Below are 72,089 nucleotides of genomic sequence, written 5' to 3'. Positions count from 1 at the left end.
CTAACATCTCAATATTGAGAAATACACACTTCCTCGTCCATCCTTGCTTAAAATGGAAATTGTGTATAGTTGACGAGGGCTACAAAATGAAAGTTTAGAAGAATTTCAAATATTTAAACATAGCTACCTAAATTCGAAAGATTGTTTGCACTGAAATAAACCATTTTGATTTAATTGTCTCCTATAAAATGTGAATATCAGCTAATTCCCTTTATTTATTAGAACTGTGTGACGTTTTACAAATGTATTCTATACAGCTTCCTGTGTAACTTAGCTATATTTTTTGTGCTTTTATATGTGTTCCTTGCTGTTGACACAACAGCTTGACGTGTACATAGGTTTAATTTATTTAATGTAAATTATCAGTCTATCAATCTGTGTTTACAATAATTACATTCAACATGTACAGTTTTGGTCATGTCATGGTGACATCTTTCCGTGAAGAAGGTACTGACATCTGCTACATTAATACTATGTAAATTTCTGTAACAGACTTCTTATATTTTACGTAACAGTATGGCCAAAGTCTAATGATTTATAATATCCCTAATTCTGTACGCTTCTGAAGCACAGAAATTAATTTGTAGGAACTGGTAAAGAGAAATAAAAACATCTCTGTAACTGTCACTGAATTTTATTCTGAAACACCATACATATACGTCTGTAGTTGTTTGATGATAGCTCCTGAGGACTCATAAAGACCACTCGTCTGATATTGAAGTCGAAGATGACACATATGTTGTTAATTCTTTGAAAAAATGGAGAAAATAGCAATTTTGTTGTAAGATGAGGAAAGATAATGTAAGATGGGTGATATGGGAAACTTGTCCTACCTGCAAACAGGCATGTAGTCGCTATAAGATTGTGGTCCCCTCTGTAGCGACATGTATCATAATTTTTGCCGTTACTCCTTACCGTGAAGATTCGAAATTGCAGTCCAAACTCAAATCCAACCTCCAAAGTGTTTCGGTCCTGGTTATGTTACAGGGATACCAAACGTACATCGCCTCCAACTCTACATCAGGAAAGCAATGCACTCTTATGGCTATTCGGGAACAGTTCACCCCTTTCTCATAATCGTAATTAATGCGCAGTTCATAGTCTTTACATGGACCACAGTCACGCACAGTTTCACATATATTTTAAGATGTATCAACAGAAAGAAACGGCAAACTAGTACAACTTCAGCGACACTTTTCTGAGACTGTATGACAAGTTAGTCACTACCAGCCACAAAAATATGGCTTGAGTGAAGACTCGACACACAAGACCAGCGACATAGATGAGCAGCGTAAGTTTGTCCTGGTCAGAGTAGCCTGTCCGCAGACGTAGCAGAAATTATCAGCAATTACATTTTCAATGTTGACTTGCACAATTAATAACGACAGTTTAAGTAGAATGTTGCATTTTCAAATACTTTGATACGTAATATTAATCTGTGTTTATACTTTTGAAATGGCGTTGCTGTTCATACTGGGTTGTCTTCTGTATTTGTCATACACTGATTGATTAAAAATCAAGCAGCCAGAACTTCGAGTATGAGCCCACTTATAAGGATGAAATTACTTCCCTTTTGCCCTGGATACGTGCATCTATGCTGTTGGGAGGTAGAACGCTCTCTTCAGGCAATCTGGTTCACTGCTGTTGTACATTCTCATTCACATCCTAGATATTGGCATTAAGACGAACATCCGACGGACGTCACAGCTTCTGTGTCTGCTGATCCTTGTGGAACGAGGGCAGCGGCTGGTAAAATACTTACCAGGAAATTCATCAAACAGCCGTTGCGAAGTGAGAAATTCTTCTGCTTTATTTAAGCTACCAATTTCGGAAATTCACATCCTAGATATTGGCATTAAGACGAACATCCGACGGACGTCACAGCTTCTGTGTCTGCTGATCCTTGTGGAACGAGGGCAGCGGCTGGTAAAATACTTACCAGGAAATTCATCAAACAGCCGTTGCGAAGTGAGAAATTCTTCTGCTTTATTTAAGCTACCAATTTCGGAAATTCATTATGACATCTTCAGGCTCTTATGTACCTTATTTTTGAGAGATGCATATGGGTTCTGGAGACTACATAATGAACAGCCGAAACTGGAAGCGAAAATAAAATAAAAGAACTTCTCAATTTGCACATCTGTTCGGCAAATTTCATTGTTAAATAGACATCACAGTTGGTACCAGCACGTTTCATCAGGGACAGACCTAAGGACCTTGCTGGTCACGTGAGTACTTCAACATCTCACTGAGCGTTCGCAGAGACATTGGCACGTGTGTACAAGCATTGTCCTGTTGAAAACTGGCATCATGATACAGTCTCATGAGAGGTAGCACATTACGTAGTATTCCAGCGACGTTCCATTGTAACGTTACAGTTCCCTTAGTGACCAGTTCCCAACCCCACAAAGCCAGAAGTAACACCACTGCACGCTCCAAAACATTTTAGTAATGGGGTCTTCCCTAAGGTCGCCGGAATAGTCGTCGAAAACGGTCATCTGCGGTGGCGCAGAAGTGTGCTTATCGCTGAATACAATACAACGTTACCCATCAGCAGGTGATGTAAACGGCAGTCGTCGTATGCGACGATAATAGCGCAGTCGGGCATTGCTAGTCTCCGACCAATGATGCGGATGAGACAATGTTACAGGGTGTCCATTAGCTCTCGGATGGCATGCGCTGATTTGAGGGTGTTCTGATGTGCGTGGTGCAAAGGTGCACAATACGGCAATCCTCCATTGTGGTGATCAGATGTCGATCGGAAATTTGCCTGCCCTCATGATCCCATGCACTCAAATAGTGGCCAACTGTTGTATCTCGATGCGCCACAAATCCGGATATTGCACGATTCGATAAGTCTGTGAAATGGAAAACCGTAATGAGGACGCTTTAACTCGATTAGGAGCTGACAACGTTGTGTCACACAAGTATGTAGCATCTTTGTGCTCTTCATAGCAATCACTCATTATCTTACACTGTTCACGCTCTTTATTTACAGTACCTGCTAATACTAGTACCTGCTAGTAGTAGCAATAACACTAATCACGAACTGTCTGGTGGCCGTTCCGCCTGTCACAGAGAATTGCGTCTCTAATTATTTACATACTCACCTACGGTGTGTAGGTATACGAATTTGCGTTGAAATCCGACCTTCCCGTCCGGAGGCTTTACTTTCTTGTCAGACAACCTATATTTGAAGCTTGAATGTCTCTCTGTATCTCATTTTGAAACAGATTTGAAACGAACAAGGAGTTATAATATAAAAATTCTAAATAAAAGCTTTTAAATATAAAAGGGTAAGATCGCATGGAAGTTGCTAAAATTTTAAATTTTTTAGTGAACGGACTGATTTCTATCGTGGTAGGACCATCTTCAGGTTATTAACACTCCATAATAACATCTGGAGTGAGTGTGGTGTGGAGCAGCCCCCTATGTAGCGCTACTAAGCGTGGTCATCTCATTCATTAAACTTAAATTCTTACAACTTACTTGCTATCTTAGACTGTTTGTAATTCGAAAAGTTTTTTTTTCATTTTGTTAGCTGTTTTCACATTAACAATATTCCGAAAGATATAGAGTAGTAAATATTTATTGTATAATAATCAACTGACGACTTTACATGCTGAGATTTTGCAATGCCTCTGATGCTGTGGCACGGTTTCCAGATTTTTTATTTGTTCATGGCAATAAAATCATCACAGTGATGTGTTTTGTCAACCGGTGATAATAAAGACATAAGTCTCATATTCATGGAAAATGAATTACTGCACACAGTCAATGTAGCAGTAATAAACAAAATGCAGACTACGAGACCTGAGATGAGAATAGTAATTATTTTAATCATTAATGAAGACTGCATAATTTGATTTCAATTTTTACAAATATTGGTATGATATCGAGTTCGAAACAATTGACCATTCATAACATTTGGCGGTGTCAAGAGTCAACCAAGCCAAGGACACCTCCTCATAATCGGTATTCAGACTGCCACTTACTGCTAGCCCTCCACACAATCTTGAAGTCAAGTATAAAATTTATCCCTTATGTGAACTGGTGTTAGCCTCACGCCAACATGATGTGTGAGCGTAATTGGGATTATACAGATATAAAGACAATGGAAATTTAACTCTTTTAATTTATCCCGTGAAGTTCTGAATTTTTAAAAGAAGAGCCATGATTATTGAAAACCCACTGGTACTTCAGGAGGAACATGTAATGTCTATTGTGCAGGATCTGTAAACATTTCACGTTCCATACATTTACGTGCAGTGTAATATTTATTTGAAGTTGAGTAAATGCTATATGTTTTTTTCGCTATATATATATATATATATAACATGTGGTCAGTTAAGTCATAAGTTGTCCCTCGTATACTATATTGTATCTTGAAATGGAAGAGGGATTTTCACCATAGAATCTTAGATATTTGGAAATGAAGTGAACTTTCCATAATGCCTTAACAATTGTTGTGTACATAGTTCCACGTAGTCAGCGCGTACACAACTTTCCCAATACAGCGCGCCCCACTATGCACAACAGCGCAGGTGCAGCGCTCGTCTGTCTCTGCACTATGAGATGGCGCTGTCTTAGAGACGGACCAAATTCTGCTTCCGCCGGTCCACGTATTAATATGTAACGCAGCCAATGAGATTGCTGCTAACGTAGAACCTTTTCTCCTTGCGGATCACACTCGTGCAGTGATACCTGAACGCTCGAGGTATTATAACGAGTGTACAGACCTCCAATCAGTCAGTCTGCATTAGTCTGAACCAGTCTATAGTCAAGTTTCCGTCTGTACTAATACGATTATCATATTCCAGTACATAGCCATGAAGATAAATGTATAGACACTTTGTCAAGTATCAGAGATATGTGAGAATAAGATTAACATACCAAGACCAAGGAACTTCTGATTGTCAATTGTAAATAGCATCCAGAAACAAGTTCAGTATGGTTTATGATTGTTATTATTTTAATAAATATGTGTGAAAATTAATCAAGTCGGTTTAAAGTTGGTCACCGTCAATCTGCTACTCTAAGGGTGCAAGTGGCATTTCAATCGTCTGACCAAAGGCAGAAGATAAACACGCCACGATAAGACCACGAGACATATTGCTGACACTCGCCTACTTCGTTAGAGCGACAAGTCAAATAATCTGATGGTGTGTGTACCGAAGGTCTTACAGTACGCAAACCAGAACGATTTTACCTGTACTGAAAACGGCAATCTGTACTATTATCCAATCGGATGTGTTTCAAGAAGTATTCTACCGTTTAGTAGTACTTCTAATTAATTTGATTCACTTGCTGCTTATTGCTGTGTTGGAGAGTAATAATGTAACAGACAGAGCATTAGATACACTTCAATAAACTATTGACAAAACATTATTAATTGTAACACTTTTCCATGTCAGTGCAATATTTGTTCCTATATTCAAGCGCATGTTATACGATGGAATATGGTTTCGCTTACTAAAGAAACTGAATTTTTCAGAGTAATTTTTGTTACTTCCGGAATAGTAAATGCCATAATTTAAAAATAGAATGCGAAGATGTTTCAGGCTAGTGCCAGAAGTCTGAAAAGTATACATACCAAATTATAACACTTTCCCCTTCCTATCAAGTTCTCATTGTTAACATATATTACATACCAATTGCTTATGGATTCATGGAATTATTTTAAAAAATCAATTTTTCTATATAAGGCGTTCTTCACTTAATCGTGTGCATTTATATACAGGGTGAGTCACCTAACGTTACCGCTGGATATATTTCGCAAACCACATCAAATACTGACGAACCGATTCCACAGACCGAACGTGAGGAGAGGGGCCAGGGTAATTGTTTAATACAAACCATACAAAAATGCACGGAAGTATGTTTTTTAACACAAACTTACGTTTTTTTTTTAAATGGAACCCCGTTAGTTTTGATAGCACATCTCAACATATAAACAAATACGTAATCAGTGCCGTTTATTGCATTCTAAAATGTTAATTACATTCGGAGATATTGTAACCTAAAGTTGACGCTTGAGTACCACTCCTCCGCTGTTCGATCGTGTGTATCGGAGAGCACCGAATTACGTAAGGATCCAAAGGGAACGGTGATGGACCTTAGGTACAGAAGAGACTGGAACAGCACATTACGTCCACGTGCCTACACCTTTTTATTGGTCTTTTTCACTGACGCACATGTACATTACCATGAGGGGTAAGGTACACGTACACACGTGGTTTCCGTTTTCAATTACGGAGTGGAATAGAGTGTATCCCGAGATGTCAGGCCAATAGATGTTCAATGTGGTGGCCATCATTTGCTGCACACAATTGCTATCTCTGGCGTAATGAATGTCGTAAACGCCGCAGTACATCTGGTGTAATGTCGCCGCAGGCTGCCATAATACGTTGTTTCATATCCTCTGGTGTTGTAGGCACATCAGGGTACACATTCTCCTTTAACGTACCCCACAGAAAGAAGTCCAGACGTGTAAGATCAGGAGAACGGGCTGGCCAATTTACGCGTCCTCCAAGTCCTATGAAACGCCCGTCGAACATCCTGTCAAGGGTCAGCCTAGTGTTAATTGCGGAATGTGCAGGTGCACCATCATGCTGATACCACATACGTCGACGCGTTTCCAGTGGGACAGTTTCGAGCAACGTTGGCAGATCATTCTGTAGAAACGCGATGTATGTTGCAGTGCTCTCCGATACACACGATCGAACCGCGGAGGAGTGGTACTCAAGCGTCATCTTTAGGTTACAATATCTCCAGATGTAATTAACATTTTAGAATGCAACAAACGGCACTGATTACTTATTTGTTTATATGATCAGATGTGCTAACGAAACTAACGGGGTTCCATTTAAAAAAACGTAGGTTTGTGTTAAAAAACATACTTCCGTGCATTTTTGTACGGTTTGTATTAAACAGTTACACTAGCCCGTCTCCTCACATTCGGTCTGTGGAATCGGTTCGTCAGTATTTGATGTGGTTTACGAAATATACCCAGCGGTAACGTTAGGCGACTCACCCTGTATACACGAAAAAAATGGTGTAGTCTTGTTTTAGGTAGCATAATATTCAGTATTGTATAGATGTGCTCTTCTGTACCTGGGTGTGCACGTTCTCTACATCATTTTTTCGCGAGGAGCTGTTGTGGTACGTACAATGGTGTCAAAAATTAAAACAACAAACCGCTATATCCCGATACTGTGTCTAATTCACGATATAATCATACAAACTGTCAACAGATGCCCCACATCCACAGCAGCTATGTACACAGTCACAGACAGTGCAGTATGACACGGAGAAGACGCCTACCAGACTCTGCAGTTGAGCTCCATAGGAAGAATGGAAGCAGGAGAGTCGAAAATTCATGTTGCTCGATGGCGTAACGTGAATCGTTCTGTTGTTTCTCGGATGTGGTGATTGTTTATGGAGACCGAAACTGTATCCCGAAAACCAGAGCAGGGTCGCTTGGCATCAGAAAGGGAGCACAACAGTATCGCCTTAAGACCGCACAGCAACTGGTATCTGACCTAGCAGTATCCATTAGAGATGTTGTATCGAGGCAAAAGTTGTAGATCGACAGAGAGGCCTTTGTTGTCAGAGACCTGCTGTACGTCTGCCTTTTACGTGTTTTCACACAAGGGAACGTCTAGAGTGGAGTCGTCAACATGCCCCCCAGAGAGTCCAACAGCAGGAAAATGTTCTTTTCGCTAGTGAGTCCCGATTTGGTCCGGAAGGTGACACTCGACGGATTCGCATCGGAAGGGAATGTGAAACATGATTTCGAGACCCGAACGTTATGGAAAGAGACAAATGTAGAGGAGGATCGCTAATAATATGAGACTCTAATAGTTCCTCATGAAAGGGTTCGGGTGAATCGGCAAGTCAGGGGGTATCGTGACGATGTCTTACAACCTCATGTACGGTTGTTGGAGGTGCTTCGTATTGAAGGACGTCGTAGAGCTCGAGTTCAGGTGATTAATTGGGAATGGAAGATTCTGCGCCACGTCGGAAAAAAACCGAAATGGTGTTCGTGTACGGCCAAGCAGATGCAGGTGGTTGAGAGACTGCACGGCTATCCCAAGACAAGTACTCACACGGCCACCAGCCACAACACGCAATATGTCAGGCCTTTTTTTGGCATCTGTTCGATCATGGGTGCCTTGAGACAAACGAAAGTGCAGGAATGCGGCGGATTGTGCGTGCACCAGGTAAGGAGTACCAGGGTCCACAGGATATTGAGACGAGACCTACTACAACCTCCAGGCAAGTGGCCCGCCAACATGGTGTTAAGCCAAAGTGTGGCCTGCACGAAAACCACTAATATCCCTGTCACCAGCAACACGGAAGGAACACAAGACCGACTTTCTTCCCCATCCTTCCATAATCCAACAAGACCGGTTTAGTCCATTCGACGGACCAACCTACCATGTGTAGATGTGGCAACGCGCCTCTACACCACATCCAGGCTGGGTGGCTCTTCAACCAAAGGGAAAAGCACTCATTGGGTAGCATAGAATTGATTGTTGTTGTTGTTGTTGTGGTCTTCAGACCTGAGACTGGTTTGATGCAGCTCTCCATGCTACTCTATCATGTGCAAGCTTCTTCATCTCCCAATACTTACTGCAACCTACATCCTTCTGAATCTGCTTAGTGTATTCATCTCTTGGTCTCCCTCTACGATTTTTACCCTCCACGCTGCCCTCCAATGCTAAATATGTGATCCCTTGATGCCTCAAAACATGTCCTACCAACCGATCCCTTCTTCTAGTCAAATTGTGCCACAAACTTCTCTTCTCCCCAATCCTATTCAGTACCTCCTCATTAGTTATGTGATCTACCCACCTTATCTTCAGCATTCTTCTGTAGCACCACATTCTGAAAGCTTCTATTCTCTTCTTGTCCAAACTAGTTATCGTCCATGTTTCACTTCCATACATGGCTACACTCCATACAAATACTTTCAGAAACGACTTCCTAACACTTAATTCTATACTCGATGTTAACAAATTTCTCCTCATCAGAAACGATTTCCTTGCCATTGCCAGTCTACATTTTATATCCTCTCTACTTCGACCATCATCAGTTATTTTACTCCCTAAATAGCAGAACTCCTTTACTACTTTAAGTGTCTCATTTCCTAATCTAATTCCCTCAGCATCACCAGATTTAATTTGACTACATTCCATTATCCTCGTTCTGCTTTTGTTGATGTTCACCTTGTATCCTCCTTTCAAGACACTGTCCATTCCGTTCAACTGCTCTTCCAAGTCCTTTGCTGTCTCTGATAGAATTACAATGTCATCGGAAAACCTCGAAGTTTTTACTTCTTCTCCATGAATTTTAATACCTACTCCGAATTTTTCTTTTGTTTCCTTTACTGCTGGTTCAATATACAGATTGAATAACATCGGGGAGAGGCTACAAACCTGTCTCACTCCTTTCCCAACCATTGCTTTCCTTTCATGCCCCTCGACTCTTATAACTGCCATCTGGTTTCTGTACAAATTGTAAATAGCCTTTACTCCCTGTATTTTACCCCTGCCACCTTCAGAATTTGAAAGAGAGTATTCCAGTTAACATTGTCAAAACTTTCTCTAAGTCTACAAATGCTAGAAACGTAGGTTTGCCTTTTCTTAATCTTTCTTCTAAGATAATTCGTAAGGTTAGTATTGCCTCACGTGTTCCAACATTTCTACGGAATCCAAACTGATCTTCCCCGAGGTCCTTTTCTACCAGTTTTTCCATTCGTCTGTAAAGAATTCGCGTTAGTATTTTGCAACTGTGACTTATTAAACTGATAGTTCGGTAATTTTCACATCTGTCAACACCTGCTCTCTTTGGGATTGGAATTATTATATTCTTCTTGAAGTCTGAGGGTATTTCGCCTGTCTCATACATCTTGCTCACCAGATGGTAGAGTTTTGTCATGACTGGCTCTCCCAAGGCCATCAGCAGATCTAATGGAATGTTGTCTACTCCCGGGGCCTTGTTTCGACTCAGGTCTTTCAGTGCCCTGTCAAACTCTTCATGCAGTATTTTATCTCCCATTTCGTCCTCATCTACATCCTCTTCCATTTCCATAATATTGTCCTCAAGTACATCGCCCTTGTATAAACCCTCTAAATACTCCTTCCACCTTTCTGCCTTCCCTTCTTTGTTTAGAACTGGGTTGCCATCTGAACTCTTGATATTCATACAAGTGGTTCTCTTCTCTCCAAAGGTCTCTTTAATTTTCCTGTAGCCAGTATCTATTTTACCCCCAGTGAGACAGGCCTCTACATCCTTACATTTGTCCTCTAGCCATCCCTGCTTAGCCATTTTGCACTTCCTGCCGCTCTCATTTTTGAGACGTTTGTATTCCTTTTTGCCTGCTTCATTTACTGCATTTTTATATTTTCTCCTTCCATCAATTAAATTCAATATTTCTTCTGTTACCCAAGGATTTCTATTAGCCCTCGTCTTTTTACCTACTTGATCGTCTGCTGCCTTCACTACTTCATCCCTCAGAGCTACCCATTCTTCTTCTACTGTATTTCTTTCCCCCATTCCTGTCAATTGTTCCCTTATGCTCTCCCTGAAACTCTCTACAACTTCTGGTTCTTTCAGTTTATCCAGGTCCCATCTCCTTAAATTCTTACCTTTTTGCAGTTTCTTCAGTTTCAATCTGCAGTTCATAACCAATAGATTGTGGTCAGAATCCACATCTGCCCCTGGAAATGTCTTACAATTTAAAACCTGGTTCCTAAACCTCAGGCTTACCATTATCTGATACCTTTTAGTATCTCCAGGATTCTTCCAGGTATACAACCTTCTTTCATGATTCTTGAACCAAGTGTTAGCTATGATTAAGTTATGCCCTATGCAAAATTCTACCAGACGGCTCCCTCTTTCATTTCTTCCCCCCAATCCATATTCACCTACTATGTTTCCTTCTCTCCCTTCTCCTACTGTCGAATTCCAGTCATCCATGCCTATTAAATTTTCGTCTCCCTTCACTACCTAAATAATTTCTTTTATCTCGTCACACATTTCATCAATTTCATCATCATCTGCAGAGCTAGTTGGCATATAAACTTGTATTACTGTAGTAGGCGTGGGTTTCGTGTCTTTCCTGGCCACAATAATGCGTTCACTATGCTGTTTGTAGTTGCTTACCCGAAGTCCTATTTTTTTATTCATTATTAAACCTACTCCTCCATTACCGCTATTTGATTTTGTATTTATAACCCTGTATTCACCTGACCAAAAGTCTTGTTCGTCCTGCCATCGAACGTCACTAATTCCCACTATATCTGACATTAACCTATCCATTTCCATTTTTAAATTTTTTATCCTACCTGCCCGATTAAGGGATCTGAGATTCCACGCTCCGATCCGTAGAACGCCAGTTTTCTTTCTCCTGATAACGACGTCCTCTTGAGTAGTCCCCGCCCGGAGATCCGAATGGGGTACTATTTTACCTCCGGAATAAATTACCCAAGAGGACGCCATCATCATTTAATCATACGGTAAAACTGCATGTCCTCGGGAAAAATTTCGGCTGTAGTTTCCCCTTGCTTTCAGCCGTTCGCAGTACCAGCACAGCAAGGCCGTTTTGGTTAATGTTACAAGGCCAGATCAGTCAGTCATCCAGACTGTTGCCCCTGCAACTACTGAAAAGTCTGCTGCCCCTCTTCAGGAACCACATGATTGTCTGGTCTCTCAACAGATACCCCTTCGTTGTGGTTGCACCTACGGTATGGCCATCTGTATCGCTGAGGCATGCAAGCCTCCCCACCAACAGCAAGGTCCATGGTTCATGGGGGGATCCTCTTGATTATATCAGTCGATCAGTATTATGGGGCAATCCTTCTCTCCCTCTTCACTTTCACTCGCCACTTATGACTTTGACATTCATTATTTTGCGAAGGATGTATCTCAGACTCATCCAGCTCTTTAAACTGCCTTTTCTGTAAATTATTTGCAACAAATTTTAATTATAACACCATCAAATACAAGTTAGCACCTGAGACACAAACTTTTATTCTTCAAGACCTAAGCATCGATTTTCAAGCCGATTTCTTCTTGGTACTCCGTTTCAGAGACGTTATCCCCGTATTCATACAGCTAATAAACAGAAAACGCAAACACCAGAGAAATTGTGTCCCACAGACTTCAGCTGCAAATACATTATAGTTTAAATCGACATGTAACTCATTTACTTTAAGAGCTAATATAGTGTTTAACGTCTAAGGTACACCGTGACGTGTCAGTGTATTTCGAATTTGCGCACAAGTTACGCTTGTGAAAGACCATAAAAAATCACCTTGGAACCTTTTGTGACAAAAGTATATGTAATTACTGGAAGAGTAGAATATTGGGTAAAGATTCGTCGTATCCCTTACCCCAGAATTTGTCATTAAGAGCGGTCGACCAGAAGAGAGTACGTTTCAATAACTAAGCTGTAGCGTTTGAGTCCAGTGCTATGTGAGACTACTGCACGTAGATATTGTATGTTGCACGTAGAGTAGAATGCTCCTTGACAAGTACTGGTAGCATTTGATTTTCAGCAATAAAATAACCACAAGTATTATCAGTGAGCAAACTGTCTCCTTATCTGGCCTTGACCTTTTTCGATGTTTGTCATCTGTTTTTAAATACTAGTACATCTACAAATTTTCTAGTATTCCCACTTCATAAAATAGTCTTCCAATTTAGTCACAGCTAGTCTTAGCTAGTATAAGGACTACCATGCATGGCACGAAGTGGGGATATGCTGCTGCAGAGACTAGCAGATAGTGCAACCTACATGTCGGAATCCATGTTAATGTGAGTCATGTAGTGTGCCACAGCCGCCGACCCAGCGACACAAGAAGAGAGAAGTAACCGATTTTGTGACATTTTACAAGTTCCTTAACAGTAGCGAATTATTTAGTCTCACCTGCGTGTTTTATTAGTTTAGTTTTTGAACTTCTGCGTGTTAATTTAATGTTTACTAGACACCGTTACTGAATTTTCGTTTTTGTCGGAAAGTAAAAGTTTTTGTGACATTTTACGAGTTCCTAACAAGGTGCGAATTATCCAGTCATACCTGTGTGCTTTGGCAGCTCAATTTTTGAATCTCTGCATGTTCATATAATTCGCTAGACACAGTTCCTGCGTTTTCGTGAGTATCTGTAGTGAAGTTCCACAGCGCCAGTCGATAGACGTTTTCTTTGCCTGCGTAGCGTAGTTTCCCAACGTCTTTAATACTGATAGCGGCTGTGGTTGCTGTTTTCCGATACGAGATGAGTTGATGACACTGCGTTATCAGCTCCGGGTTGTGTTGGCTTTGATTACACAGCCTCAGGCTGCAGTGGATGGACATCACTGCTGTGGACTGGCCGGCGACATTCAACGGACGTCGAGCTCGACACAGGAGTACGCCGATCGGTCCGCACCCGTGACCGAGCCCAGTTACTGCTCGCATTGACGCTGATACCTAAACCGTAGGCGAGTGGGAGTTGACTTATCTTAGAAAATAGATTAAGGGAAGGCAAACCTACGTTTCTAGCATTTGTAGACTTAGAGAAAGCTTTTGACGATGTTGACTGGAATACTCTCTTCAAGTTCTCAAGGTGGCAGGGGTAAAATACATGGAGCGAAAGGCTATTTACAATTTGTAAAGAAACCAGATCGCAGTTATAAGACTCGAGGGATATGAAGGGGAAGCAGTGGTTGGGAAGGGAGTGAGACAGGGTTGTAGCCTCTCCCCGATGTTATTCAATCTGTATATTGAGGAAGCAGTAAAGGAAACAAAAGAAAAATTCGGAGTAGGTATTGAAATGCATGGAGAAGAAGTAAAAACTTTGAGGTTCGCCGATGACATTGCAATTCTGTCAGAGACAGCGAATGACTTGAAAGAGCGGTTGAACGGAATGGACATTGTCTTGTACGGAGGATATAAGATGAACATCAACAAAAGCAAAACGATGATAATGGAATGTAGTCGAATTAAGTCGGATGCTGCTGAGGGAATTAGATTAGGAAATGAGGCACTTACAGTAGTAAAGGAGTTTTGCTATTTCGGGACCCAAATAACTGATGATGGTCGAAGTAGAGAGGACATAAAATGTAGACTGGCAATGGCTAGAAAGCGTTTCTGAAGAAGAGAAATTTGTTAACATCGAGTATAGATTTAAGAGTCAGGAAGTCGTTTCTGAAAGTATTTGTATGGAGTGTAGCCATGTATGGAAGTGAAACATGGACGATAAATAGTTTGGACAAGAAGAGAATAGAAGCTTTTGAAATGTGCTGCCACAGAAGAATGCTGAAGATTAGATGGGTAGATCACATAACTAATGAGGAGGTATTGAACAGAATTGGGGAGAAGAGGAGTTTGTGGCACAACATGACTAGAAGAAGGGACCGGTTGGTAGGACATGTTTTGAGGCATCAAGGACCACCAATTTAGTATTGGAGGGCAGCGTGGAGGGTAAAAATCGTAGAGGGAGACCAAGAGATGAATAGATTAAGCAGATTCAGAAGGATGTAGGTTGCAGTAAGTAGTGGGAGATGAAGAGATTGCACAGGATAGACTAGCATGGAGAGCTGCATGAAACCAGTCTCAGGACTGAAGACCAAAACAGCAACAACAGTGGGAGTTGATAGTTTTGAGCCTCTTAGGGACATGGCTGCAAAATAAGGGAGAAAAGTCAGTATGTATACCGAGCAGAGTCATTGCAAACGTGGATTAGGTCTTTCCGGATATCACGAAGAGTACAGGTTGCATCCAACTGAAGGTGGTGGCTCACATTGGTACCAATGATGCGTGTCGCTTGATATCCGAAGACACTTTCTCAGGTTTCAAGCGAAAATCTAAAGTAAAGGCTGTCAGTCTTGCTTGCGAGATGAGGCAAGAGCTTACCATTTGCATCATTGTCGATAGTACTGATTGAGGACCTCGGATTTAGAGCCGAGTGGAGGGCCTGAATCAGAGGCTCAGACGGATTTGCAACCATGTAGGCTACAGATTCCTCGACTTGTGCAATAAGACGCAGGGCTTCGGGTTCCGCTGAAAAGATCAGCAGTCCATTTCACGCAAGAGGCGGGGGCTGTGTGGTGTGCACTGGGTGTTTTCTTTATGTTAGAGGGTCTAGGGGAAACACAAAAAGGTCTTCCGTCTTAAAGGGTACAGGTCGAACATAGGAAGAACTTATATGTAGGAACCATCGGTATAAAAATTGTAAGTAACAAAGCTCCAAGCGCTAGTAGAATACTCTGATGCTCAAATTGTTATAGCCACTGAAAACTGACTAAAGCCGGAGATACGTTCAGCCGAAATGTTAGGGAAGGACCTAACCGTGTTCAAGATGTCAAATTAAACACTTTTTAGCGGTATAGTTTCCAGTATTATTTTATTTGGCATCCAGTTTCGGTGTATTACTACTCCATCTTCATGCCCCTTACTCTCTATTGTGATCAAAACAGGGCCAAAAATACTGGTATTAGTAGATTTTAGCTATAGCGATCACTTAACCATCATCTGACGACCAGTACCTGTAACTGTAGTCTTGTGGAACACCTGCAGAATATTTCACCGCGTTTCCTTATAATTTGTGCGTTAAACTATTATTGTTACATCAGTACCAGAAAGAATTAGGTTAGACGATAGGCAATACTCATAATAACAATAATATCATATAAAACCCAAATCTTACCATCATATAGGAAGACCGCAAAACATTTTTTTTCAAGCGAGAATGCAATCACTCACTAACAGAATGAAGGAAATAATCATACCGAGCGATGCCATCGAAATTTGTAATTATTTTAAGTAGTCTTAAATACGCTCAGCATGAAAAATTACAAAAGTAATATTAGCTTCACTCTCAAATAATCGTGTTCTACAGTTTACTGTAAGCTAGAAAAGAAGCTGATATGAAAACGGTGAAAGAACCACTGATACAGAGGAAGATATACCAAAGTTTCTCTTTGCGTAGCCGTAAGTGGATTCACTGACATGAAAAAGAATCTTATTTTAACGATTCAAAAATAGTACCCAACTGAACATTGTTATAGGTTAATAGAATGCTTGATGATTGGCCAAAATGAGATAAAAGTTATAGCGCAAGTAGCAAAAAGAATCATCCGATTTAAAAATGTCATAACATGAAGCCATACAACATTCAGCTACTGAAAGCTCTTCGTGGAGGTGACAAACAAAAAGGAAGTGTGGAGTTCCGTAATTTCATTCTTGAGAAGACGGAGGGTGACAGTTTTCTTCCGCGCTTGGTGGCAATATTCCACTTAAATGGAAAGGTAAACCGTCATAATGTGAGAAAATGGGCTACGGAACAACCACATGAAGTTGTGTGCGTGTGTGTGTGAGTGTGTGCGTGAGTGTGTGTGTGTGAAATCTTGTGGGACTTAACTGCTAAGGTTATCAGTCCCTAAGCCTACACACTACTTAACCTAAATTATCCTAAGGATCCTAAGGACAAACACACACCCATGCCCGAGGGAGGACTCGAACCTCCACCGGGACCAGCCGCACAGTCCACATGAAGCTGTACAATATGAATGGGGCACTCAAAAATTTAATGCGTTTTGTGCAGTTTCACGCGAAAACGTATATGGTCCATTTTTCTCTGCCGAGAGCAATGTTACAGGAAGCACATTTCTCGATATTCTTGAGAACTTTCTTTCCCCAAAGTTGGAGACTGATTCGGACAATTCCATTTACCAACAGAATCAGGCACCGTCCACTGGAATCTGGAAGTGTGGGAATTTTTAAATCAAGGGATTAGGGAACGATGGATAGATCGCACTGTACCAAATAATTCAGTCTTACATTTCTGTCCTCCAAGTTCACCGGAGCTGACAGTATGTGATTATTAGTTGTGGGGGCTTATAATCGGCTCTGATTATGTGCCTTCGTTACCTACAAAAATGAATGAACAGAGACACCGCGTGGCAGCAGCTGTGGAAGATGTAACTCAAGACATGCTCGCTGCAGCGTGGGAAGTATTTGAATACCAAATTCACACAAGCCGTGAAATGCAAGGGGGCCATATTAAACACCTATGAAAAAAGAGACTTTTTGACTTTCGCTGTCATCAAAAAACAAAATTCATTGTGTATATTTATTAGTTTCAGAAATATGTACCAGCCATATCGGATGATACTTTTTGATGCTCCTTGTACAGTCACAACTCAATGCTGCCCGCAACGTCAGGAACGAGATTTAATACAGTTGCATCACATTCCATCCGCATAAAAAGAAGGAGTACTAAACTACGCAGTCAGGAAGCGATCAGTCGTGTTACGGGAGTACGGTCGGTGTCACAGTAGCGTTGTCCACCAGAATCTGTCTCCTGAGCAACGTGCAGCATGCAGATCCTGGCAGCGGCGAGAGTTCGCAGGAATTTGGGCGTCAGGTGCTCGTTTGAGTCGGTGTTCTCTGCTCATTCACGAGTAGAACACTGCGATTGCTACAAACCGATTTTCCAGGAACTTCGTTCTGTTTAAGAGGCATTAAAATAAGCGAACAAGGCTATACTTAGATAGTCGACCATTTCCGGGAAAACGACCGCCAAATTTACTTTGTGCCTGTGAGGCATAATTAGTTCAACTGAAGCGGGAAGGCAGTGGATAGCATCACCGCTTCACACTTTAGCGCCCCATATTCGAAATTCAATTACTATTTTTATTTTTGCGTTCATTTATCTACCTATGTCTGTAGAAGATTTCTAAACAAATATTTTCAAATATATGTGGCTAATCCATTGACGTACTACGTTTTCCTTCTTGATAATGACTGTATCAATCGATCATGATAGAGAATGAACAATAAATTGTGAGGATGATGGCACAAATACGCTTTTTCCAAAGCAAAACCAAGAATAAAATATATGAATGAAACATAAGAATATATATTTTGTTTAAAAATTGCTACCCTTGAAAACATCATACACACATACAATATACGATGAATGCATGACCTGATAAGAAACATCCGTGTAATGACCTTCCACGGACATGGGTATATAAATGAAAATTTAAAATAAATTAAAACAGTAATCGGGTTTCGAATAAGGGGCGCAAAGGTGACAGGGCGTCACATTAGCCTGTACGTCGAAAACTTTGACCGTAATGTTTTCAGAAACGGTCGAGTATCTACGGATAAGCCGAGACATGTGCTCGTTTTTTTTTGACGAGGTTAGTAGGGATTAGTAAGTGTAAGCGTTAAGTTCTCCAACTGCTTGTATATTCACCTCAGACCGAAACAAGGAAGTACTACTAATTTGTTTCCTTTTTCCTTTGACGATTGGATTGTAAGGCCTTGTAACTCTTTTTGTTTACTAAAATTCACAACGAAAACTGCTAACATAGAAGTTTGATACTCTGCGTGACTTGGCAAGGACTTTATCTCCTACTCTGGCACTGTCCTAACGTAACTCCCCTTTCTGTGTACACTTAATACCGTTTCCTACTTCCTTAATGTGGAAGTACCATAATGTCACTCTCGTTCGATGGGTGGAAAGGCTGTTCGTTTACTAGATCTGGAAGTGGCTTATTCTAAAACGTTATTTTCGTATCAAGGGAGCGTTGAAGTTCACTGTAATATGTCCGACTCTCTCACTGAAACAATCTTGGTCATACAGTCTTCAAAAGTTAACCTATTTGCTTTTAAAATGGAATAATTTTCTCTCATATGAAGAACCAACTAACGCAAATTCAGGGAACCTAACTTGAGGTTCAGTTTCACTATCAGTCCCGCGACAATCAAGAAGTTCACTGCAAATGAGTGCTTTGCAAACAAATTAGAGCTATAACTGTAGCCTGATTTATACACTTTTCCAATGGAATGCTCTACGAAATTTCATTTTCTGCAGTGGGAGCTTTGGGTCATTTTCTCAGTACCTTCATTCCTTTTACACTACTTTTCTTAAGGTGGAACTTCAGCTGCCTGTGTCAAGAATACATGGGATCATAACGTCCACTGATATTACCACTACATTAATTGATATTAAAACTGGGAAATCTAATGATTCTACTGCTCCATCCTCTTCCAACAGTAGTTTTATGATACTCTGGTGACGGATGTACTAATGATTTCCGTCATTTCGCACCTTGACTCTTTGTTCTGTCTTCTAGTCAATGTCGCGCGTTTCCAGACTATCTCTGTCGATTTTTGCTAATTTGTGGCTGAGCTGACCACATCTCTACTGCATGATTTGACCGTCCATTGTTTCTGGCCAACGCAGCCCTAAGAAGCACCGTCGCTCTTCATTGTATCGATGTGTACTTCATGAAACATATATGTTGTTTCTCTGCCAACAAACACTACTCCAGACTAGTGAAAACCTTGGGTGCCAATTCCTTCAATCATTGTTTCCTGGGTCCGGCGGAGAATTGCCTCCTGAAATTCACATATTGTCATCTCTCTACGATCTTGTCCTAATTCTTGAAGTAAATTCTGAAACGTGTAAACGTCCTCCATGTTTCTTCACACTATAAAAATTTCGTGTCACTATTTCCGTAGCTTTTAGGGAAATATGGATACGTCCTGCCATACCATTTGAATAGCTGAAATATTGGTTACGTTCCCTCATGTTACTGTAGTTATCCACAATTTGGATACTTAATTTCTCAATATCCTGATACCCCCTAGGCAAGAATTCATTGAAAAATGCACTGGAGAATTATCTCTTGCAGTGGTCCACTGAAAATCGCCTCCTCGCAAGTGCTTCCTCTCTTAATTGGTTACGCACGAATTTAATCTTTGACAGAGGCCCCCACGAATTTTCAATTTCGTCCAATTAGATCCTCTGATACTGGGAATGACAAATAACTTAGCACCAAAACAAAGTGTTGTTGGCAATCAACATCATCGGTATCAAACCTTGCGTTCCAAGCAAATGGATACGTATGTTCCAGAGAATGAGATAGGTCCCGTAGTCTTTCCTTGTGATTTTCAAGTTATTACAGTTTCTCTCACTTATCACATTATTTTCTTTGCAAATCCCTAGCAGATACTTCTGCATGCAGTTCATTCTCTTCTGATTGCATTTGACAAATATATTGCAGTGTTTCCCAGTTTCGCTAGTTAATAACAAAATCAATTTGTTTAAAATGTAATAGGGATTGCACTTCTTCACTCTCTTATACAGCCATTGTCTGCGTTCTGTCTGTCCCTCCTCCGTTTATTAAAGAAATTTGTTCTGTTTTTGCCGCTGGTGCATCTATTTTTCTACCGCCTTGTTGACTACAACATCATTCAAATACCTTCCGGGATTTCAGCTAGGTAACACTTTCAGCGACCGCCGATATTTCGGCGGGAGAACACCCCGCCATTTTCAAAGCAAACTGCAACGGACAGGCGGCGTACATGCAAATTTAAAACCTACTAGTGCCACCAAAGATGACCAAAGTCAGAGCTATCGATAGTCAGACTATGGATTCGCAGGTGAGGTAGCATTGATTATGTCCCTCTGTTTTTTAACAACGGAGAAAGCCGGATTCCAAACAGAGTTTACACAGAAACCTCCAACTCTGTTAACGAGGTTGCTCGCTAATTTAATCTCAACTGCCTCCCTAATAACACTGTCCCAATAGCTGGACGTGTATGCCAATATCTCGGTGTTATTATATAACATGGGGTGACCAGTATCCAAGCAATGTTCGGCAATAGCAGATCTATTTGGCTGCTGTAATCGTGTGTGCCGTTTATGCTCAGTACATCGGTCCTCCACGGTCCTGATTGTTTGACGAATATATGCCATGCCGCAGCTACAAGGAATACGATATACACCCTCCTTACGCAGTCCAAGACCATTCTTAACGGGGCTCAAAAGTGCTCTAATTTTAGATGGAGGTCGGAAAACACATTTCACATCGTATTTTCGTAAAATACGACCGATCCTGTAGGACGTGTTTCCTACGTAAGGCAAAAAGGCAATAGACTTTGGTGTTGACTCAGAATTATCATCAGTCACCCGATGTACAGTTGGTCGATAGCGCAACGCACGTTCAATCTGTCTATCACTATAACCATTTTGACGAAATGTAACTTCAAGATGGGACAGCTCAGCTGGCAAAGTCTCAGCGTCAGAAACGACATGTGCCCTGTGTACCAAGGTACGAAGTACCCCTTCACGCTGAGCCGGATGGTGACAACCATTAGCCTGTAAGTACAAGTCGGTGTGAGTACGTTTCCTGTAGACTGCATGTCCCAATGGTCCATCATCCTTCCTCCTAAACAACATGTCAAGAAAGGGAAGGCAGCCACCCTCTTCCACCTCCATCGTAAAACGAATGTTCGGGTAGATCGAATTCAGATGTTCTAGAAAGACATTCAAATTCTCCCTACCATGAGGCCAAACAACGAAGGTATCGTCAGCATCAGCTTTTCGTGACAGTCTCCGCTCGGGTTACTTGTTTGCAGAATCGTACGACAGTTTCCGGTCTAAGTAATAACTCCACAATTACAGCTCTGATCTGACCGCTGTCTGCTCTTGTCCAAATGAGTCTCACTACCTGTTCTTATTCTGTCGCCACTTTTATACTTCCAGTGCATTCTGACTACTCCGTCGGGTTCCCTTTAATCTTACCAACCTTTTCTGTCACTAGATCTTTCCATTGGGTGATCACACTAAGCTCCTTCCTAACTTTGATCACCACTTGAAATGTGGATTCGTTGGTAGCCCACTCTCCGCAAGTACAGTCTATCTCCTTGTTTACCATGTTCGTCATTTTATTTAAAGTTCGTTGTGCCTGTAACAACAGCATGAATATTTCGGTTAGTAAGTGTACTGCAGTGGCTATGTAACAGTGGTTGCTGACTATCTGGACAGACACCACCCTTGGCGTAAAAATGTGTCTTTGCATCCGCGTCCCCTTGCAGCCCTTGTTCTGACGAGTTAGAGTCCTCTCTTGTCCTCGTATGCATATTCCTTTGTTTGGCTCAGTGTCACCGCTGTCGTTTTCTCCGCCCTCGCGAAGTGGGACGCTCCCTTAGGCTACAGCCTGCTCCTGACTGTCCATCATGCTTAAGACTTTAGTGTTTGACCTTGTAGTAAAACTCATTTCTGTCATTACACATGCTCTATTTCGTTAACAACACCATTACATAATGTTGGATTTTGCCACTAAGGGAATTGAGTTTACCGTGAAAGAATATTATAGGTTATTAAACTTCCTAAAGCTCCGCTGTTTTACAGAAAATTCCTGTGAATGCGAGATCCTGGCAGTGTCGTTAGATGAAAGCTTCTTGTGTTTACAGAGCAATACATCCTGGCAGAGCCGCCAGATGAAGGGTTACAGCTTCGTTATTGAACCACATTTGTTCTTTCCTCCCTAAGGTCATGTTGTCGGCCCAAAGAATTGTTAATATAATTTCGCGCGATGGAGTAACGTGAAATGAGCAACAGGTTATGGAAAGTGACCTAACAAGGCACGTACAACATTTGGACCTATTCCACATAATTCAATTTCGATGTGACTGAACTCTAAAAGGACACTGTTATGTAGCCCCACTTCCACTTTCTGTTTAGACGCGGTGTGGTCTGGAATATAAATTATGAATTTATGCTTTACTTATGCAGTGGAACCCTTCTGTAGTTTTTAATGACTACTTTCCATTTTCTCTTCTTTATGTGATTATAAGAACATTCACAATAAACATCAAGTGGTCCACAAACAGACAATGGTTTATATTTAGTGGGACAGTGAATTAAAATGAGAGAAATTGCACACATCACCGAGGGACTGAAGTAATTGCTTGTGATAAAGGGCTCTTATTCTCTCGAGTTCATTTATGGTTTGTACAGAAATCCCACAGTCCTATTATTCACTATTCACTATGGTATATTGTGATGACTGCATTATGAGTCGGTACTGGGTGTGTTGAAATTGGGTGTCCACGGAAATATTAAAAATTCAAGAAACCAGTATTTTAGCGGTATTCCGTAAGTATAAACGTACTCACTATGACCGATATCCCGAGCACCATGCACTGCATTGTGACAAAAGCTAGTAGCATCAGAGCATAACGAATAATAGAGAGCTCATTCAAGAATATAATTTTCACACGCAAGACTGGTTTATTTCAACAAAACTTGCAATAAAGGATCCCAGAATATCATTTGCTGCAAGAGTTACCCATCTACGACTGATTACTGTGATGATCTAACTCTCCCTCATGACATGCTCCTAAGTAAGCTGGGTGACGTTACGCTAAGGCAACTTACCAGCTTAATAGGCTGTTGAGTGGTACGGCTTGACCAGAAGGCAAGAAAGTGGCGTTCAAAGTTGATAACATGTGTAATAATTTATGTAAATGGATGTTAATAACCTTGTGACGTCAGTTAAATGGCATCCAAAAGCAAGTAGAAGATTATACAACTTATCGAGTATTTACGAAGAAATGAGATTAATATTCTTAAATAATTAAAAAACCTGGCAATTCGTTAAACGTTAACAGGTATATGAATTCAGCCAAGTTACATGTTAATAATCAAAACCTTAACTCTTACTTAATTTTTGAATTGGATTTTAAATACAAAAGTTTAGATCATTGCAGCAGATTTTCTAGCAATTAACAGTGCTCCAAGCGATACGTCGCATCCATTGGTGACATAAGTTCAGAACCAGTAGTAGTGATACAGATACAATTCAGCCTCGCGAAAGGCAGGATAATCCGACAGAGAGGATTGATGGTGTCATCTCTCCACCCACAAGCGTGTTAATGGATGGTTGCAGGTCCCTCAGAACGTGCACTACAACAGACTAAGAACTAACCTTAGAAAACTAATAATAGTACATTGCTTAACAAAGCGTGACACATATTTTATTATAGTGCAGTTCAAGAGTCAAAAATAAATAGATAAAGAAACAATCTTCTGCCCAATCATCCCCGAGTATGGTGATAAGCAACAAGGCACTTAGCAACTGGGTAGCACACTTATTACAAGAATGCGGAAACTAATAAAGGTTATGTGCCCCCAATATTAATTGTCAGACAGTTACTCTTACCAATTATGCAGAAGGAACTCTCATTAAAGACTATTATGAAATGGAAGAAAATTCAAACTTGCTGGCTTATAAAAAGTTTTGCATTAAGACACTATCCATACGTAACGAATCGGGTAGCTCTTATTAAGGTAAAATCCACTATTTCAAATAGCTTAGCAAATGGATCTCAGATGTCAAACTTTGTTTACTATTCTGAGTCAGGTGGTGGGCGCAACTACGCTTGATCCGTCGGAATCCAACCAGGGGACAGCCACGGACCGACCGACAAACGACTTGCTTTCCACCAATCGGTACATGAGAACTCAAACACAAAAGCTTACGAACGAGATAATCCACTATGAAATTTGTATTAGCCGTCAGAACTACACACCATGCTGGACAGCGACGACAGGTGAGGAAAGGACGCTGCCTGAAATTCCGTTAGTGGCCAGGGCAGGTAACCAAAACACTAATGGCCACTAAGGCAGAAATTTCTGCTGGTGAACTTGAATTGTAGTCAACCAATATAGTTAATTGCATCGCATGGCGGATAAATTTCGGCAATAGAAACTCTCGGTGTTGCTCACAGAAAAACCTCCCCAACAGTGAACCACCGAAACGAACCACAACGTTAACGGACGTGGCTTGGGTAGTTGAAACCACAAGGCAATTTAGACGTCCTGGGTCGGTGAACCACGAAGCTCGTAGCGATCGGATAGTTTCACACACGCTCCGACACTGCGCAGGGATCGCACCGCGTGGAGATAAATTCCCTCGTCTGTAGCAACCGAGTGACTCCCTCATAATAACGACAACATCTAAAATAGACGTCAGTGAATATAACGCCCACTACACACACAACCTGACAAACACTGCACGAAGACCTGAACGAAACCCAACAGTAACTAAGCATGCTCGAAGACAAACCGGCAGCCGATGCACACACATACAGCCGATTCATGAACGATCGGAGAGCCAAAACGCGTCGTCCGGTAGGACGACCGGCCGACGATCCACCAAGACCGTGGCCCGCCTCAAGTGATGCGTAGCGGCAATGGTCGGGCGAGCCATGTCGACGCAGACCTCACTGCTGCTCCAACCCGAGTGCACTGGTGCCGCATTACAACTCCCGGACTGCGCTCCAGATGCGTTCCAACCGACTGGCGGCCGGAACTCGCAACCCGAACTCGCTTACGACAGACAACGACCTGGAAGTAATAGCAGTCGAGCAAAGACACTATGAGAGGGGATATATCGATACGTGCTGCTAACGCCGCTCACTGTCAGGCAAAGCAGCAACTCAGTGACAGTAGTAATTTAAATTAACGTAGTGAAGCGGAAGTACGTTAGAAAACGGGGTATAAAATACCTGATATTTGACGAATCGGTAGAGAAGTGGCACTCAGAATCTCCATAAGCTTGTCACAGTGAAATTTCCAGAATCACATCGTCAACACAGCCAACCCAAAACTCCGTATTCGAGGGACGAGTTCTTCGATCTGCAAAAGTCGTTTACTATCGACTCCAGATAGCGGAGGTAAACCCCCTGCAAGTGCTCCTTCTAATTCGGCCAGCAGATTCTAACTATCCTTCGTGCTGATCGATGTTCCTTGTGTGGAGAACCTCCATAGATTGTACACGCTACCGCGATCTAGCCATCGATTGATCGATGCGAGTCGGTTCGGCTCACTAAGACCTCACGATACCGTTAAAATTGGATAAATAACACCGGACACTTCCATGTAATAAGTAGACAAACGTAAAATAAACTAAATTACAGAATAAACACATATTGGTGTTTTTCTCCCAAGACCAGAAACGACCGCTCTGAGAAGCACATCTGTGACTTTAACGAACCACCCAAGAAGTCTGAAAACCACTCCTGCTAGTCATTTGCCTCCTCTGTTCAAAAAGTGGTGTGGAGAGCAAAGGTTTGAAATGTTCAACCAAGTTTCTCGCTTCAGGCTTGGCTTTTTTCATTCTTATAATTCCTTTTGCCCTTGTCTCATACGTAAAACGACGCTGGCTAGAGACGGGTTTCTCTGTGTAAAAAGTGATGGGTGGAATTTCGATTACTGTAAAACTCGCAACCAAATTCCTCGCTCCGTGCCTAGCTCTCCCATCCTCTTTCTTCTCCGACAGTTTCCTTTCAAGCGGCAATCATTCATGGAAATCAGAATATACGGAAACAGGTTCACTTGGACAAGTGAAATGAAATAAAAGCTTGGTTTATAGTTGTCCAGAGGCTTAGTATAGTTAAACACAATATGATGCACAAGTGACAAAACTAAAACATGCTACATGAAACGAACAGATGGACTCTTATCACTATTAACTCTGGTTTAGGTGGGGAAGCTCTTTAGGCAAACTATTTGTATCTCTGTGTTGGTGTTTTACGCACGCTTTCAGTTTACAATAAGTGGACTATTGTAAATATAAATCGGCATGAGTGAGCTTAGATAACTGAATTGCTCTCGCCTTCATTCTTCTGTTTAACTAAAACATGCAGGAGAGGCAAAGAACGGTGATTGTCTATATCAATAGGATTATTCACATTAACTCAAACAACTCCATCCCGTTTCTATGAGTTTGATAGGAACTTTCAACTGATGTCATTGATCGTTATTTACTAGCGTGTTAAGCTAAACCCGAACTATGAAAAGAACGAGATCAGCACAAGATCAAATTATGTATTAAAGCGGTTACTGAGTTCGGTTAGGGTACAGAAACGAGAGTTTCTTTCCCCTGTTGGAGAAGCCAATGATTTCGTTTTATTATTCTTTGATATGAAGATCTTTTCAATTTCATTAGATTCGACAGAAATAAAAACGATTATTGCACTTTTAAATAAGAGTTAATGAAGTACTGTAGCATTGTTCGTAACATCTCGAAACCGCTCATAACAATTAAAGAAAACATGAAACTTTTGTTAGTAATGTTCTACTTACTTACGATATACACTCCTGGAAATGGAAAAAAGAACACATTGACACCGGTGTGTCAGACCCACCATACTTGCTCCGGACACTGCGAGAGGGCTGTACAAGCAATGATCACACGCACGGCACAGCGGACACACCAGGAACCGCGGTTTTGGCCGTCGAATGGCGCTAGCTGCGCAGCATTTGTGCACCGCCGCCGTCAGTGTCAGCCAGTTTGCCGTGGCATACGGAGCTCCATCGCAGTCTTTAACACTGGTAGCATGCCGCGACAGCGTGGACGTGAACCGTATGTGCAGTTGACGGACTTTGAGCGAGGGCGTATAGTGGGCATGCGGGAGGCCGGGTGGACGTACCGCCGAATTGCTCAACACGTGGGGCGTGAGGTCTCCACAGTACATCGATGTTGTCGCCAGTGGTCGGTGGAAGGTGCACGTGACCGTCGACCTGGGACAGGACCGCAGCGACGCACGGATGCATGCCAAGACCGTAGGATCCTACGCAGTGCTGTAGGGGACCGCACCGCCACTTCCCAGCAAATTAGGGACACTGTTGCTCCTAGGGTATCGGCGAGGACCATTCGCAACCGTCTCCATGAAGCTGGGCTACGGTCCCGCACACTGTTAGGCCGTCTTCCGCTCACGCCCCAACATCGTGCAGCCCGCCTCCAGTGGTGTCGCGACAGGCGTGAATGGAGGGACGAATGGAGACGTGTCGTCTTCAGCGATGAGAGTCACTTCTGCCTTGGTGCCAATGATGGTCGTATGCGTGTTTGGCGCCGTGCAGGTGAGCGCCACAATCAGGACTGCATACGACCGAGGCACAGAGGGCCAACACCCGGCATCATGGAAGCGATCTCCTACACTGGCCGTACACCACTGGTGATCGTCGAGGGGACACTGAATAGTGCACGGTACATCCAAACCGTCATCGAACCCATCGTTCTACCATTCCTAGACCGGCAGGGGAACTTGCTGTTCCAACAGGACAATGCACGTCCGCATGTATCCCGTGCCACCCAACGTGCTCTAGAAGGTGTAAGTCAACTACCCTGGCCAGCAAGATCTCCGGATCTGTCCCCCATTGAGCATGTTTGGGACTGGAAGAAGCGTCGTCTCACGCGGTCTGCACGTCCAGCACGAACGCTGGTCCAACTGAGGCGCCAGGTGGAAATGGCATGGCAAGCCGTTCCACAGGACTACATCCAGCATATCTACGATCGTCTCCATGGGAGAATAGCAGCCTGCATTGCTGCGAAAGGTGGATATACACTGTACTAGTGCCGACATTGTGCATGCTCTGTTGCCTGTGTCTATGTGCCTGTGGGTCTGTCAGTGTGATCATGTGATGTATCTGACCCCAGGAATGTGTCAATAAAGTTTCCCCTTCCTGGGACAATGAATTCACGGTGTTCTTATTTCAATTTCCAGGAGTGTATTTCTTCGGGGGTTAACATCCATCGCTGCTGGATGTTTCTCATTTTTTAAAACCAGCATTTCTGAATAATACCTACAGCTAATCATTCTAAGTCTTGAATAGACCAATTATTACAGGATCTCGGACAGAGATCCAAACATATAAAATCGGAATTGTTGCTTCACACATTGAGTAAAATTAGTCTTGTTATGGTTGTTATTCTCCTTTCTTACTTCGTTTGGCTCATCTAAGGAACACGAACCAATTTCAATGCTTCCTTCATTGTTGATCTTTCTTTTTCCTCCAGTAATCTTTCATCTTTTCACTATGTATCCTTTTTCTCTCCTTAGACCATTTTGACCCTGTCTTCTTCTCCCTCCTACCTTGGAATCCTTCCATTTTTAACACGTTCCTCTAGAAAATCTCTCTGTCTTTTGCATCTTTTCACTTATGTTGTTTCTTTCCAAATCTTTCCTAACTTATTGAATCCAGGCTATTGTTGAATTATTATGCCAAAGATATTTAAAAATATGTTTGGTTAACCTGCTGATGTCCATTCTGTATATATTTTGGTCATCAGTCTACTGACTGGTAAATGAGGCCCGCCACGAATTCCTTTCCTGTGCTAACCTCTTCATCTCAGAGTAGCACTTGCAACCTACGTCCTCAATTATTGCTTGACGTATTCCACTCTCTGTCTTTCTCCACAGCTTTTGCCCTCTGCAGCTCCCTCTAGTACCATGGAAGTTATTCCCTCATGTCTTAGCAGAAGTCCTATCATCTTGTCCCTTCTCCTTATCAGTGTTTTCCACATATTCCTTTCCTCTCCGATTCTGCGTAGAACGTCCTCATTCCTTTCCTTATTAGTCCACCTAATTTTCAACATTCGTCTATAGCACCACAACTCAAATGCTTCGATTCTCTTCTGTTCCGGTTTTCCCACAGTCCATGTTTCACTACCATACAATGCTGTACTCCATACGTACATCCTCAGAAATTTCTTCCTCAAATTAAGGCCGGTATTTGATATTAGTAGACTTCTCTTGGCCAGAAATGCCTTTTTTGCCATAGCGAGTCTGCTTTTGATGTCCTCCTTGCTCCGTCCGTCATTGGTTATTTTACTGCCTAGGTAGCAGAATTCCTTAACTTCATTGACTTCGTGACCATCAATACTGATGTTAAGTTTCTCGCTGTTCTCATTTCTACTACTTCTCATTACCTTCGTCTTTCTCCGATTTACTCTCAAACCATACTGTGTACTCATTAGACTGTTCATTCCATTCAGCAGATCATTTAATTCTTTTTCACTTTCACTCAGGATAGCAATGTCATCAGCGAATCGTATCATTGACATCCTTTTACCCTGTATTTTAATTGCACTCCTGAACCTTTCTTTTATTTTCATCATTGCTTCCTCGATGTACAGATTGAAGAGTAGGGGCGAAGGGGTACAGCCTTGTCTTACACCCTTCTTAATACGAGCACTTAATACGTCCACTCTTATTATTCCCTCTTGGTTGTTGCACATATTGTATATGACCCGCCTCTCCCTGTAGCTTACCCCTACTTTTTTCAGAATCTCGAACGGCTTGCACCATTTTATATTGTCGAACTCTTTTTCCAGGTCGATAAATCCTATGAAAGTGTCTTGATTTTTCTTTAGCCTTGCTTCCATTATTAGCCGTAACGTCAGAATTGCCTCTCTCGTCCCATTACTTTTCCTAAAGCCAAACAGATCGTCACCTAGCGCATTCTCAATTTTCTTTTCCATTCTTCTGTATATTATTCTTGTAAGCAGCTTCGATGCATGAGCTGTTAAGCTGCTTCTGCGATAATTCTCGCACTTCTCAGCTCTTGCCGTCTTCGGAATTGTGTGGATGATGCTTTTCCGAAAGTCAGATGGTATATCGCCAGACTCATATATTCTACACACCAACATGAATAGTCGTTTTGTTACCACTTCCCCCAATGATTTTAGAAATTCGGATGGAATGTTATCTATCCCTTCAGCCTTATTTGACCTTAAGTCCTCCAAAGCTTTTTTAAATTCCGATTCTAATACTGGATCCCCTATCTCTTCTAAATCGACTCCTGTTTCTTCTTCTATCACATCAGACAAATCGTCACCCTCATAGAGGCTTTCAATGTATTCTTTCCACCTATCTGCTCTCTCCTCTGCATTTAACAGTGGAATTCCCGTTGCACTCATAATGTTACCACCGTTGCTTTTAATGTCACCAAAGGTAGTTTTGATTTTCGTGTATGCTGAGTCTGTCCCTCCGACAATCATATCGTTTTCGATGTCTTCACATTTTCCCTGCAGCCATTTCGTCTTAGCTTTCCTGCACATCCTATTTATTTCATTCCTCAGCGACTTGTGTTTCTGTATTCCTGATTTTCCCGGAACATGTTTGTACTTCCTCCTTTCATCAATCAACTGAAGTATTTTTTCTGTTACCCAGCTACCTTCTTTGTGCCTATGTTTTCCTTCCCAACTTCTGTGATGGCCCTTTTTGGAGATGTCCACTCCTCTTCAACTGTACTGCCTACTGCGCTATTCCTTATTGCTGTATCTATAGCGTTAGAGAACTTCAAACGTATCTCGTCATTCCTTAGTACTTCCGTATCCCACTTCTTTGCGTATTGATTCTTCCTGACTAATGTCTTGAACTTCAGCCTACTGTTCATCACTACTATATTGTGATCTGAGTCTATATCTGCTCCTGGGTACGCCTTACAATCCTGTATCTTATTTCGGAATCTCTGTCTGACGATGATGTAATCTAATTGAAATCTTCCCGTATCTCCCGGCCTTTTCCAAGTATACCCTCTCCTCTTGTGATTCTTGAACAGGGTATTCGCTATTACTAGCTGAAACTTGTTACAGAACTCAATTAGTCTTTCTCCTCTTTCATTCCTTGTCCCAAGCCCATATTCTCCTGTAACCTTTTCTTCTACTCCTTCCCCTAAAACTGCTTTCCAGTCGCCCATGACTATTAGATTTTCGTCCCCCTTTACATACTGCATTACCCTTACAATATCCTCATAGACTTTCTCTATCTGTTCATCTTGAGCTTGCGACGTCGGCATGTATACCTGAACTATCGTTGTCGGTGTTGGTCTGCTGTCGATTCTGATTAGAACAACCCGGTCATTGAACTGTTCACAGTAACACACCCTCTACCCTACCTTCCTATTCATAACGAATCCTACACCTGTTATACCATTTTCTGCTGCTGTTGATATTACCCGATACTCATCTGACCAGAAATCCTTGTCTTCCTTCCACTTCACTTCACTAACACCTACTATATCGAGATTGAGTATTTGCATTTCGCTTTTCAGATTTTCTAGTTTCCCTACCACGCTCAAGCTTCTGACATTCCACGCCCCGACTCGTAGAACGTTATCCTTTCGTTGATTATTCAATCTTTTTCTCATGGTAACCTCCCCCTTGGCAGTCCCCTCCCGGAGATCCGAATGGGGGACTATTCCGGAATCTTTTGCCAATGGAGAGATCATCATGACACTTCTTCAATTACAGGCCACATGTCCTGTGGATACACGTTACGTGTCTTTAATGCAGTGGTTTCCATTGCCTTCTGCATCCTCATGTCGTTGATCATTGCTGATTCTTCCGCCTTTAGGGGCAATTTCCCACCCTGAGGACAAGAGAGTGCCCTGAACCTCTATCCGCTGCTCCACCCTCTTTGACAAGGCCGTTGGCAGAATGAGACTGACTTCTCATGCCGAAAGTCTTCGGCCGCCAATGCTGATTGTTTATCAAAATTTAGGCAGTGGCGGGGTTTGTACCCGCGCCCGAAGACGTTTTGATTATGAGTCAAAGACGCTACCCCTAGACCACGGGTACAATTCAGTTCTCTATAAGTGCTTAAATAATACCATTTGCCTCTTACGTAATGTTTTATATATGTTTCCTATGTTGCGACAAACTTCTCCATTGCTTCATAATTTCCATAACTCTGTGTTTTTTGGTGGCTCAAATATTTTTCCAATACTTTTTCTTTCTAGGACTCCTAGTTTGTGTAATTTGTGGTTCAGTACTAAACATTCACTTGAATTGATACATTCAGGTTTTACTACTGTATTGCAGTGCTGTACCTTTAAATTTTTAGACGCTCACCTTTTGTTGCAGTCATTTCTAGTTATTCCATGAACACTTCCATTTTATGTACTCTTCTTCTACAGCGAATTTTTCTAAGCCAATTTCCTGGATAATTTCTCCCTAATATTCAACTTTATTTACCTTATTTATCTGACCAATATCTGTTGCTAGGGTTTCCAGAGTACTTTTTATGTTTGTCATAATTTTTTTTCTGCAGATGTTCTTAAACCTGCTTTGTAGGCTATTTCTTCTAAGAGATTTATTTGTATTCCAGAGTTAGTTAGGTTTTCAGAAAGAAGGGCAAAATCATCCACAAATGCTACGCTGAATTTCAATAGCTTCGTTTTTAATTCCCAGTCTCATTGGTGATAGCTTCTGTTCTTTTAGTTTCTGTTTCCATTCTCTTACTGTTTTCTCTAGTACGCAGTTAAAGAGGAGTGGAGACCGGCAATCCCCTTCCCTTACACCTGTTTTTATGTTGAATGCCTTCAATATCTCACCCCAAAACTTTATTTTTTATTTGGTGTCTGTGGGTGTTTCACGAATAAGGTTTTCTAATTTAGATCTAATGCCAAATTCTCTGATCACTTTATCTTGTGTTTTCCTATCAACCGAGTGAAAAACCTTTTTAAAATCTACAAATGTTATAATTATATCTTAGGAGTTTATAATTCTGTGACGAATTATGGACTTTAGGTTGAATATCTGGTCTGAGCAAGATTTGACCTTTCTAGATGCACTCTGATATTCTCACAAATGGCTATCAAGTGTTGCTTCTACCTTGTTTACTTGCACTGTTGAAAATATTTTATAACCCACTGTCAACAAAGATTTGTATTTTGCTTAGCAACTTTCTTGTGCAAGGGATCGATGAGAGCCACTTTCCAGTCTTCTGGTATCTTTTCAGTTTCCCATATTTCTTCAAACATGAGCTGACGGTTAGTCATAATTTTGGTTGAAACCATTAAATAGGTTCGGCTGTAGAGTCTTCTCCACAGGCATTGTTGTTTTTCATGGTACTTCATGCTTTTTTAGTTCCTTCAGCTGGTGGATCTGCTTGTGTATTTTCTTGGAGATTTGGAAATTCTATTTTATAGTTTAGTTCTTCACAGTTCAATACTTTTTCAAAGTACTTTCTTGGTATTTCACAACTATGGCTGTTGCTTAGGCCTACTTTACCATTTTCATCTGTGAAGCAAATGCTTGGTGCTTGGTATCCCTTTAGATGACTTCTAAACATCTGACGGAAATTCGGGGAGCTACTTTTTACTAAGTTATTTTGTACACCAAGACGCTGTGATTTCTCAAAAGATCAGATAGCACTCTTTAATATTATTGCTGTTTCTTTCATTTGCATTCTAAATTCATCAAGGTGTTCAAGCTTCCCGGAACATTTCCATCTCTTCCATTGTTTTGTTCTTTCTGTAACTGCTTCTTCACAGATATCATTCAACCAGACTTTTTCCTTCCATTTTTCGCTGTCCTGTTGATTTCTCTCGATATTTCTTCCCGTTTCCCTGATTTAGTTAGTTTAATTTCTTCCTGAAAATTTTTTATTACTTCTTTGGTGATGTTGAGCCTGTCTGTATAATATTTAATTAATTTTTGCTGTCCCTTTTGGTTTTTATTGGGGAGAAGTTTCAGTTTAATTTTAGTCAGGTAATGATCAGAATCAAATTTCCTTTTTCTTGCTACTTTTACATTCATTTTTTCTCTAAAATTGCATTTATAAATAGCCACGTGATCTAACTGGAACTCCCCAAGCATTGGTTTCGGAGAGATCCATGTTTTTGCCTTTCTTGCTAATTTTTTTGGGGAGGTAGACATTAGCTTCAACTGAAACGTTCTACAAAGACTTATTAGTCTTGTGCCTTTTTTGTTGGTTCTTTTATGGGCTAGATAATGTCCTACTATTTTTCGAAACGATTTTCCCTCACTGTTTTTGCATTAAAGACCCCCATTAGTACAACAACGTTTGATTTAGGAATTTTTGATATTTCTTCTACTAGAAGTTTCCAGAATCCTTCTACTTTACTCAGATTTTTCTTATTTTCATCATTGATCGGCGCATGATAATTAAGAAAGTTATACTGTTTATTTTTTAATTTAACTGTGAGAAGAGATAGTCTTTCTGAACTTGATTTGAATTCTTTAATGTTATCTACAAAATTTTAATGACCATAGAAAACGGTACCAAGTAATGGCATGCTTTTCATGATTTTTGTTACTGGTTTACCTTTCAAAATTCTATGGTTTTTGGTTTCTGTAACATTTTCATCCAAAAATCTTGTTTTTTCAACTGCTAAAGTTTGTATATCATGCTTATCTAAGAGAATTTCAAGTTCCTTTTATTTACCAATTTTTAGTAATGAGTTTACGTTCAAGGTGCCTGTAAAGAATTTCCTTTTGAACTTGAGTTTGGAAGGATATCAAGGACGATACAACTCATCCTTAATGCAGATGCTGGGATTCCCGAGAACCCTAGGTCCCGATGCAATCCATAAAGCAATAATGGATTCCGCTTTCGAGTTACCACCTAGGGTAGTGCTTTCTTCTAGCTGGTTTTCCATTACGCTATTCAAATTGTACGTAGTACATGCTGGAAAATAAATTCCAAGGTAAGGTCGGAATGTTAGTCCGGAATGATTAGTTTTCATGGTTTTCTCCAATAGGTTCTTGCCCTTCCTCTGCCATTATGAGTTAGGATTCCTCTTCCGCCTTTGAGACCGTTGGGCGGGACTCACCTACAACCCTAGGCAAGGGCCCTCACAGGGTACTACCACCCTGAGCCAGATGGACCCAGGTTTTGTACGAGGTGTTACTCCACCCGCCTCCTCCTTCCTCATCACTTGCGAGATGAAACCCCGTGCTTGGGACCGGCAGTGGTGGAGTTTATTATTAAAAGACACTGCTGCAATGACTGTGGATGAGGAGTAGATATCAGCATTCACGAGGATTTCCTATGATTGCAAAGGAGACAGATAACTTGTTCGCGAAGGTAAGAAACAGAGTGGAAAGAGATGGTATCTACGGTATTTAGCGTCATTACTATTTCACGGTTGCAGGTACTCCCATAGTAAGTAACAGCTGCCTTCCAAGTTGAATGTCCGTATCAGGAGGCGTAACTTTAGGGTAATAACAGCAGTGTCACGACTAAAGCGCCCAGTGTCATGAGCTCCGCCAGCCGAAAAGAGGAACTTCAACGGCCCCTGCTGTCTCTGACCGAGAAAATAAAGAAATAGTGACATCAGACGACGAAGCGATCAAGTTAATAACGGAGGAGGTCACAAAAGTTTCTCGCAAAGCAACAGTTGGCACCAAGGCCGGTCGGCCGTCTCCTGGCAGCAGGAAAGCAGGCTGACGTCGGAAGCTGTGCGACATTTGGCGTGAACTGAAGTAAAAGAGACGCTTCGAAATCAAAGTAATATCGGTAACTCTTCCATAAAAAGGACTGTCTATTTTGTTTCTTCTTGTACCAGTTCCTGCGAAGCAGTATGCTCTCTTCCGTAGGTTGGCAGGAAATGCTAAATCATTACGTGTTTCACTGCAACTCATGATTCGCTATAATTATGTAATATTTATGTAACGCAAGCCCGTTCTGTTTCTTGAAAACACGTGTAATAATTCTTTTCCAGGAAATCAGAAATAGTGATATTAACACCCGTTAAAACAAATGATGATCTGAAGATCGGAAAATCTCTATTATTATTAAGAGATAATTCTACACAGAAGATGATGTGAAAGTAACCATAGACAACTGATAACTGACGGTATCTTTACACAAGCCGCTTTCGCTATTTTCGCACTGGTTGATTTATTATTAGTTGAATCATGCCCAACTCTATTTTAACAGAGTTGAACGTTGATCAGTAAAAAATGAGATGCACTGCAGAGACAACTGTGGGTATTTCTCGTATAAATAATTTGGAAGCTTCAATTTTGATAGATTAAAGGTTTAGATTTGATGTGCAAGGGTCTGTTGTACATTCCAAAACTCCCTTTTTTTCTTGTATCTCATAAGCCACAGTCTAAAAATCTAAAGTTCCTACGTATCACTAAGCGCATTGTGAAATTCCAATGTCGCCAAATTTGTATAATGTTATTCAATCTACAAAGAAACTGACAATTTTAGAGCATTCGTATTGCAGACAAAGTGAACTGCAATAGGCGTGGTCAGGGATCCATCAGGTGCACTGGAACAGCTTTCAATCAAAACATCGTAAACAGTACGTACGAATTTCAGGGTTCTTCAAATCATAGAAGCACTTTCGGAGTTATATATATCAGTTAATTATAAATAAAATAACAATTGTTGCTTGTAAGTTAAAGCCTCTATTTTATAAACCTGTAACATGTCTGTTTGTAAATGGGGCTTGTGTAACGATAGCCACGGCCTTGCCGCAGTTGTAACACCCGTTCCCGTCAGATCACTGAAGTTAAGCGCTTGGCTAGCACTTGGATGGGTCACCATATGGGTCTGCGGAGTGCTGTTGGCACCGGGGATGCTCTAAGCCCCTGTGAAGCCAATTGAGAAGCTACTTGTTGAAGAGTAGTGGCATCAGTTACGAAAACTGATAACAGCCGGGAGAGTGGTGTGCTGACCTCATGTCATTCCGTTATCCGCGTCCGTTGACGCCTATGGACTACGGATGAGAAAGCGGCCGGTCGGTATCGTTAAGCCTTCAACGACCGTTCGGACGCTGTTGTATTGTGTAACGATAATGTTAAATTAGTAGCCAGTCAGTTTCATTTCGTTGCAACTTAACAATCACAGGCCGATTATTAAGTCAGTCGTTCATCAAGCATCGATATTAAAGAAGTACCTTAACTGGCAATGACAAGTAGTGATACAATTAAACAAATCATTATATATGTTGACAAAAAGATCCCGTAGTATAATAACGTGCCGGCCGGAGTTGCCGTGCGGTTCTAGGCGCTACAGTCTGGAGCCGAGCGACCGTTACGGTCGCAGGTTCGAATCCTGCCTCGGGCATGGATGTGTGTGATGTCCTTAGCTTACTTAGGTTTAATTGGCTCTAAGTTCTAGGCGACAGAAGACCTCAGAAGTTAAGTCGCATAGTGCTCAGAGCCATTTGAACCATTTTATAATAACGTGTGCCTCAACTGTTAGTGTAACCTTTGATTGTTTGTTTATTGAAATAACACACAAGTTTATGAGAATAGGGGTCCCACATGTGTTGTAGCTATGCAAAATTTACAGTAGCTTCAAGGTAAGGTAATATGACTAATTCTGTAGTATAACCAGATCCTTCCGGTGCAGGAGCCCATGTATACTGAAGGCTTGGTGTCGAACAGTAAATAAATAAAAAAAACAGGCTAAACTCAAGTTTCAGCAGTTGTGTATATGTATTTTTGGTACAGTAAAAAATCCAACACGGTAGAAATATTTACTGGTAACCCAACTCGGGGTTCCAAATATCTATAACAGTAAGTCTCGAAGTGGTACACTTTGAATTATTTTTAAGGCCTGAAATGCCAGATATTGAAATTATTTCTATGTTTAAATAACAAGAGGCTTTCTGGAATGCAATACTTTACCAAAACCAGCCTCACCGACCAGAACACTAAGACGAAAATTCAAAGATAAAAGACCAAAGACCCCAATGGTTTCTCTTCCTGCCTGTTTAAAAACTTGGTCACTGGACCGCTATCTTTTTCAGTGCAGCAGCTTACAATAGACAGCCATTCGTCGTGGCATTAGACATGTTACAACATATATATATATATATATATATATATATATATATATATATATATATATATATAGTTCAAATAAATACGCCAAATACTGTTAGTTGATTATGAACTTCCTATCATACTCAACACTTTCAAACATAGCAGAATTAGTAGCTTTATTCAGTTTTACATGCAAAACCAGAACTCAATAAATACTCATCAACATGGTGACTTCTCTTCACATTGGTGTAGCAGGTTTAAGGTAGGTAATATAATAAATAACACACAGGGGCAACGCATATAAGTGCAGATATTTCTATTAGCGACTGAGGGCGGTGTATTGAACAACTTTACAACGGTATATACTTATCTGCCGACTAACAATTATAGCTATTACAAGTCGTACGTTTTTAGGTTGGTTACTATCTCCAAGTGCATGTGGCATAATCAAGGTAAATCTATACAGACAAGCACCTTTCATTTTGCGGCGCGGTACGGCCACACACACGGAAACATCAGATCACAGATGTTACGAAGTTTTGTGGGGAGACTGTTCAACAGGAACGAAACAACCAGCACTCAGATGTCTAGACAAATTAAAGTAAATCCTGTACATTATGTTACATATATTAAATTATATATGTTAAGTTGACAAAATCACATAAAACAGGTGTACGGATTCATGGGATAAAAGAGGCACATTCTCATGATGGTGATGATCAGTTGTGCACATGTAGAGAAATCTTTGTTTTTCAATCCTTTTTTTAGTTATTGTATAGATAATTTATTATTTCAACGTAGTAATAATATATTTATTTACTAACTGACGTTAGAGTTTGCTTAATGGTGCATCTACTTAATGGTGTGTCACATCCTTATATTATGTGTCTTTCTAATTTGTTTTCGTTTTCATAAACTGTTTGCTGTTTAAATGCTAACAGGATCGGTAATAATAATTTTATGCACATGGTAACATTAACAATGAACTCGTCGCACTATCGTGAATCTGACACAGTCTATGGAGTTTTCATAGCTTGTTTCAAAGCAGCTTTAGTGTTTCTTCAGTCCTTTACATTTCAGTTTTAATATACGCAGTTCCTGGGTAATTTTGTCTCGCGTCCTCAAGCATGCAGCTGCACAGTCTTCCACTATCTCTTCAGTGTTTTCAAGTCACCGAGACGAGTGATCGAACGACCTGTCATAGCTCGCTGCAATAACGATAGCGCTCTGTCCATTGCCAAGTCTGGCTTAGCTGGCCCAGGCACGTCACGGCTACTTTCCAGCCACATAACACCCAATCAAATAATCTACATATATCTAGCATACTTAGCGGATTCGCTGCTAATTATTTCTCATGTCACATCATACACGTAATTCCCAAGGACGAGGCGAGAAGCAGGGTTTTGTGGGTTGAAGTGTAACCATTCACCGTATGTCGCAGAATGATCCTGTAGAGAATTACATCCAATCAAATAAAACCACTGCACAGGAAGTGAAAGAACATTCCTACTGAAAGAATGAACTCGACCAGGCGAGACTGTCCAGAGGCAGGAATTACAGCCTTAGGAAGTTATGAAAGATAAATTATTCAAGTAGGCTAGGAGAGTTTTTCCTATAGAAACAACAAATAAGCAGTTGTTAGCATCTCTCTTAGACGATGTGAACTGACATCATTTCGTTCCGGTGCATGGACTTAGAGGAATAATGAGAAAAGTTTCAACAAATTGTAAATCGTACTCTGGATTAAGAAAGGAAAAGAATCATCGTGCTTTAACAACGATATTCAGGAAATTCTGTAGATGCAAAGGCTCCTGCACTCTGCGTTCAAATGTTCAAAAGGGAACGCGCACATGACGACCAGCAAAGGTTAGTAGAGATTCGTCCACCTGTGAGAAGATCTATGCGCGAAGAATACACCAACTACCACTGCCATACATTAACAAAAGATCTGCCCGAGAAGACGAGAAAGTTCTGGTCCTATGTCAAACCGCTAAGCGGGTCTAAGGAGTCCATCCAGGTAGACGTTGACCATAATGGTGTTGCAGCTGAAGACAGCAGATCGAAAAGCGAAGTTTAAAATATCGCATTTAAGAAATCGTTGACGCAGGAGAATCGTACAAACCTGTTGTAGTTTGAAAAGTAGTTGGAAAAGATTCCTTGATATATGAGTGGATCGAAGACTTCTTAAGTAAGAGAACCTAATACGTTTTCCTTGATGCTGAGTGTCCCTCATAGACAGGGGTTTTATCAGGAGTGTCCCAGAGAAGTGTGACAGGACCCCTATTATTCTGTATACATGAAAGACATCTGGGATCTACGCCAGGTCGGAACACAGAAAGACACTGAGACAATTCAGAGGCTGGATGTTGCATTTGTTACCGGTAGGTTCGAAAAACACGCAAGAATTGCGTAGATCCTCCGGGAACTCAAATACAAATCCCTGGATGGAAGAGGACATTCTTTTGGAGGAACAGTATTGGGAAAACTTAGATGACCGGTATTTGAAGCTGACTGCAAAAACGATTGTACTGCCGCCAACGTACATTTGGCAGTTACTTTTCAATCGCTCTATTTGCAAGTGAAGAGGAAAGAAAGTGACTAGTAGTAGTACAGGGCACCTACCGCCACGCACCATTTGGTAACTTTTAGGATATGTATGAAGAAATAGTTGGAAGTATGCTTCTAAATGAAATATAGCTAGAGCTTCTGGCATCAGCACAGGTAAGTGACGAGTACGGATGAGAAATTTCGAAACCTACAAGAGGAGAAATCCAGAAGTAGAGCGCGGCCAAGGCCCTGGCCACAGGTCTCTAGCGTGAGTAGGTGCCTGCAGAGCACGTTCCGACATTTGTTCGCCGCTCCTCCGGCGCAAGGCAGCCGCATCCTGCCACGCGTCCAGATGCAGTCAGTGTCTCTGGACCGCCGTACAGTAGTTCTTAGTTAGAACACCACGGCTGATTTTTAGTAAAGTGAGCCACAGTTACGCTATAATCGCACCCAACGATTCATGTTAACCGCAAAAAATCGCGAGGGCCATAAGGATATCATCAGCATTGGAAACCCATTTACGTTATTACAGTGCTACAGAAACATGTTGGACTGTGTGTAATTTACACGTCGAAGTTGTCTACGTTGCAAAAAACATAAGCTTGAGGAAGTAATTTTTGTTAGATGAGTGCCACTCCAGTCAGATTTCTTTCGTGGCTTGAACCATGGACCATGGACCTTGCCGTTGGTGGGGAGGCTTGCGTGCCTCAACGACACAGATAGCCGTACAACGGAGGAGTATCTGCTGAGAGGCCAGACAAACGTGTGGTTCCTGAGGAGGGGCAGCAGCCTTTTCAGTCTGGATGACTGACTGATCTGGCCTTGTGACACTAACCAAAACCGCCGTGCTGTGCTCGTACTGCGAACGGCTGAATGCAAGGGGAAACTACAGCCGTAACTTTTCCCGAGGGCATGCAGCTTTACTGTATGGTTAAATGGCGTCCTCTTGGGTAAAATATTCCGGAGGTAAAATAGTCCCCCATTCGGATCTCTGGGCGGGGACTATTCAGGAGGACGTTATAATCGGGAGAAAGAAAACTGGCGATCTACGGGTCGGAGAGTGGATTGTCAGATCCCTTAATCGGGCAGGTAGGATAAAAAATTTAAAAATGAAATGGATAGGTTAATGTCAGATATGGAATTAGTGAAGTTCGGTGGCAGGAGGAACAAGACTTTTGGTCAGGTGAATACAGGGTTATAAATACAAAATCAAATAGCGGTAATGGAGGAGTAGGTTTAATAATGAATAAAAAAAATTGGAGTTCGGGTAAGCAAATACTAACAGCATAGTAAACGCATTATTGTGGCCAAGATAGACACGAAACCCACGCCTACTACAGTAGTACAAGTTTATATGCCAACTAGCTCTGCACATGATGAAGAAATAGATGAAATGTATGATGAGATAGTAGAAATTATTTAGGTAGTGAAGGGAGACGAAAATGTAATAGGCATGGGTGACTGGAATTCGACAGTCGGAAAAGGAAGAGAAGGAAACGTAGTATGTGAATATGGATTGGGGCTAAGGAATGACAGAGGAAGCCGCCTGGTAGAATTTTGTACAGAGCATAACTTAACCATAGCTAACACTTGGTTCAAGAATCATGAAAGAAGGTTGTATACATGGAAGAACCCTGGAGATACTAGAAGGTCTCAGTTAGAATGTATAATGGTAAGAGAGAGATTTTGGAACCAGGTTTTAAATTGTAAGACATTTCCAGGGGCAGATGTAGACTCTGACCACAATCTATTGGTTATGAACTGTAGATTAAAACTGAAGAAACTGCAAAAAGGTGGGAATTTAAGGAGATGGGACCTGGATAAACTGACTAAACCAGGGGTTGTATAGAGTTTCAGGGAAAGCATTGGGGAACAATTGACAAGAATGGGGGAAAGAAATACAGTAGAAAAAGAATGGGTAGCTTCGAGGAATGAAATAGTGAGGGCAGCAGAGGATCAAGTGGGTAGAAAGACGTGGACTAGTAGAAAGCCTTGGGTAACAGAAGAGATACTGAATTTAATTGATGAAAGGAGAAAATACAAAAATGCAGTAAGTGAAGCAGGCAAAAAGGAATACAAAAGTCTCAAAAATGAGATCGACAGGAAGTGCAAAATGGCTAAGCAGGAATGGCTAGAGGACAAATGTAAGGATGTAGAGGCTTATCTCACGAGGGGTAAGATAGATAATGCCTACAGGAAAATTAAAGAGACCTTTGGAGAAACGAGAACCACTTGTATGAATATCAAGAGCTCAGATGGAAACCCAGTTCCAAGCAAAGAAGGGAAAGCAGAGAGGTGGAAGGAGTATATATAGGGTCTATACAGGGGCGATGTTCTTGAGGACTGTATTATGGAAATGGAAGAGGATGTAGATGTAGATGAAATGGGAGATAATATTCTGCGTGAAGAGTTTGACAGAGCACTGGAAGACCTAAGTCGGAACAAGGCCCCGGGAGTAGACAACATTTAATGAGAACTAATGACGGCCTTGGGAGATCCAGTCCTGACAAAACTCTACCATCTGGTGAGCAAGATGTATGAGACAGGCGAAATTCCCTCAGACTTCAAGAAGAATATAATAATTTCAATCCCAAAGAGTGCAGGTGTTGACAGATGTAAAATTACCGAACTATCAGTTTAATAAGTCACTGCTGCAAAATACTAACGTGAATTCTTTATAGACGAATCGAAAAACTGGTAGAAGCCGACCTCGGGGAAGATCAGTTTGGATTCCGTAGAAATGTTGGAACAAGTGAGGTAGTACCGACCCTACGACTTATCTTAGAAGACAGATTAAGGAAAGGCAAACCTATGCTCCTAGCATTTGTAGACTTAGAGAAAGCTTTTGACAATGTTGACTGGAACACACTCTTTCAAATTCTGAATGTGGCAGGGCTAAAATACAGAGAGCGAAAGGTTATTTACAGTTTGTATAGAAAGTAGATGGCAGTTATAAGAGTCGAGGGACATGAAAGGGAAGCAGTGGTTGGGAAGGCAGTGAGGCAATGTTGTAGCCCCTCACCGATGCCATTCAATCTGTATATTGAGCAAGCAGTAAAGGAAATAAAAGAAAACTTCGGAGTAGGTATTAAAATCCATGGAGAAGAAATAAACACTTTGAGGTTCGCCGATGACATTGTAATTCTGTCAGAGACAGCGAACGACTTGAAAGAGCAGTTGAACGGAATGAACATTGTCTTGTAAGGAGGATATAAGATGAACATCAACAAAAGCAAAACGATGATAATGGAATGTAGTCGAATTAAGTCGGATACTGCTGAGGGAATTAGATTAGGAAATGAGGCACTTAAAGTAGTGAAGGTGTTTTGCTGTTTGGGGAGCGAAATAACTGATGATGGTCGAAGTAGAGAGGATATAAAATGTAGACTGGCAATGGCAAGGAAAGCGTTTCTGAAGAAGAGAAATTTGTTAACATCGTTTATTGATTTAAGTGTCAGGAAGTCATATCTGAAAGTACTTGTATGGAGCGTAGCCATGTATGGAAGTGATACATGGACGATAAATAGTTTAGACGAGAAGAGAATAGAAGCATTCGAAATGTGGTGCTACAGAAGAATTCTGAAGATTAGATGGGTAGATCACGTAACTAATGAGGAGGTATTGAACAGAATTGGGGAGAAGAAGAGTTTGTGGCACAACTTGATTAGAAGAAGGGATCGGTTGGTAGGACATGTTTTGAGGCATCGAGGGATCACAAATTTAGTACTGTAGGGCAGGGTGGAGGATAAACATGGTAGAGGGAGACCAAGAGATGAATACAGTAAGCAGATTCAGAAGGATGTAGGTTGCAGTATGTACTGGGAGATGAAGAAGCTTGCACAGGATGGAGTAGCATGGAGAGCTGCATCAAACCAGTCTCAGGACTGAAGACCACAACAACAACAACGGAGTACTATCCCAGTAATTTATCGTAAATTTGGTGTCACCGTCCACTGAGACAATTTCCTAGCTTTTGTTGAGCTGCGCTTTCCGGCCCTGAAGGGATATTTAGTGCAGACAGGTCGCAGAGTCATCTTCTGACAGTGGTGACGTTCGGCTGAGGTGTGAACCTGCTTATGGTCTTCACAACAGTTTTTCGCCATATGGGCTTGCCAGATCTTGCAGCTGTTACTTGTCAATGAAGCAGCTCCTCAGTTGAATTCACGAGGCTTGGTTAATGACGTTCCAGAACCCCACACCTAACCCCTACCTCCCTCCAACAATGTAAAACATGGGGCTGTTATAACTAAAAGTTACTGTTACTCATATAGTTGCAGAGTGGCTCTACTTATCGTACGGCATCGGAACTTGGTAGATACTGTAGTTTGTTAATGCGACACCTATTTGTGCTGTAGAACAATTAGTTCCGATTTTGGGCACTAGATGCAAATCGGTTGCTGTGATTGCCAAAAATACGCATCGAAATGTTTCCATAAGTAATGGGTTAGCCACGGAATGCCGACAGCAAAGGTCGAACAGTTGAAAAGGTCACGAATATGTCATAATGTTGATTTTATTATTAAATGGCACGTTCGCTTTAGGGGCTCCGGAGACGTCGACGAGATGCTGCATTCGTAAAACGACGTGATCAACAGTTGCACACAGCAGTTCTGGCGTAATCTGACCAACGTGTTACCGTATACTGGCCTTCACATCAGGTGGCCAAACGTCGTATGGATTCAGATCAGGTGAACTTGCAGGCCATCTGCCTGGAAAACCTCTGGACATAACACCTACATCTACATCGATACCGCACAAACCACCGCAGGGTGCGTGGCGGAGTACTCATTTCCTTTCCTGTTTCGGTCGAACTAGAGTGAGGGAAAAATGACTGTCTAAAGTGACTGTCTATATGCCTCCGTATGAGCACTAATTTCTTAAGCGTAATGCATGTGGGAGGCAGTAGATTCCTTTGTCAGTCAGATTCAGATGCCAGTGATTGATTTTTCTTACTAGTGTTTCTCGGAAAGAACGTAATCTTCCCTCCAGGAATTCCCACTTAATTTTCTGAAGCATCTATGTAGCACTTACGTGTTGTTCATACAAGTCTAGCGGCCCGCCACTGAAATGCTTCGATGCCTTATTTCAATCCGAACTGGTGCGGATCCTAAACACTCGAGCAGTAAACAAGAATAGATCACACCAGCGGCCTATATGTGATCTCGTTTAGAGGTGAACCGCTTTTACCTACAACTCTTCCAATAAACCGAAGTCCACCATTCGCTTTCCTTACCAGAGCTCTCATGTGCTTGTTCTATTTTATGCCGCGCTGCAACGCTAGGTCCAGATATTTAAATGACTTGAATGTGTCAAGCATTTCGCTTGTAGTACTGTGCCCGAACGTTACACGTTTGTTATCCCTACTCATCCCCTTTTCCCTACTGTCATTGTCGATAAGGTCAGGCCTATTTTTAGCTGCAAGATCTAAGATTTTCACATTGTGTGTGGGCTGCCGAGGTAGCTGCTCAAGACAGTTTTCAGAGAACGTCTTCGAAAGTATTTCATTAGACTGTCTGTACCCCCCGCAACGAATCCAAATCAATCGGTTGGCTAAAATCGCCTTCAAGTTATTTCGTACGACCCTGGTATTTACGCGCTACTGGCAGTAGACTCTCTTTACATGACTGTAAAACTGTCACAACGGAATCGAGTGACCGGTAAGAGCATCTAACAATTGACTTGGTTTCACCTACGCCTGTTATACGCGACCAGATACCTGCAATGTCTCATTCAATGGCTCTGAGCACTATGGGACTTAACATCTGAGGTCATCAGTCCCCTAGAACTTAGAACTACTTAAACCTAACTAACCTAAGGACATCACACACATCCATGCCCGAGGCAGGATTCGAACCTGCGACCGTAGCGGTCGCTCAGTTCTGGACTGAAGCGCCTACAACCGCTCGGCCACATACTTCGGCTGACACATTTAACCTCGACCTCAATAGACAATATTTTTGTCAACTGCAATGAGCACGTTCCCTCCTATGGCCTATAATCTGTCTTTCCGATATAAGTTAATTACTCCCCAAATATCTCAGTGGTTTCCATCGCGGGTTTCAGCCACGTCTCAGTCCCAAGAATTATCTGAGTGTGAGAACTTTCCTGGTGGACCGTAAATTCGGGAGCTTGATTACGAATATGTGGAAGACTGCATTAAGAAGATTTTTCATAGGAGGGAACGAAATGAGGTGTTGTCAAATTTGCGTGAAGGAAGTGGTTTCCACATGGATTCACTCTTCCAAAGCAGGAATCTCGTGCTGTACAAGTGGTTCCAATAACATTCAGACGTCACGGTACACATGACAGGCACTCGGCAGATCAATTTGTATTCACTGCACATCCTGTAGTGTAAAATCTTCCACGTCACTCTACAGAGCACTGTCTGCCACATGTCATCACCTTCGATCCGTGCCAGAAACCAAAGAGCAAGTTAAGAATGTTACTCTAGATTGCGAAGTTTCAGTTGCTGCACCATTTGGATCTTATACGGGTACCAGTGTAAAATAGACTGCAAAAATTTCTGTACTGTTGCCCATGGGACGAAGAATACTCACGACGCTGCAACAGTCCTAGCGCTACCCAGGGCACGTGCCACGTTGTCATTTATACCAAGAGCTACATCGTCCATAACCTCCACCGGGATAGGGTGCTTTCCACTTCCAGGTACCACACCAATGTCACCCGCGTTTTAGAATTTCATTATTATCTCTTTTAAACCATTTAATGACATCGAGCCTCTCCTCTGACATGCCAGCGGCAATATTCTCTCTCAGTTCAGCACTGTAATTTCTGCCGTTGACACAACGCAGTTGCGCTAGCGGTGCACGGTCTGTCTCCTCGATAGCCATACTATTCGCCCACGCTATGGCTTGACAGCGTGGATGTTCTACGGCTATACACAGGGTTTACAGCGCCAGATTTGCACCTGGTAGAGTAAATCGTATCTCCATTAACGTACTAGCATATCTACCAAGTTTCGCTGCCATAAACTATAGCAGCCAACACCGGAGATCCGTCAGTAGGTGCACTTCAATTACAGCCACCCAGTACTTTAAGCACCGATAACGAAGTCAAGATCCTTCACATGGTACTGAAACGCGTTGACCGGTTAGGTAAGGAGGCGGTCTTCCTTGCTGTGGAAACAGGCATAATGTAAAGCAAGAGATATCAACGCTGCCGGCCGGTGTGGCCGTGCGGTTAAAGGCGCTTCAGTCTGGAACCGCGTGACCGCTACGGTCGCAGGTTCGAATCCTGCCTCGGGCATGGATGTGTGTGATGTCCTTAGGGTAGTTAGGTTTAATTAGTTCTAAGTTCTAGGCGACTGATGACCTCAGAAGTTAAGTCGCATAGTGCTCAGAGCCATTTGAACCAGATATCAACACATTAGCTGGAAAAAGAAACTTAAAAATAAGGAGAGGCACACAGCAGTCAGTAGCAGTCTCGTTTGATTTTATTATTTTTCCAATTCTAGATTTCGGCTATATAGACATATTCAGTGCATTTTCGTTATATTTCAACACACTCGCAGCAGTTCATGACACCATATTGTCATGGAAATGTATAGGCGGATGGCCACTGTGTCTGACTCCCTAAAAACTCCGAAGAACGTATGGTGACATGAACTGCTGCTAGTCTGTTGAAATATAACGAAAATGCACCGAAGATGACTTGATAGCCGAAATCTAGATTTGCAAGAATAATAAATGCTAATGGGTGTGCAACTAAGTACTGGATGCCTCTCCTTACTTATAGTATACGGTCGCTGTGCACAACGGTTCCTGATGGAATAAAAGTTGGTTGACTTAAAAATAAATTAGTTTTGTAAATAGAAGCCAAATAAATTAATGCGGTAAGACGGTACCAACCCTTTGCTGCCCCATACAACTCTTCTAAATGCGTTAAGCTACCTGCACACCTGTGTTAACAAGAACACGTATGGTTAAAATGCAGAAGCAATCAACAGATCTTTAGGCAGGCACTACAACTGAAGGTAAATTGCACTCCTCCCACTGTTATTCAGCAGCAGGGTCTCTTCCAGTGAAACGTTGCAAACGCATATTGCGATACTAGTTAAAGCAAATGATACTCTTTCGTGAGCGTGTTTTCTAATGTAAGCGCTGCTGGAGTTAATGCACTAAGACGAAGATTCCTACCTGAATGTGTAATTCTGAACTGAAGTATTGGAATACTTCAATGCGCAAGGCTCGTTACATATTACTTTGCAAAGCTATATGTATGAATTTAACTAAAGTTAATACGAAATTTATTTTTAATTTCCTCTTTCCGGATTATGTGATCTGTTCTTTGATTCTGAAACTGTGAATAACACATCAATTTTGCTCTACGTTTGAAAAGCAGATTTGTCGTTCAATATGCCACTTATTAGTCTACGTCACGAAATATCAGTTTCATTCCATAAACATTTGAGTAATTACGACGTAGCTCGTCCGTAACTTCATGGATGTTTATTTGTAGCATACGATTTACTGCAGTGCGACACCTTTTAGCATATTCAGCAGCCATTTACCATAGTACTTTAAAATTCCGCCAATCACTTATTTAAATAACATTAAATAATGACTGTACCGAAGCTATATTTATGATTGTCGGACTCAGCAGCGGTGGACCAGCATTTGTTCACTTATAGCCTTACGCCACAAACTGTTGGCAGATAATGTTATGTAAGGTAGGTATTGCGATAACGCTTACTCTTCACAATTGTACAAATTTCTGGTTCCTCATCAGCTCCTATTAAGTACATACTGCATTAACTTCATTTATGTACCGTTGTGTTTGTCATTCAGACAGAATTTTCTCATACAAAGAATTTGGAAAGAGCGATCCATGTTTTACTTGGGAAGAAACTTTCACTAACCAAGATCATATAAATTCCATTTCATTGCATATTGCGTGTTTTAAAAATTAACAAACCTGTCTGGGTGCTACGTATGCGAACATTTCCATGTGTACTAGGTGCTTTTTAAATGAAATGGATTTTACTGTCGACAAACCTAGGTATAAGGTACTATATTTTATCCACCACATGGAATGAGAGGTACCTACTCACAGCGGAACTCGTTTTATAGCAACAGTTTTTCGAATAGAAGATGACAGTTACAATTTTCGAAGCTGGTTGTCGACAGTAAAGACTGGTTTATGTGACACTGACTATTGAAACTTGTTTTCCCTAGGTCGTCATTCATGAGTACGTTCCTCGCCTTAGTTATGTCACATCGTCACATCGTTGACAATGCTTCAACGGCAACAAAAAGTAAAGCAAAATATTTCTGAATAAATTGTAGATCTACTACAAACTTGTCCTTCCCCCTAGTAGAGCATTTCTATAGACCTCTCCTGATGCACGTTAGCTCTAATACCTATCTATTTTTGAACAATGCATGTCTACTTGTTACTTCGTTTCATTATTTCTGTTTAGAATTAGGAGAAAATGTGAAGTGTGGTGTTGTCACACTGACAAGAAATGTCGACTTCTTCATTCGTTTCATTATATCGCTTATTGAATTACGAGAAGCTGTGATGTGTATTATAGTGCGAGTAGTTGGAACCTTCAGATGTGCAGTCTGACGGATAAATGTATGCCATTATATCACAAATTCGGCTCTTTGACCTGATAAGGCAGCGGAAACACCGTCCGTTCACGTCAAGCGACGTCTGCTGCAAATGAGAGGTTATCTGCCTCGTGAGAAACAGCTTACGGAGAGGACAGCAGCTGTTGCATAAAAGGAGCGACCTCTGCCTGATACCGAGCACGCTGCCGACAGCTGGACAATATGAGGCTAGCACTGTTTTGTGTCGCAGGTAAGTAGGGTGGACGCTGCACGTAATCTACCAGGTAGCAAGTTTTCTTCAGTACCTGTATGTCTTAAATCGGGCAAGCTTCTCCAATAAGAAAATGCATGGTCTTGTCATCCGGTAAAATTCTCTGTTCTCGTTCGGTACATAGTACTCAGCTAATAAAACTGTAAATAATTTTTAGTACTGTAATGACTCCGTCAGCGTTAAACACAACGCGATCTTCGTTAGTCTGCAGAAGCTTGTATCCACCTAAAATGATATGCGCAGACCCTTTGCTAACAAGAAGACAGCTGAGTAGAGAATCAAACCACATGTTGAGAAGGGTGTTTTACTGCAATCACTACGTCCTAAATCATCCGAACGCCCCTCTCTCGGTCTCTGTCTCAAACACACACACAACACACAACACACAGGTAAATACTGTCAATAATTCCCTGTCAAGGGTGAAACAAATGTCTCTTATCTACAAAAACGGATTATTCGTGAGGCGTGCAACAAGTGTTCATAAATCTATTATTTAAAATAAAGGCAATTATCACGTGGGCAAATAAACAATTATTTCTGTATAGAACTGCACATTAATTTCTAAAATTCTACCTGCTTGGAAGCAGATTATGTATATAACAAGAAAATTTTCGCATTATCGTTTAGTCATCAAAGATTTCACATTGTGCTTGACAGTAATCAATGCAGTACTACGTAAAACAAACAAATCCTTCAGTTTATCGAAAGAGAAAGCATTGTACTGTCATGCGTTTCAGATAAGCTTGATCTCAAATTTATGTTTAACAGAGCATGCCCTCTAGTAAAATACACATACATGGCTGTGTTTGCCCAAATATCTTTCATCACCGTTGTTGCATGCTTGAAACAGTAGTGACAGTTCCCTTTTATTAGATTTTTCGCTTGGCGTCGACAACAGTACTTTTTTCTCAGTCGTCAGACATCTGTGTGGTTTGATGCTCCCCACCACGAATTCATCTTCTGTGTAAAACTCTTCATCTTAGAGTATCACTTTCAACCTCTGTCATCAGTTATCGGCTGGATGTATTCTAGTCTCTGTCTTCCTCTACAGCTTTTGCCCTCTACAGCTCCATCAAGACCATGGAAAATCCCCTGATGTCTTAACAGGTGTCCTATCATCTTGTTCCTTCTTCGTGTGAATGTATTTCACGTATTCCTTTCCTTTCTGATCCTGTGCACAACCTCGTCCACCCACCTAATTTACAACATTCGTCTGTAACACCACATCTCAAATGCTTCAGTTCTTTTCCATTGCGATTTTCCCACAGTTCATGTTTCACTGCCATACCACGCAGAGCTCCAGACGTACATTCTCCGAACTTTTTTCTAAAATTAATCACTAAGTTGATACTAGTCGACTTCTGTTGGCCAGGAATGCCTTTTTTGTCTATATTAGAGTCCTTTTGATATCCTCCTTGCTCCTCTGTCGGTGGTTATTTTTCTGCATAGGTAACAGAATTTATTAACTTCATTTTCATCTCGCTCTCATGTTTCTAACTGTTCTCATTTCTCCTACTTTCCATTAGTTTCGTCTATCTTCGGTTTACTCTCAATCCATACTCTGTGCTCATTGGACTTCTCTTTCCATTCAGCAGAGGATGTAATTCTTCTTGACTTCCATTGAGAATAGCAGTGTCATTTGCGAATCGTATCATTGTTATACTTTCACCTTAAATTTTAATTCCATTCCTGAATCTTTCTTTTATTTCCATAATTGTTTCTTCGATGTACAGATTGAACAGCAGGGGGGAAAGACTACACTCCCGTATTACACCCTTTTTAACTGGAGTCCTTCTTTCTTCATCTTCCAACCTTATTATTTCATCTTGGCTCTTCTACATGTTGCACACTATCCGTCTCTCAGTATCGCATACCCTCATCCTCAGAATTTAGAACATTTAGCACCACCCCATACTATCGAACGCTTTTGCCAGTTCGAGAAATCCTATGAAAGTACTTGATTTTTCTTTAGTCTTCCTTCCATTACCAACCGCAATGTCAGAATTGACTCTCTGGCTTCTTTAATTTATATAATTCCTAACGGATCGTCATCTAACGCATCCCCAATTTTCTTTTCCATTCTACGGCATATTATTCTTTTCAACAACTTCAATGCATGAGCTGTTAAGCTGATTGTGCGTAATTCTCGCCCACGTCGACTCTTGCAAACTTTGAAATTGTGTGAGTGATGTGTTTCTGGAAGTCGGATGGCGTATCTACACACCAGCGTGAAGAGTTGTTTTTATGCTACTTCTCGCCATGATTATAAAAATTCTGACGGATTGTCACCTATCCCTTCTGCCTTGTTTGATCATAAGTTTCACAAAGCTCTTTCAAATCTAATTCAGAAATTGCTCCTGTTTCATCTTCCTTCTCATAGGGCCCTTAAGTGTACTCTTCCCATCTATCCGCTCTTTCCTCTCTATTTAGCTGTGGATTTTCTGTTACACTCGTCGTTTTGCCACCGTTGCTTTTCATTTCACCAAACGGTGAATGATTCCTTTTCCGATTTCTTCACGCTTTTCAAGCAGCGTCGCCCGCCAAGTGAGTGCACCGCACACTGTCTGTCATAGCAATTTAAAAAAGAGGAGCGTCTGTGGCCTTACCAAATTCAACATTTACAAGTGTTGAAAGAGCAAGATTTCTCATCACGACGAGAATTCTCAGAGTACTGTTTGTTACAAAGGGTGCGGCATGGTTTTGTAAACAAAATACTCATCACAGATGAAGCGTATTTCACTTGTCACTGAATAATTACTTTCCATAACATGCAAACGTGGGTTGTACACAATCCACGCGAAGAAGTAACAACACACTTTCAGCGCCGCTTCTGCGTTGAAGTATGGGTGGGTATAATAGATGATTACGTTACTGGGCTTTATGTTTTACCAATACGATTGACTGAACAGTTCTCGAACCATTCTAGAGGAAACCCTGCTACCAACTTTATTAGAAGAGATTTGTTAGCCGTACGTCGTAACACGTGGTTCCTCCACGGTGTTGCGCCATCTCACGTTGGTAACAGAATACAAAGATTTTTGAATAGGCAATTTTCAGGACGATGGAGAGGACGGTCTGGTCGAAGTCAATGGGCAGCAAACAGTCATGATTTAAATTCACTGGATTGTTACATTTCGTGCTGTATGAAGGAACTTACTTATGCTTAGTAAGTAAATAATTTAGACGAACCTAAGCAGAAGATTTTCTGTAACACCAGCATCACAAAGGCAAATGTGCATGAGTGAGCAAGTGTGACGAAACTAGGTACGCCTTAACGAAGCACGTGTAGAATCGAATGGTGGGAATTTTGAACATTTATGTAGCATTGGCGTAAGAGGGAACAGGTAATGTAGGTTTCATTTTCGTTACGGGTCTGTTGTACAAATGGAAAATTTGCGTGGTATTGTGCTGAAAGGAAGAAGCAATTCACAGCGAATTACATGGTAATTCGTTGAGTTTGTACTAAGGGAAACACATTATATTTGATGATAGCTTTTCTTTACTACCACGATCTTCGTCGTGGCAATGTTGTAAAAGAGTAAACATTTGGTTGTACTTTGTTCATTGTTCACGGAAAACTAACTACAAGCTCGTGACAACGCAGTGACTGTTTACAGTGCTTGTTTCGGTTGCACGTGATCGCCGCCTCCGCGTCCTTATACACGTCCAATGCTTCCAATACTCTGGTACGTCCGTTACCTTTCACCTACAGCCGTGTCAATGTGGGTAACATATAAGCAAGCTCCTGTACCATCAGTTGAAAATTAAATCAGAAATGGGTCTACTCTCAATCCTACAAATATCTGTCTTTTAGGAATACAAAATAAAGAACATGATACAACGATATTTCGTTACCTTTCTGTCAGGCACACCAACATGTACCGTCTGTAAAATTTTGGCACCTTACACCGTTTGCACCCGGTATGTATAGCAACTTCTCGTGGTACGATTTCAAAGCCAAGTAGAATTTCATGAAAGACATCATATCCGCAGTTGACTGAAAAGATAATTTTTTTCACTATTGCCGTTTCGGCTTTTATGACATTGTCAGACCGTACTGCAAAATATTTTGCTTCAGCAGATGTCAGCCCTTAAAAACCTTTGAGATGTATACATGTCATCATCATGCTTCTGACGATGAGACGTGGACGATATATGTCTGAGGATTTTAAGGTCTGACATGTGCTGAAGCAAAATGCTTTGCAGTACTACTTGACGATTGCTCAAAGGCCGAAATTGCAATAGTGAAATCCATTATTTGTACAGTCAACGGTGGATATGATAGCTTTTATTGTCGTAGAATTCAGGTAAAGTAGTGTGTTAGTGGTGCTTGTTGCAGGATTTTAGGACGAGTCGTTAACGAGATACCGTATTTTGGAAAGTCTACAATCCAACAATTGCTTGTACCATTCAGCCTGCGTAGTTGCTAGACTCAATATTGTTATGTTTGCTTGGTGTGCTTGTGTGCCCCTTGAGTGTATTGCGGCATGCTCGTCAGTCAGTATGTTACAGTCTAAGGCCGAAGCAATAGGTCGTGAGTGGACGATGAAATTTACCAAAGCAAAAATGTAACACCTAGATAACGTAACAGAAGGAAACAAGTGACGACAAAAGAGAGGGAAATTAATGTTCTTTCTGCTGTTACAGTCCTCCAAACGTTATATCCCGCGCAATCGATGAGAAGGCGGCGGCATGAGTCAAAGGAGTGTTCTACGCGTTCTCCGTCGTCATTCCTTCCATCCCTGTCACATCTCTCCCCATCAAGAGATGCGTGGAAGCGATTGTAAGAGTCGTATTAACTTCTGTATATGGGCCTTAAGACAGGATACTCCAGATGTACCACGTATATTGCTTAGTCGATCATGGCAAGGTAAACCGCCGAAACATGCACTATTAGTCTGTTGAGAGGCCTCGTTGGCTTCGTCAGGTGATACGGCACAGCCCATGGAGTGTAAACGTTCAGCTTGTAGGTCCATTTTTCATAGGTGGAACGCCGGCCAGAGTGGCCGAGCGGTTCTAGGCCCTGCAGTCTGGAACCGTGCCACCACTACGGTCGCAGGTTGGAATCCTGCCTCGGGCATGGATGTGTGTGATGTCCTTAGGTTAGTTAGGTTTACGTAGTTCTAAATTCTAGGTGACTGATGACCGCAGTAGTTAAGTTCCATAGTGCTCAGAGCCATTAGAACAATTTTTTTTCATAGATGGAACACTGAAGGTGCAGATTATAGACTCCAGTATGTTATCCTCGACGGCGAGTGCTTATCAGGAACATCGAGTGTCCCAGGGAAGTGTGATAGGACCGCTGTTTTCTATGTACATACATAATTTGGCGGACAGGGTGGTCAACAATCTGCGGTTTTTTGATGACGATGCTGTGTTGTACGGTAAGGTGTGGAGTTCGACTGACAGCTTGAAGATACAGGTATAAGCGGCCAAAATTTTCAGTTGGTATGATCAATGACAGGTAGCCCCTAAATGTGGAAAAATGTAAGTTAATGCGGATGGGTAGGAAGATTAAACCTGTAATGTTCGGATACAGTACTACAAGTGTCCTGCCTGACACAGTAAAATCGTTTAAATATCTGGGTCTAACGCTGAAGAGCGAGATGATGTGGAACGAGCATGTGAGAATCGTAATAGGGAAGGCGAATGGTCGACCTCGGTTTATTGGGAGAATTTTAGGGAAGCGTGGTTCTCGTGTGAGGCAGATCGCTTGTAGGATTCTCGTGCGACCTATTCTTGAGTACTGTCGAGTGTTAAGAATCCGTATAATGTCGGGTTGAAGGAAGACATCGAAGTAACTCAGACGTGATGCTAGATTTGTTATTTGTGTGTTAGAACAACATGTAAGTATTACGGAGATGCTTAGGGAATTTAAAAGGGCAACCCTGGAGGGAAGGTGACTTCGTTTTTGAGAAACACTATTCAGAAAATTTAGAGAACCGACATCTGAAGCTGATTGTCGAACGTTTCTACCGCCGCCAACATACATTGCGCGTAAGGAACACGAAGATAAGATACGGGAAATTAGGGCTTTAGTGTGTGCTACCACAGGTATAGTACTAATGTTAATGCGGGAAAGTTCCTAAATACGGTATCTCGTAAGCGACTCGCATGAGAATTCTGCAACAAACAGCACTGACATTGTAATTTACGCTTCTTCTACTTTGTTAATGTCAATATGGATTGTTCCATTTAAAAAGTGCATGCTCACACAAAAAATACGCTGAGTACTATTACAATATGTTAGCTAGCTAACAATACGAGCCTCTGACTGCCAATCCAGTCTGTGAAAACCGCACATCAATAGCACCTTCAGTTTCCGGATTATTTGCGGTGACAGTATTAGGTGATACATCTATACATAAAACCCAGTCACTGTTAGTTGTGCAGTATAGTGAACTTACTGCGTGAACGGATAGCTAAAGTGGTTAAAGAGGTTCGCGATGTATGGTAAATCCGGATTCATAACCCCAGACAGCACAGATTTTTTATGTCACTCATCTGTAGTAAATTTACAGTTAATACAGCAGTCTTCAAGGAATATTCTGTAAAAAAATTAAAACACTTGCTCCGTCGACTGCAGAAATAATTTAGTTCACGATCGCAATTTCGACCTTTGGGACATCATTAAGTCGTACAGCCAAACATTGAGCTTCAGCACATGTCAGGCTTTGAAATCCTCCGACATGTATAGGATACTTGTAATAGTCAGAAGTCTGATGATGACACGTGTACACGCAAAAAAAAAAATGGTTCAAATGGCTTTGAGCACTATGTGACTTAACTTCTGAGGTCATCAGTCCCCTAGAACTTAGAACTACTTAAACCTAACTAACCTAAGGACATCACACAAACCCATGAGCGAGGCAGGATTCGAACCTGCGGCCATAGCGGTCGCGCGGTTCCAGACTGTAGCACCTAGAACCACTTGGCCACCCCGACCGGCAGTGTACATATCCGATGATTTAAAAGTCCGACATGTGCTGAAACGAAACCTTTTGTAGTGCTGCTTCATAATGGTCCAACGTCCAAAAATGCAACAGTGAAACAAATTATTTCTACAATGGAAGTGAGATCTTTTAAAAAACTCTGCGTGACTGAACTCCGAACATGAGAAGTTAATTTCGACCTATTCATTATATTTTGATCGTGATGGTTTACTGGTTCCTTTGAACTTACAACTAACGACTGCAATAGAGGAAATGTCTTTAACACAGCGAAAGACTATAATGAGAGCGCTAACACTTGTTCAATTCTTAATCACCTTCTTATGCATCACTACCCACTGCCCGGTGTTTGAAAGGCTTATTTTTCAGATGCATGGGATTTTGGTAGAGAGAGAGAGAGAGAGAGAGGGAGAGACTACTTCTTTACAATACTACGAAACAGACTGCGTTTTAGAAATTTTTTTTTGGGCTGGGTATTAGTTCCTCACACAACATGGCGAGAACAATCCTACGGAAATTTACGAATGGCATGCACTTTACTTTTGGTCGACGACTTATAATTGTAGGATGTAATCTTCCTTGAGTGTATTAACATTGTTCGGTATTGATGTGACTGGGCCTATTCGACACGTGGTAAGTAAGGAGAAATAGAAACATGGGATACGCCTGAACCTCTGTCAGGGCACGCTGGAAAGACATAAAAAAAGTATATTTCTATCTTCCAGGATTGAAGTCACCAAGTTTTCGGTTTTTCCGGTAGTAGGCAGCGGCTAGTGATATTTCTATTTCAGTCATTTTTCCTATGAACCAGGGAGATTGTTAGTTAGAAAGTGACCCTTTCTTCCTCCATTCTTTCAAATGGAAAGAGAAATTGTTAAGAAGGTGGTGATTTTTCGATGTGTAGGAGTTTAGCTTAGTGGTTCCCAGCCCGGTGGTAATTAAACCCTAAGGGTTAAAATGAAATTTTCTGAGGGTTAAAAACTTAACGATTCGATTATGTTTCAGTCAATTATTTTCAAAAGGTCATTACTGTCATCACATTTTTAAGGCTCTAATATGGATACTATAAGTTATGAATAATTACTTTTTGTCAGTTACTGGCATTAATGTAATGGAGGTTACAGTTCACTCAAATAGTCAACCCGTTACACACGTATATTGTGCTCCGTCCAATTCAGCGCTGATGATATATGTGAGACATATATGTAACAAAAGCTAAATATCTCAAGAAAAGGTCTTCTAAAAGTTGCAGGTAGTACCTTCAGTAGTCCAGAAATTGCTTCATTACTCGCTTTGAAACAGATAGATGAATAAATGAGCAGCACAACACAAACGGTAAGTACGTATGAGCTACTCTAGTGCTGTACAAGGTATTATTATTATTCTTAGAGTGCTCAGATGCAAAGCATTAATGTCCTGAACTCGTCCAATTTCTGCTCGTTCAAAAGTAAGGAGTGCAGCCGTCAAATGATTTACGAACAGTCAGTACACTGCACATATCTGACCTCCTTTGATTTTAAATGGGATTGTATTGCGCAGGTCAAGCAAGTGCTGCAATAGAGAGGAGAAATAAAGGATGTTTTGTAACAAGCGTCTACCCTCACTGTGGATGACTAACTTTCTTATCTGACAAAGAACTGCAGGTAGCACTTTCAATGCACAACACACAAACACACACACAGAGACACACAAACAAACACAAACACACACACACACACACACACACACACACACACACAAACTCTAAATGCCATTCATATTTCATTATTTTAAAAAGAAGACTGTACAATAAGTCTTTCATTCTGCAGTTCACTTAAGTGCTAAACTTGGATATAATGTAGTGGACGGCATGGGGGACAACAGACGGCAGGGGGGCAACAGAATGGGGAGGAGAGGTCTACAGACGGTGAGTGGGAGAGTGCGAGGGGGGGGGGGGGGGTTGGTAACCGGGGATACTAGCTAATGTCTGAATGCACTCAGGAGTAATCACCTATGAATGGTTGTAAACCACTGGTTTAGCATAAAGGGAATTTCAGATTGTCATAAATTTTCTATGCGTTGCCAACGAGGTTTTTACCTTATGTGAAGCGTAACTTCAAACATGTACCTTACCACAGCACTTAAATTTGTCATGGTACGTACGTCACTGACCAGTTGTCAGCCTGATGCCTTCCGGTGTTTCCCGCAGCCCTGGGACTGCTGTCCGCCTCCAGTGCAGACCGCAGCGAGGAGTGGGGCGCTGCCAGCGCGGAGCCCACGGAGGAGCCGTGTCCAGACACCTGCCCCTCTGTCCAGCGGCCCGTCTGCGCGGAGAGCGGCTGGCCGCGTGACACCATCTGGTTCACCAACTCCTGCTTCAAGCGCATGTGCGAGTGCCGTATGGGAAAGCGTGAGTGTCTCGGAACGTTATAACACCAGCAATACCATCAGCAAATCAAAGTCTTGACGTCTTCAATATTTTAAACATAGCTGCACGACAGCAACGGTTCCACGTAATAAAATTATAAACAGCCGACCAGTTGCAATGGAGTCGGTTGTGAGCTCTGCAAGTTTCATGTACTAATTTGTATTTACGTGACAGACCCTAATTCTAGGGCTGTATTTCATTTTTGACAAATGGATCTATGCCGACATTTGTAAAAATGGCGATGGTACATTAGTTCTTACTAATGTAAAATTGCCACCTTCTGAAGAAGACAAATTTATATTTGTCGAAACCTAGGTAAAGAATTGTTTATCCATTGCAACTGGTCGGCTGTTTATAATTTTATTTCTTGACGTCTTCTTAGAAATTTTAAATTCTGGCTCTAATAACATCCTCTTACTCATGACGGCAAAGCACGAGAGATAATGTAAACAATTTAGTGTTCCTTCTTATTCCTCAGCTTCAGAAAATGCACATTATACGAATAAAAGGTCCACTTGACTAGCAGGAACGGACATGAACAAATTTCCAGTAGCTCCTAAACATATATCGGAAGTACAGGCCATCTCAAATTATGAATCATGCAAGTGCATGCATCGGGCACTAACATAACAACCAACTGGTGTTCGAGACTGGCACGGGAAATAAAAGTTTCATACATGGAATACTAAAAATGATATTGTGTGTACTACTTGCCTTCATTACAAAGGACTTCTTGTAAGAAAATTAATTTTAAGCAGTCTATTGACTAGGGTTTTTATAAGCATTTCCAAGATTTATAGTTATTATAAAAACAATATACAGACGTTAAGACGTACAGAAAATTAAACGAACGAAAGTTCATGCCACAGTCGCATGGAATTCACGAAATGAGAACATTCTCGCCCGTCGTCGGTTTCTGATACGATAATCATTATTGGATACAAGGTTCGCCAGTTACGAAAAACAATATTTTGTAATTTTATCTGCAAACTCGGCTACTGCAAGAGCTGCAAAAACAAGTGATGAATAATATGATAATCGATACATTCAGTTATCTGCTTCAGATTATAGCCATTTTCAAATGAAGTGCCTTAGCCTAACACGAAACGACAGACCTGCCAAACATCTGACATCGATTTGTGCCTATGTACGGGAGAATTAAATACGTCAACTGTATCTTCACTTGTAAGGAAGTCGAATAATCAACATATTATCTTTAGTCTGTGTAATGTTCAAACGCACTTAGACCCCACTTGGAAAAGGCTGCATATCGAAATCGAAGGTGGGATAGATAGGGATTTTAGGAAATAAGGTGTACTGATGGCAGATGCATCTGAGTGTGCTTCTGAAATGTCGCAGCAACTGAACGAGACTCCAAAGATCAAGTACGCAGGATCATTCGATTCTTTTGGGTAAAATATAGAAATTTTTCACATTATTGCGTATTTAGACCAATGATGCGTCCCTCAGTAATGAATGGATGCCAAAAATTTGACGAAGCCAGCACAGATGTAGGTGGTGCTAATTTATCCTGAAGTACAGATGGTTCACCTTGTATTTTCATTTCTTCGGCGGGCTGAAAGAACAGCTTTTCCAACGATGAGGACGTTCACGTAGCGGTTTTCGAATGTTTCCTTCACCAAGCAGCCGATTTCTATCGTCGACATATTGATCTGCTGCTAGACAGCAAAACGAAAGCTGAAATTTGAAATTTACCGTTTGAAAAATCTTTCACGCAGGGGGATGGTACAAACATACCGCCGTTTGCGCTTCGTACAGATTCAAGTATGGAGGACATAGTGATAGACATCCCTGGGATTGTGAAGCAGCTGTATGGATTGAAAATATATAAATTGCCCAATTCGGTTTTACAGAGAGTACTCTACTTCATTGGCTCCTTACTTGGCTTGCATTTATCGCGAATCTCTTGCCCAACGTAAAGTTCCGAGCGACTGGAAAAAAGTGCGGGTGACGCCTGTATATAAGCAGAAGGACGGATCCTCAAAATTACAGACCAATATCCTGAACATAGGTTTGTTGCAGGATTCTCGAAGATATTCCCAGTTAGAATATAATGAATTTCCATGAATCAGAGAAGTTGCTGTCCATGCGTCAGCACGGCTTTAGAAAGCATCGCTCCTGCGAAACGCAACTCGCCCTTTTTTCACATGATATCTAGAGAACCATGGATGAAGGGTATCAGACGGATGCCATATTCCTTGACTTCCGGAAAGCGTTTGACTCTGTGCCCCACTGCGGACTCCTAACTAAGGTACGAGCATATGGGATTGGTTCCCTAGTATGTGAGTGGCTCGAAGACTTCTTAAGTAATAGAACCCAGTACGTTGTCCTCGATGGTGAGTGTTCATCGGAGGTGAGGGTATCATCTGGAGTGCCCCAGGGAAGTGTGGTAGGTCCGCAGTTGTATTCTATCTACATAAATGCTATTTTAGATAGGATGGATAGCAATGTGCGGCTGTTTGCTGATGATGCTGTGGTGTACGGGAAGATATGGTCGTTGAGTGACTGTAGGAGGATAGATGACTTGGACATGATTTGTGATTGGTGTGAAGAATGGCAGCTAACTCTAAATATAGATAAATGTAAATTAATGCAGACGAATAGGAAAAAGAATCCTGTAATGTTTGAATACTCCATTAGTAGTGTAGCGCTTCACGCAGTCACGTCGATTACGTATTTGGGCGTAACATTTCAGAGCGATATGAAGTGGGACAAGCATGTAATGGCAGTTGTGGGGAAGGCGGATGGTCGTCTTCGGTTCATTGTTAGAATTTTGGGAAGATGTGGATCATCTGTAAAGGAGACCGCTTATAGAACGCTGGTGCGACCTATTCTTGAGTACAGCTCTAGCGTTTAGGATTCCTATCATGTCGCATTGAGGGAGGACATAGAAGCAATTCAGAGGCGGGCTGCTAGATTTGTTACTGGTAGGTTTGATCATCACGCGAGTGTTACGGAAATGCTTCAGGAACTCGGGTGGGAGTCTCTAGAGGAAAAGAGGCGTTCCTTTCGTGAATCGCTACTGAGGAAATTTAGAGAACCGGCATTTGAGGCTGACTGCAGTACAATTTTACTGCCGCCAACTTACATTTCGCGGAAAGACCACAAAGAAAAGATAAGAGAGATTAGGGCTCGTACAGAGGCATATAGGCAGTCATTTTTCCCTAGTTCTGTTTGGGAGTGGAACAGGGAGAGAAGATACTAGTTGGGTACGAGTTACCCTCCGCCACGCACCGTATGGTGGATTGCGGAGTATGTATGTAGTTGTAGATGTAGATGTAGAATGTACCGACCGCTGGTAACAGAGACTTGGTAACTGTATTGGAAAATAGTGTCCTGTATCTGTATTATTTTGGAGTGTAGTGTAGCATTCAGTAACAGTTACTTCGACAGTCCTAACAACGTGCAACTTTTCGTTGAGCTCTCAAAGACTGATTAATATATCTCGGGCAACCGTCCAGTGAAATTTCATAATGTCCAAAGTTTCATACTGTCACTAAGCATATCGACCATTATTGCCTCCTGTACCCTTAAGCATGGACTTAAATCTACTAATATAGACTGGTAAGGCGAAGCATCAAGATTGCATCATTCATAGAGTGTTTCATTATCTTTGGAAGGCACTGCAGCAGAGATTCACCATGATATGGATTCGACAACTGCTTTGTAGGGTTTCTGAGATACGTTGCACCGGATCTTTAATTCCTACAGATTACAGGCCACTGGTGCTACACATTACGGGCCACTTGTCGGTGTGCTCCGTCGAGAACAGGTCAAGGGAATGTGATGGTCTAGGCATCAACTATCATGCTCCTGAAATCACAGTATCACAAATGTAGGTTCATAGGCTCCCAAGGCCAGTGTCAATCTGTACAAACTTCTTCTTACTGCTGTGCCCGTATACACGCCACAGCAGCCAGCTCTTCACTCTCAGCAGCTCTGCGTTCATCGGAATCTCGAAATCCGGCACCGTCCGCTACTCCAGCGAGCATGTTGCCTTGTGTTGACAGCAAACTCCCAAGAGGATATCGCACCTCTTAATCTCGAATGTGTATAGGTATGTTGTAGAGGGACCTGTTCTGAGTACGCGGCTCGCGGCATTTTGTGCGACGGCCCCCGGTTTCAGAGAAAATCGGCGTTGATTGTGCATACTTCTCATACACCTAATGTTCGTCACCTCTGTGCGACAGACGCTGGTTTGAGAGGAAATCGACGTTGATTATGCTTACTTCTCCCCAATTGACAACTTTTGGAACGTTATGGGCAGGACCCTCCAACTAGCTTGGGACTTTCACCACCTAAGGCACGATTTGGACAGAATTTGTCAAAATATCCGTCTGGAGGACATCCCACAGTTCTGTCAATGAGTGCCAAACCGAATAACTGTTTTCATAAGGGCCAGAGATGGGTCAACCCGTTATTGACTTGCTCAATTTGTGAAGCTATTCCTCTAGAATACATCGTCCATTTTTCCAGAAATGCAATCATTTGCTTGTCTGTACATGTGCATCACATCTACCGATGTCCGTCGGATAATCTCTCTGTGGTGTGTCGTTCTTTTTGCTTTAGAGTATAGCATGTTAACAGCTGACTGGTTTCGCTATTTCTGATATGCACGTTCCCTATTGACGAGCCATAAAAGTCTGCCCTTTTTCATGTGGCTTATGTCAGTGTATTTTCCCATTTGCGCCCCATATCTTTGCTTTAATGATTTTCCAGCAGTATCTAGCCCCGCGGCACAACCAGACAGCATGCAGTTTAGCGATGGGCAGTATTCTCGAATGTTCTACATCTACATCTACATCTACATGATTCATTCACATTTAAGTGCTTGGTAGAGGGTTCATCGGACCACAATCATACTATCTCTCTACCATTCCACTTCCGAACAGCGCGCGGGAAATACGAACACCTAAACCTTTCTGTTCGACCTCTGATTTCTCTTATTTTGTTTTGATGATCATTCTTATCTATGTAGGTTGGGCTCAAAAAAATATTTTCGCATTCGCAAGAGAAAGTAGGTAACTGAAATTTCGTAAATAGATCTCGCCGCGACGAAACACGTCTTTGTTTAACGACTTCCTTCCCAACTCGCGTATCATATCTGCCACACGCTCTCCCCTATTAAGTGATAATACAAAACGAGCTGTCCTTTCTTGCACCCTTTGGATGTTCTCCGTCAATCCCATCTGGTAAGGATCCCACACCGCGCAGCAGTATTCTAACAGAGGACGAACGAATGTAGTGTAAGCTGTCTCTTTAGTGGACTTTCGCATCTTCTAAGTGTCCTGCCAATGAAACGCAACCTTTGGCTCGCCTTCCCCACAATATTATCTATGTGGTCTTTCCAACTGACGTTGTTCGTAATTTTAACACCCAGGTACTTAGTTGAATTGACAGCCTTGAGAATTGTACTATTTATCGAGTAATAGAATTCCAACGGATTTCTTTTGGAACTCATGTGGATCAGCTCACACTTTCCATTATTTAGCGTCAACTGCCACCTGCCACAACATACAGCAATCTCTTGTAAATCTTTGTGGTCCTTTAGGGTATGATGCGAATTGTATGGAAAGAAGACGGAGAAGGGTGAGATGGATGGCGGGGAGTCCTCCTAATGATATCTAGCTTGATGTTATAATGCTTTGATTTCGGTAACTTTGCTTCTTCTTGGTCTATATGTAGTATTAGAATCATCAAATTTGTTATGACATTTTTTGTAATAATAATTTGTAGGGCTTCCGATATTTAAGAAAATTCTCGTCGTTTTGAGGGTGACTGCTGCCTGACATGTGGCCCGCTTTGGTTCCAGCGCTGACCGTACGGGAGAAGAGCGTGTGCCGCCAGCGGGACGCGCAGTGGGACCTGTGCCCCATGTACCCTCCAGTCATCCCGCCCCGCTCCCTCAGCTGGAAACATAAGTTGGTGGAGCGACAGGAAAGCAGCGACGAAGCCAACTCGTCAGAGTAGCGCAGCCGCTCCAACCAACTCATCCGTAACGAAGCAATGAGACTGATTTGTTCAACTCTCTACAGAAGAACTGAAGAACTCTTACTTCTGGAGTCCAGTAAATAGCAAATGTAAATGAACTAATCTTTGTTGCGTATTAAATTGCTTTAGAAACACCATGTTAGCTACATCTCTACTTCAACACAGCCGTGCAAGCTTTGAATACAATTCTCAGTAGTGTTTGTAGCTAGAAGTACAATATTATGGCATTCTTCGGATATATCAGATATTATTCTAACTGTAGAAATGTCAGCACTGACTGTACGTCAAGGTGGGCTGCTTATTAACGACACTACAACCATCCTCGAGTATCAGTGGATCATATGTGTGAAACTACGTCGAAATCGGATGGCTGACCTGCTAAACCGCGATGTCTCAAACGCAGCATCAAGCATGTAACGGATAATTAAGTGACTAAACTTTCCTGTTAAATTTGAAATTAAATAAACTGCATGGGAGTGTACGCCGATACTCTAGTACCCGTATACATCACGTACATTTTATACTCCATCACTCACGATTGCATCTTGGGGAAACGAGCAACGTCACGCTTCCATTCGAACAACGTTCCTCTCATCAATATTTTCTTTACTTGTCATACTTACAAACACAAAAGAAACTTATTAATTATTACCGAGTGATTTCGACAATTATAACCATGTAACAATCATCTGTGTAGGTCACCTAAACTATAGCAGTTTAACACTCAGACTCAACTTCTCTTCTGATGATTCTTGCGCAGTTAATTGTGGTAACAATAAGCAATGTTTTTCTATGACCTACTAAATTTCTTTCCAGTTTCGGTATAACGTCAACAAAAGTTAATTCTCTGGAACAAGTGCTGGGTGCGTTGAGTGAATATCAGACAAAGTTCCATGTTTCGAACTGCAACTCTTTATTAAATCACTGCCTGGGAGATAACATTCTAGATCCTTGAAATTTGATTATCGCTGGTGACTTGCTACGAAAATTTAAATGTATGACAGTGACCTCCGTTTTCAACGCGCTGAAAAGGCGACAAACATTTACACACTTTCTTCCGAAAGGTAGGCTGGATATTACAGTCCGAATATTTACGTAGAAGACTTCCGTATACGCATGCTTACGTACGAATATGGATGTGTGTATGGTTGCATGTGCGTGAACGAGAGAGAGAGAAAACGTCGTCAGTACGTCTGTGAGTGTCATCGAGTACGAAATTTTACTTAAAAACGATACTTTTCGTACAGACAGGATTATAATTATCTGCTATTAATGGATTGAGCTCAGTTCTTACTCTTTTTCAACTATATATTTCCTTTTATATTAACAAACCCCTGTCCGTTATCGACTCTCATACAAGTATGACTACTTCAAATACCTTGTAACCTCCCAACAGATAAATTCGGTAACCTTGCAATAAAAATTTGACTAACCTCCCACCAAAAATGTGACTCATATATAACCTTTCAATAATTAACTGACTGTGAATCTAAACTGGTAAATCTGCACGTCAGTAGTGCTGCGTCATGGCCCTGAAAAGTCATTCTGAATAAACTGTATATTCTTACCTAAGTGAAGTCGCCGGATAACGCGTATATATCTGCTCCTATAACAAATCTTTCTGGCACAGCTCAGTGCAATGCTGGCCACTAGATTTCGTCATGTATGAAAAACATCTGATTTTATTTACAATAGTTGGGATGACCATGAATAGGAGAATTTACTGAAATCTTTAAATTCAGATGAATGACTGTCAAAAGTTATCTTTATAAGAAAGATTATTATTAAAATATTTTTAAAATGTTTTACATTGGACTTGATATAACAATAGTACAAAATCATTTCTTGCAAATTACACATGCGCGTGTCAGTAAATAACAATAATTTTTGCTTTTACCTTATACTACATCGCTCAGGCACCGCCATCGTTCTGAGCGACCCGCCTTGGCAATTCCATACAGGACACAGGTGCTCTCTGTGAGCTATACAACTCGACCACTGCTCTCTAAGAGCGGTCTGACCCAACCGCCTGACTGCAAGCTACTATCCCTACTGCTGCCGACACTGCACTCTGGACTGCAATTCTATTATAGCTTACATATCGCAGGCAGCGCGTGAGACATCCATCGAAGTTACATCTACTCGACTGCGCTAGCAATAAATTCCTTAGTCATGGACCTCTTACACAACCCTCCACATTGGGGTAAAAATTTGGCAGCGATGGTGAGGCAATTGGACTTGCCACGAGCAACACACTTTTCTATACCGTAACCTAGTAACCTATTTAGTTTACTAAGTTTACAGAAGTTTACAGTCACAGAATATATATATATATATATATATATATATATATATATATATAAAACAGTATTCATAAATAATTTAAGTGCAGAACATATTAAGAAATGAAATAAAGTGCACACAAACTGTAAAAGTCATTAGCATGTTTAGGAGCACTGATCATATTAACTAATCAAATAAAGTTCACACTCACTGTATAAGTCTTTATCATTTTTACAAGAATTATATTAATAAGTGAAATAAACTGCAGACGCACTGTAGAAGTCTTCAGACTCTTTACATGAACTGATCACATTAAGAGATGAAATCAAGTGCATACACACTGTATAAGTCTTCAGCATGTTTAGGAAAACTGATCATATTATCAATTGAAATGAAGTGCACACACAGTGTATAAGTCTTTAGCATTTTTACAAGAACTAAAAAAGGAATGGGAAGGATAGCATCATGATTGTAGCACAGTGGGTTGCACATCGCTGCACTAAACGTCCATATCTTTCTACAGAAGCACAACACCAAGTGAGACAAGCTGAAGTTTTCTTCCTTGAAGTATTTATCGGTGTAGCCAAGACACTGAAATGTTGTATTAATATTGTATGTTATCATTTTGGTCGTACATTAGGTACAACAAACAGTAGGTCGATAATAACATCTCTGTAGTTCAAGGTGGTGGACAGCTTGATGTCAACACCACATTCTTGTAGAATCCATACTCTTATATCTACGTATAATTAGTGCAAAAACCAAATAGAGACCTCAATGAGCATGAGGATGGACAGGATAAAGGGACACCTCAGTAACTGGTGGTAATTGGGTCAGAAGGTGAAGGATACATTAAGTCTTATGCTAGTCATCATTCAGAACTACACTATTGAGTCATCAGATTTCCACAATTGGCCAGTTACAAAGCGTGTAGGTAGCATTACAAAACATTATTCGTAAGTCATCTCATTACAGTAATTATTGGCACTCGTTGGACGGATACAAAGCATTTATTTCGTATTACAGAACATTATTCAGAAGTCATCTCATTACAGTAATTATTGGCACTCGTTGGCCAGGTAACAAGTAGAGTATATGTGATCACATTAATGAATGATAGAGACAAGTGGGTAATAAAAATGCAAGTACTAGAACAGTTTTATTAACTAATTGCTTGTAACATATAACATAAGGACATATTTTAAAAATTAATTTAATGTCATGAAAACTTCTCCTGAAAAAAAAAAATACAAAGTGGATTATTGAGCTGAAAAGAGAAATGTATATTATGCTGAAAAGTGGTAAACTTATAACTATCAGGTAATGATACATCTGCTTAGCAAGCATGTACTCTGACTATCTCTTTCCAAACCATTCAGTCATTATACTTCGCAATAGACGACATACTGTCATATAGAATTATAACAAATACTTAAATAACTACATAAATTTCATCATTATCCTCACCTGCAAAAAAGAAAAATAATTATTCACTACAATTTTCTTCATATAACTAGACCCCGTTATTTATTATCCTCTGCAAAAATAGTTCGTTATTCGTTATGTTATTTAGCCACATGATTCATCAGCGTTATCATTTCATATATTAATAAGTTTCTTACGTCTAGCATACTTCATCAGTAAAATAACATACATAGCTCTGCTCGACGGTCCGCCGCAATTGCTTCTGGAAGAAAAGTAATTAGTCAAGGTGGCCATTATAGGTGCATATACTATATTTTGGTAATCTTCGTTAATTCTAATCCATTTACTCTTCATGACAAGATATTGCATTTTCTTTCGTTCATTCCGATTGTGAAATTCCCATTTAATAGTGAAACACTGTGGCTGTTTAAAATATTTCTTTTTTATGGCATTGCTTTCTGAAAATGATGAATATTTATGAACATCTTGCATTTGAATCATATACCCATTAAAGGAAAACTTGTTTCAAGTGATATAACTAAGCATACAGCATCGCCTGACAGAAAACGTATTAGGTAAAAACCATAGACAATTTTCAACTGCAAATAATGTACACATAATATCATAATATAGTAGCAAAAAAAATGTAGAATAGTTAAGATATTGAGATATCATAAGGGAAAATTTCAAAGTCAAATGGTTTTTGTTATATCTTAAAGAAATGAAAGTGCATACAGAGAAAATTCTGCTTTCGATAGGAAAACCATCATAAATACATAAAAAAAATGTAAAATGTGCACGGTCTGATATATAACAAGAAGAAAAGCGACCTGCTAACCTTACCTTGCCGGGCACTTGCCAAGAAAAAATATGATCATCATCAGTAAGTAGTCACCAAGAAGAAACTACATAAGTAGTCACATAATTCGTACGTTAATCTGGAAAAAATGTACACGGTCTGAGGTATAACGACAAGAAAAGTGACCTGCTAACCTTACATTATCGGAAACTTGCCAAGAAAAAATATAATCGTCATCAATAAGTTGTCACGTAGATATAAGTGCGTAAGTGGTCATATAAATGTCAGGAAATGGCATTACAGTGTGATAAATCATAAAGTGTGTTTATTCAATAAAGAGTTTAATACTGGAAACATCGTGATTGCCCTTTGTTTTTCTAGTTCTCAAAGTTTCGACATGTACTACATTGGGGTGAGGAATGCTGCGAATTCAACATGGACCGGCGTATATAAGCTCAAATGTACTGCATCTACTCTTTCCTCTATTGGCTAAATAATGTGTGCGTGCTAATATCTTCTGTGCTATGTGAAATTCACAGCATGTACAAACCTGTTTTTGCTATCTTCTGCGGCGCTCTCTGGCACGTTTGATGTTGTTGAGTGCAATGTCAATTACTTCATGGTGGTGTAGTCGACGAGATGTAGGAAAAGATACTAATTCTTCATTTTGTTGGGTGGTTTAACATTTTTTTACATAACAGTCGGAGATAGCATCGTAGATTCATTTGGTATGGAGTTAATTACCTCCTGGAATGAGAGTATGTGTGTGTCCCAGTCAATATGTCTTTTATGGCAGTATATTCTACATTGTCATTAAGCGCTTCAGCCACTTTCTCGTAGTATGAAGAAGAGTTCAGTGGCTGCTTTGTCACCTGCAGCTTTTGTGTCCATATTACCAGCTAGCGTTGTTGTCTTTCACACGATGTATTGAAGAATGTTATCAGTTTCAAAAGACAAGGTGCGTTTAAAGTTCTCCTCCTGTAAGCAAGATTTCAATGAAAAGTCTTCAACTTTATCATCTTTACTGAAACACGCACGAAGTATGCGTCCAGAAAATTTGATGAATGTTATAAAAGCAAGAAACGTGTTATATGTGGTAAAGACCCTTCATCGCAGTCCAAACAGTCTCCGTTTGGCAGATCCACTATTTCAAAAACTAGCTCCCTGTGGTGATAGATAACAAAATAATGAATTACTGTCACTCGCGTCATTTACATGTCCTACAACTTCCATCCTTGCCGTCTGCTGTGGTATAAATGTGTAATATATTTTCTAATCACACAAGTATTTTTCCTTATCCCGTGCCGGCCGAAGTGGCCGTGCGGTTAAAGGCGCTGCAGTCTGGAACCGCAACACCGCTACGGTCGCAGGTTCGAATCCTGCCTCGGGCATGGATGTTTGTGATGTCCTTAGGTTAGTTAGGTTTAACTAGTTCTAAGTTCTAGGGGACTAATGACCTCAGCAGTTGAGTCCCATAGTGCTCAGAGCCATTTGAACCATTTTTGAACCTTATCCCGTTAACGCTGCCCTTGCTAATCCTGAAATCCTATTTCGCCAGCGTCAGGTATAGTAGTCTCTTTGTGCTCCTTCTATTTCTTTTGGCGTCTCTAAGTCTAGACGGCACTTCATTATGGCACATCTTCAATACGTCATTCTC

General features: G+C 41.2%; 1 protein-coding gene across 1 annotated transcript; it reads left to right on the top strand.

Annotated features, from left to right (window-relative positions):
* Positions 1-50,411: 50,411 nt before the first annotated feature.
* On the top strand, positions 50,412-66,062 carry LOC124777858 (greglin-like). Its single transcript, XM_047253394.1, has 3 exons — positions 50,412-50,535; positions 59,695-59,895; positions 65,747-66,062. Exons 1-3 carry the CDS (start codon positions 50,508-50,510, stop codon positions 65,902-65,904), a joined length of 387 nt encoding a protein of 128 aa, XP_047109350.1. The 5' UTR covers positions 50,412-50,507; the 3' UTR covers positions 65,905-66,062.
* Positions 66,063-72,089: the final 6,027 nt, after the last annotated feature.

The sequence above is a fragment of the Schistocerca piceifrons genome, chromosome 2, assembly GCF_021461385.2.
Source record: "Schistocerca piceifrons isolate TAMUIC-IGC-003096 chromosome 2, iqSchPice1.1, whole genome shotgun sequence".
In the NCBI taxonomy this organism is placed as follows: domain Eukaryota; kingdom Metazoa; phylum Arthropoda; class Insecta; order Orthoptera; family Acrididae; genus Schistocerca; species Schistocerca piceifrons.
This window is presented reverse-complemented; position numbering and strand designations above follow the sequence as displayed.

What these genes read in the sequence shown, in the direction of transcription:
- LOC124777858 (XM_047253394.1), top strand. Translation starts at nt 50,508, where the DNA reads ATGAGGCTAGCACTGTTTTGTGTCGCAG. An exon ending in AGCACTGTTTTGTGTCGCAG is followed by an intron (nt 50,536 to 59,694) that starts GTAAGTAGGGTG and finishes TGTTTCCCGCAG; the next exon opens with CCCTGGGACTGCTGTCCGCC. An exon ending in CGAGTGCCGTATGGGAAAGC is followed by an intron (nt 59,896 to 65,746) that starts GTGAGTGTCTCG and finishes CTTTGGTTCCAG; the next exon opens with CGCTGACCGTACGGGAGAAG.